Source organism: Schistocerca piceifrons, chromosome 1 (assembly GCF_021461385.2).
Source record: "Schistocerca piceifrons isolate TAMUIC-IGC-003096 chromosome 1, iqSchPice1.1, whole genome shotgun sequence".
Lineage (NCBI taxonomy): Eukaryota > Metazoa > Arthropoda > Insecta > Orthoptera > Acrididae > Schistocerca > Schistocerca piceifrons.
Window position 1 is genome coordinate 466046383 of NC_060138.1, and position 72089 is coordinate 466118471.

Sequence of the window (72089 nt, forward strand, 5' to 3'; positions counted from 1 at the left end):
ATAATAAATATGTATTAAAACACAAAATTACTTTTATTAAAAAGAAATTGAGCAGCCAGAGGGAATAGTGGCGCAGTGTGTGTATGTATTACTCTGCAAACGTGAACTACAATCTGTGACCGTGTTGCCAGTTTCATGTTCATCCAAATAGTGTCAATGTGTACGCTGGGCCTGTTGGCGGCACTGCATCGTTCGTCCACGCCCTCTCGCAGCTCTTCGACCAACCACGGCCGGGATAACCACTCCTCGTAGGTACCGTGCAATTATGAAAGGGTGCACTGAATGAGCCTTGATACTGGCCGACCACAAACTAATTCATACAAACGTGCCGTAATGTGAACGTTGTCCTATTGAGGCACTTTAATCCAGCTGTTCTAAATTAGGCGGTGTTGTATGCCTGTAAGTGATGAGACCACTAAGTCCATAGTACCTTGTGGATCTGGGACATAAAAGAATAAGTCAAGTGCATTTAAAATATCATACGGACAAGGCCCCGTCACTTAAAATTTGTTTCTAAGTTGAAACGTCCCCTAAGAACAATTATACATGACTGCGCTTAAACTGACACACAATATTTTTAGCGCAACGCAATCTGACTTTCAAAAATCCCTACAAAAAATGTCCCTGACTAACATTAACCTATACGTTTCACAAATCGCTTACCTCACAAAAATCTTGGTTACTCGAACTACTGCAATACAGCGAGCGCCACTACTGCCAGCTAAATAAAAGATTCAAACTACGGAAGGCAGTAACTACTGGTAGGGATAGTTAGCAAATGAAAGATTTTAATAGAGAACAAACAATGTATTTACCTTAATATAATCAAAAGTCATAATATACATAGCAGTTCATGACATCCAGTCTTACAAATTTCAAAACTCCGCCATCTCTCTCCCCACATCCACCACTGCTGGCGGCTCACCTCCAAGTGCGCAACGCTACGCGCTGTTCGCATCCAGCTGCCGCTGCCCAACAGTACAATGGCAGACAACAATGCAAACCAGCCACAGACTGCACACAGCACAGCCAGTGATTTTCATACAGAGCGCTACGTAACGTTGCCAATAAGAAAACATAAACAGCCTGCTCACATAGCCCCCATGCTCCCCACGAAAAATTTTACAAATTTTTTTGGGCACTGGCCAATACATATTTGTTAAAATTTTTTTCACAATTACAATAACAAAGAAATCAAATGCACACACTTATTGATACAATGTTGGTCAAAAGCTAAAATTTTCTCACAGTCCCTAAAGACAGTCCTGATCGTTCATCACAGTAAAATTGCAGTGTTTTTCTCAAAGTTTCAGCAGTAAAAGAAAATGCACACAGAAGTAGTGGATTTCCATGCAGTCTTGAAGAAGTAGTGTTGTCCTTCCAACGGAAAGACAGTGCTGACTCTCGACATGCAGACAGGTAATAGGTCACAACAGAGCAAACCCACAGCAGAGTCATTCGAAGTTTTAAAGAATATTGGTAGGCAGGTCATCACAGAGCAGACCCACTGTAGTCCTGGTAGAGATTATGGTATTGGTGGGCCACCAGAGGTGCAGACCCACTGTAATCCTGGTTGAGATTGTGGTATTGGTGGGCCACCAGAGGTGCAGACCCACTGCAGTCCTTGTAGAAATAATGGTATTGGTGGGTCATCAAAGATGCAGACTCACTGTAGTCCTTGTAGAGATGGCCAGCAGCCATCTGTTGTGACTGTGCAGGTGCACAATCACCATTGAAGAGTCTTGCGGATAATATAGCAAGTCCATAACCACCACTTGTGCACTCACAATTTTTTTTTTTGAAATGACCTTAGAACCAGCAATGCTGTTATCCAGTCCCTTGCTGAATTATTAACACACGTGCAAACACTATCAGTCCCTACTTCTCACATATTGTCCATATACTATGACCAACAGAAATGTGTGCAGTGAAATGTAACTTACAAGTTACTTAATTTGATGAACTGGTGTCAATTACAATTTTATAACATAAGAATACAATAACAAAGGTACAAAATACATAATTAAAGAACATAACAATACAGATAACATTTGTAGTAATACAGGCTTTACAAAAGAATAGAAATAAGCATGTACATCAGTGTTACAAGAATTATGACATAAGTACATACATAAAAGATCAGAATAACTTTTGAAACTTCAACTTCACACATGAGCAACAAAACAGAATAAATAATGTTTAAACATCTCTACAAAGTAAATAACATAGTATTAGAAAAATTCTACAACATAACAACATCAGCTAAACACATAAAGACAGGAAAAACACAAATACACAAGGGAACACAAACACATAGTGGGCTAAAACAAGGAAAGAACAGGGTTTCTTTTGCTGCAGTATTTTGCAAACGAAACTTTCTTTACTTCTCGGAGATCTCCCTTCGTTCTTCATTATTCCCAAAAGTCCTATCTAAGCCTGCTTTCTGTATTTTGTTCACATCCTCTTTCAAAAATAGGTTTTCTCCACTGTACACTACTTTTTTTTTGGCCAAACCATTTTCTTATAGTTTCTCAATGCATCTCTTCCAATTCATCATAGTTAGTTTCTTATATAGGCTACCCCCTCTTAAGCTAACTTAAATCTACTGAGCTCAGATATATATACCAAGGGACGAGGCAATGCAGCAGCACATAACAAATTAACACAAACAGCAATGACAAAAATTGAAATTTGCAAAGCATGCAGCATAAATTAGCAAAGCAAATGCAATATTACGACTAATATAAGGCAATGTGCAGCAAACAAGAAAAATAAATCCGTAGTAAAACTGGCTTAACAGAGTAATACAAAGTCAAATTCAGTTACATTATGCCTGGCAAACAGCAGCAGCAAATGCAATAACTTATATCTAAACATGACAAAGCTCAAGCAGAAAAAATATTACAGTAAAAATGGCCATGTTTAATACCTATGTCACATCTTAGCACTAGAGTGATGCATCACTGTAACTTGCTCTAGCAGACAAGTTACCAAGTCACTGACAAAAATTATGTATGCAGTTCCTGTGTAGTGGAAATGTCTTTTTGTGCTCCCTCATTTTTTTGGAGTACATCCATCATAAAGTTATTTTTTACTGGATCTGTAGGCATAAAATATTTATATTAGTACATCTATAAAATTTTATTTTAACCAATGCTGCAGTGCAGCTAGGAACTAGATATTAAACAAAATGAGCAATTATATATATATATATAAAGCAACATATGAAATGTCATTCACTAGGCAAATGGCGTCTCCAAAGGCAAAAAATTCTCTCAACTAGAAAGACAATAGATGTAAAATGTTTCTCATCATTTCATTAGGCATTTTAGTAAATATCATAAATTAAGATCTCCACAGTATAATCATATGTTTTCAAGTTTGAGCGTGTCGTATTTGCAATGCTTTCAACAAAAAAATATCAATAGCAAGGATAATGGCCTCCTTTTTTTCCACCTAATAGCTTTCTTTTGTCAGGCGACTATCTCTCAGCTGGGCGCTCAAAACGCATTACGTCAAAGTCACTTACCTTTCTTTCTGAAATATTTACGACAGCAGCTTCCGCTACAGTGACAGTCTCATATAAAAATATTTTCACAGGTTGAGAATTTGCGTTACAAATGTGTAGAAAATAAAATCCTATAAATATAACAGTGTCCAAAAAATTTAGGACAGCATTGTAATACATTCACGCATGTACACACATTTCATAATTCTTAAAGTACGATTCTTGGTTTCCAACATCCTTTTCCACAAATCAGAGGCCCTAACCACTACTCATTATTCCTTACCTTGTTACACATATCAATATTCGTCGACACTTCTTCAATATTTCATCATAATAAATACGTAGCATAATCAAATTCCTCATATAGCATCAGCTTATTGATCATAAACATACCTCAACAGCATAATACACATTGTCATCATAATAATAACAACATCATAAAAACTCAGCCAAAGCTCAAAAACGTCGTAGCTCTCTGCAATAATTTCAAAACCTAAAGAACATTCTCTGCTCATTTCAGTCGTGTCATAAACCTCAAACGTACTTTAAAAATCATGATCTCATACCAAATACATCATTCAAAGCTCTCATAGTATCACAATGGTTCCGAAAAAATATGAACAGTTCACAAAGTACAGACAAAATTCAATTTCATAAGTGTGAAGTTATCCAACTGTGTAATTACGTAAACATCTGTCTCTGATGTAGTCAAAAAAATGTTTGTCTCTCTCAGTTAAATGATCAGATAGCCAAACACATGGTACACAAAGTAAGCGTGTACCCCCGTGACGATTAATGTAATTATACCCTCAGGTGTTACAGATTACAGCAATGGAATGAAATGTACCACGGAAAACCTTTGTACCATTGTACTTCAAATGTCTTTAAAAATAAATGTTTTAAGTACAAAATTAATCACTCAAATACGTTGTACTGTAGCGCTAAACTGTGCGTCTTGTTGTAAGATAATCTCTGTGGAAGTGTCGTAGTTATCGTCCTCCGAAAGCAAAGTTCTGCAGAAGTCAATGTACTTACCGCATGATAAACAAAAGTGAAATGCTTTGGGTATAAATATCTTAGTTATTACGCTTATTGCCGTGATGAAGAAAGTACTGTGCTGTAACGTATTGTTGTGCTATGGAAAAGGCTGTCTCATTGTAGCTATACCACAAAAGCTACTACTAAAACATGTTTTACTTTCCAGAATAATACAGAAAATCTGTGCAGATATAAAACAGATACATCGTAAAAGCAACATTGTAAATTGTCACTCATTAGTAGCGTTGTGATAAAATCGTATAGCTGTCACATAAACTAACCACTGTGTCTTCTGGTATCTCATTGAAAGTACTTTAAATCCAGAATGTATTTTCAAGTAAACCGAAATGTTGCATTAAAATCTCATTAGCAGTACCAGTATATCTTCTAAGTATGTAAGCCTTATAGTCGTTACGCAATCGTGCAACTAACAAGCAAGAATGTACACACACAATAACACTGTGACGTCTGTTCACTATAACAATGCAATCGTAATTTCTGTTTAAATAAGTTCTCTTGGTTCTTGATTGGATATTTAACTTCAAACATTGTTGCATGGTAACAGTTTCTCAGTCTGACAATGCATACTAGAAATGTGAAGTGAAAAGCTTCATGGCAAAGACAAAGTTAAAAAGCAAATTGTCTTTCAATAAACGGTTTCACGTGTGAAATGTGGTGTAAACCTTTACTCTTCCTAGTATGCAGAATTTCAGCTTCAGTGGAATTATCATGTGGTATATGGTACATCGGTAAAGAATGCTAAAATTTTTCTCAAGGTTAGCGTCTATGTAATTTTTCCCTGAGCCAGCCGGCGCACGTGGCCGCCTGCGGTGCGAGTCATTGTCTGTCTCCTTGTTGGCGTGCGTCGTTATTGGGATTAGGAGACCTAACTTCTACAAATTCACCTTGTCGAGAGTGCCCTGCTCTGTTTGAATCCCGCCAGTTCTGATGGAATTCAGGTCTGTCGTTTTGTCGGTAGTTTACATAGTTTCTTGTTTGTCGGTCATGTGGTGGAGAATTTCTCCCGGAATCGTAACTGCGCACTGAACTGTTGCGTCTGAAGTTATTCTGTCTCCCTTCATAATAATTGTTTTTGTTCCGATATTGTCTTTTTCTATGGTAATCTCTGTCATATTCATTACTACGGAAATGCGATCTTTCTCTGTAATTATTATTACTCTGCCAGTGGTTGCCATATGGATGGTGTCTGTTTTGGTTACGATTTGCGTTGTAAAAATAGACTTGTCGCGTCCAGTTATTGTTTCTGTCGTCACAGAATTGTGACGGATGTGACCTATAGTGATTGTTTTCCTGTTTTCGCATCCCGCGACTGTCTGTGTCAATTTCTAATTCTTGTAAGAGTCCCTGAAACGCTTCAATGTCGTCTTTGCAACGTCCATCCAAAATAGTATTTTTTAAATGTTCAGGCAATTTCATTAAGCAAATGTGGATGAGTTTTGAAGGGCTGTATGGGTTTGAAAGATATTGATTCTTATGCAACATGTCTTCAAAATATTTGACAAGACTGGAAAATTCAGATTGTTCAAAGTGTTTCATCATCATGATGCTATGTTTTACTCGGTCTTGTGTAGCTTGAGACCAATATGCTGAGAGGAAGGCATGGTAAAATTCTCTTTCACTGTGACAATCGTGAATGACCGATCGCATTCTTTCAGCTGGTTCATTCTCTAAGTAGCCACACATAAATTCTAATCTGTGCTCCAATGACCAGTTGGGAGGAAAACAATGAGAGAATTCATGAAGCCACGCTTGTGGATGAATGTCGTTGCCAGAATTCTTAAATGTTTTGAATTTACGTGTAGTAATGAACAGCTTATAGTCAAAATCATCATGTCGGCGAGTCGCATGTCGGTCATTGTTACGTCGTTTCGGCGGTTCCATCTCAAAATTCGGTGTACCTTGCCAATTTCTTTCATAATTTCCGAAGTGCCCTGTGTTATTATTTTGTGGCTGTTCCGTATTTCTATCTCCCTCTTCCCGTATTGGAGCGCAAAAGACATCTGAAATACGTAATTCTTGTATTACCTGTGTCAGCTGATCTTGTTCTTCCCAGATCTCTCTCTGGTGTTGCGTATTAATTTGATTCTGATTTTGTTTGAATTTCCTAATTTGTTCGCTCTCTTCTGTGTCATTAAAGACTACCGGTTTTGTGTCATTCAGATTATCATCTACCTTCGTAGATAAATTATTTAGCTGATCCGAAAGTTCAACTACTTTCTCTGATAATGAACTAATTTCCTCCATGTGTCTGTCTGTCCTTTAAGTTTTCTTGAGTTTTTGCAAGTTGCGTAACCGAATCGGTAGATGCAACTGAGTCAACTTTAGCTTGCAAGGTCTCATGATTTTCATGAACAATAGTTTGCAGTTCTTTTATGGCTGCTTCGTGATTCTGTAATGCATTTTCATGCCGCGAAAAAATAGGTTGAAAATGCTCACAAATCTGTGTTTTTACGTCAATACAGACTTTTTGACATTTCGATTCAATGTTATGTAACTCAGTAGTTAAATCTTCACGTGTTTGTTCAAGTGTCGTGTCTAACTTTTGAAGCTTTTGCTGTGTTTGTCTCTGATTTTGTTCCATCGTGTCTAATTGTTGCTGTGTTTGTCTCTGATTTTGTTCCATTGTGTCTAACTTTTGAAGCTTTTGCTGTGTTTGTCTCTGATTTTGTTCCATTGTGCCTAACTTTTGAAGATTTTGTTCGATTATGTCTAACTTTTGAAGCTTTTGTCCCATTTGTTGCATTAATTGCAATAACAATGCACTGGTGTCTGAAACATGTTCCTCAGTGCTATTCGGCAATGCATTTGAACCGGCAATATTCGCAGTTTGAAAAGCAGAAAACGTGTCTTGACTTATTTGAGAAAACGGTGAGGACGCAAAACCTGAATCTACAGTATTTGCAAGATTGTGTCCTGTCATTTCGGATTCGTGAGGCAAGCTTTTGCCGACCGATCGATCGATAATGCATCCCTGTTCACTAATTGTTTCACTGTCTACACCATTGTTTGCAGCCCGCTCCATTTCCCTATGCACAATTACCATATTACTGCTTTGAATGTCTGTTAATTCATTACACAGTGGTGTTGGTAAGCTACGCTCGTCGTCACTATTATTTCTCAGTTTACTTTGGAGCCTAGTATTACGTTTTTCACACGCCATTATTGTCATAATATTTCACACGATAACACAGAAAGGCACAATTTGAAGAGCAAAAATAAGAGAACACATTAACATAGGGCTGAAAATAATATCTAGTTAACTGCAAGCGCAGTTGCGAAATACTTGGTGCAAATCTACATGCATGCCACAACTGTTTTACTGAATAACAATGAAAAACTACAACTACAAAGGAAATTCTCTCTATAATTACGCGGTAACAATAAACAATAGCTACACTAATTACAGAAACTACAAGGAAAAAATCAGAAGACTCCAGTGAGGTATCCTCGGCTAAGGGTCGACATGCGAAACGTCCCCTTAGAACAATTATACATGACTGTGCTTAAACTGACACACAATATTTTTAGCTCAACGCAATCTGACTTTCAAAAATCCCTACAAAAAAAATGGCCCTGACTAACATTAACCTATACGTTTCACAAATCGCTTACCTCACAAAAATCTTGGTTACTCGAACTACTGCAATACAGCGAGCGCCACTACTGCCAGCTAAATAAAAGATTCAAACTACGGAAGGCACTAACTACTGATAGGGACAGTTAGCAAATGAAATATTTTAATAGAGAACAAACAATGTATTTACCTTAATATCATCAAAAGACATAATATATATAGCAGTTCATGACATCCAGTCTTACAAATTTCAAAACTCCGCCATCTCTCTCCCCACATCCACCACTGCTGGCGGCTCACCTCCAAGTGCGCAACGCTACGCGCTGTTCACATCCAGCTGCCGCTGCCCAACAGTACAATGGCAGACAACAATGCAAACCAGCCACAGACTGCACACAGCACAGCCAGTGATTTTCATACAGAGCGCTACGTAACGTTGCCAATAAGAAAACATAAACAGCCTACTTACAAAGTTAATAATTTAAAATATAATATATGCGACTAAATACCAAACATTTGTATATAATAATACTGGGTACATTTTTACATTTGCATATAATAATACCGGGTACATTTACCAATCATGGAGGATGTAGCTGGGAGAGGAGGCAGACAAAAGGGAGGAACAACGTAATGGAGTGGTCAAAGAGAATTGCAGAGTCTTGCATAGTAGAGACAGTGTGTCCATGTAAGACAGTACAACGGGTAGAAAATTTCACGAATATTCATTAAAAATTTTTAGCATGCTTCAGGGACTGTAAGTGCAAGAAAAGCTATAGATTTTCTGCCACAGATAAATGTTAAATATCAGCAAGCAAAAATAGTGGATCATGCTGCAACAGAATGTTTTTCATCAATCTGCCAGTTTTTTTTTTTCAAGTTTTGCAAATAACAACGCAAACTACCACTGAATGGCTGGATGAAACTTACGTTAAGGTTGAAATAAAGGGGGAATTTTGCCTCATTGGGACAACACTGAGAAGCACTAGTCTTGTGAATTTTGAAACTTTTCTTGCATATTTTCCGTGCTTAGGAAATAAATGTTTTTGGGAGTCCGTCTTCTCCAGAACACCAAATGTTTTTTACTCCACAACAAAACTGTCTCGAAATCTGGTAAGAAATCAAACGAGACTATACTCATACATAAAGTACAGCAACAGCAAGGCATAACTTCTACCCGATAGTAATTGTACTGTTACTGATGACAGTGTCCCTAAAGTAGATTTACGAAAAAGGATTTTTGAAATTTCTTCACCATAGACGACAAACATACTATTCCAGATTCTAAACAAGAACAACTGCCAACATGAGTAACTTAGGAGTATATATCCTTGGTGCATCGTAGCAGCTTAAATCACTTAATAAAGGCAATCTGGTCCAGGTCGTATACCAGTAAGTTCTTTCCAGAGGATGCTGACACAGTAGCCCCATACTTAGCACTCATGTACAACCGCTCGCTCGTCAAAAGATCGTACATAAAGACTGAAAAGTTGCACATGTCACACCAATAGCCAAGAAAGGAAGCAAGAGAAATTCGATGAGTTACAGACCCATATCACTTACGTCGATTAGCATTAGGATTCTGGAACATACGCTGTGTTCGAACGTCTACATCTGCATCTACATAGATACTCTGCAAATCACATTTAAGCGCCCGGCAGAGGGTTCATCGAACCACCTTCATAATTCTCTATTAATCCATTCTCGTATAGCGCGCGGAAAGAACGAACACCTATATCTTCCGTACGAGCTCTGATTTCCTTATTTTAACGTGGTGGTCGTTTCTCCCTATGTAGGTAGGTGTCAACAAAATATTTTCACATTCGGAGGAGAATGTTGGTGACTGGAATTTCATGAGAAGATAACGTCGCAACAAAAAACGCCTTTCCAGCCCAAATCCTGCATCATTTCAGTGACACTCTCCCATATTTTGCGATAATACAAAACGTGCTGCCCTTCTTTGTAATTTTTCAGTTTACTCTGTCAGTCCTATCTGATAGGGATCCACCACCGCACAGCAATATTCTAAAAGAGGACGGTCAAGCGTAGTGTAGGTAGTCTCCTCAGTAGATCTGTTACATTTTCTAAGTGTCCTGCCAATAAAACGCAGTATTTGGTTAGCCTTCCCCAAAACATTTTCTATGTGTTTCTTCCAATATAAGATGTTCGTAAGAGTAATTCCTAGTTGTTTAGTTAAATTTACTGCCTTTAGATTTGACTGATTTATCGCGTAACCGAAGTTTAACGAATTCCTTTTAGCACTCATGTGGATGACCTCACACCTTTCGTTATTTGGGATCAACTGCCAATTTTCGCACCATTCAGATATCTTTTCTAAATTATTTTGCAGTTTATTTTGATCTTCTGATGACTTTATTAGTCGATAAACGACAACGTCATCTGCAAGCAACCTAAGACGGCTGCTCAAATTGTCTCCCAAATCGTTTATGTAGATAATGAACAGCAAAGGGCCTATAACACTACCTTGGGGAACGCCAGAAATCACTTCTGTTTTACTCGATGACTTTCCGTCAATTACTGCGAACTGTGACCTCTCTGACAGGAAATCACGAATCCAGTCACATAACTGAGACGATATTCCATAAGCTCGCAATTTCACTACAAGCCGCTTGTGTGGTACAGTATCAAAAGCCTTCCGAAAGTCCAGAAATACGGAATCGATCTGAAGTCCCTTGTCAATAACACTTAACACTTCATGCGAATAAAGAGCTAGTTGTGTTCACAAAAAAGATGTTTTCTAAACCCATGTTGCCTGTGTGTCACTAGACCGTTTTATTCTAGGTAATTCATAATGTTCGAACACAATATATGTTCCAAAATCCTGCTCATACCGACGTTAATGATATGGGCCTGTAATTTAGTGTATAACTCCTACCACCTTTCTTGAATATTGGTGTCGCCTGTGCTACTTTCCAGTCTTTGGGTACAGATCTTTCGTCGAGAGAATGGATGTATATGATTGTTAAGCATGGAGCTATTGTATCGGCATACTCTGAAAAGAACCTAATTGGTAACAGTCTGGAGCAGAGGACTTGCTTTTATTAAGTGATTTAACTTGCTTCATTACTACGAGGATATTTACTGCTACGTTAGTCATGTTGGCAGCTGTTCTTTATTCGAATTCTGGAATATTTACTTCGTCTTCTTTTGTGAAGGCATTTCTGAAGGCTGTGTTTAGTAACTCTGCTTTGGCAGCACTGTCTTCGATATATTGACAAACGGCCAACACCGATTCAAAAAATATCGTTCTTCTGTAACTCTGCTTTGGCAGCACTGTCTTCGATATATTGACAAACGGCCAACACCGATTCAAAAAATATCGTTCTTCTCAAACATAGATACCTCATTGTCACGGACTACAGACAGGGACTGTAAGACTGATTCCCTTATTTTTACATTTCATGAAGGCATTCGACATTGTTCATCACAAGCGACTTCTAATCAAATTGCGTGCCTACGAAGAACCCTCTGTTGTGCGACTGGATTCGTGATTTCCCGACAGACGCTTTTTTTATTCAAAGAAGGTTTTCCAAAAGCAAATTGCTACATTTTCAATGTGGTGCTGTACTTTATTCAATGCTTAACGCAAAATTTAACGCGAAATCTTCTTTCCCTCTTTTCCACTAGTTAAATCGCCGAATATACCAAAAATCTCTAACCTTTCCGACAGTCAGCAATGAAGTGAGCATACCGTATCTCTACCAGTGTCATAATGCTTTAGAAATAAGTATGTTCTGCTCATTAGTATTTTTAATAGTTCTAGTGTATTATGGGCTTTCTGTTAGAGCACCTTACTTAGGTAATGTTTACATAACGAGGGTTAGTCAAAGATAATTTAATCTATTAGTTGACTGGATAGCATAGTCGTAAACGGTTATGTAGAACAACCAAGAAATAATATGATCCTCCTGGTATGTTATTGGACTTATACTGATAAGCGAAACGCTATGACTACTGCCCACCGTGACGTTGGATGCCGCTTGGTGACGTTGAAGGTACGTAACATGGCAACAAAAGGATGTAAGCGGAGCAGACACGGACGGAGTATCACCCTAGCAAAGATATGGGCCGCAAATTGGAAAATTCACTGAGATAAGCGACTTTGACCAAAGGACAGATATTATTACGCAGAGCCTGTGAACGAGTATCTCGAAAAGGCGAAGCTGGTCGAATGTTCACGTGCTACTGTCGTGAGGATCTACGGAAAGAGGTAAAAGAACTTCGGAGAAAGCTCTGCTAAGTCAATATGAAACCGTGAGCTAGTCCGCGAGAACTGCAATATTGGAAGCGATCGATAGCGCATTCTACGCTAACGGGAGTTCTTACTCCGGGCCGGCACAAAGCTTTAAACTCGTCTAACATCAATATAGAGAATTAGGAAGTAAGAATCTCGACTTGGCGACATGAACTGCGGATAACTGAAATTAGCTACATACCAACAAGATACGAGCAGGAGCAAGAATGCAGACAGCGTGCCACAACTCTGTTAACTATCGCCTCGATCTCATTACCAAGTTTAGGCTATTCTCAGAAGCGTGAATGGGATTAACGCACAAATCCTACTGAATCAGTATTGTATTTGATGAGGGGGAATTACCACTTATAGGAAAATATCTTGCAAAGCGTGGAAACGCAGAAGGAAAAATACTGACAAAATCTTGTGCAATTGTTAATGTTTACATCCGTACAAAGTCGACGTGTGGAACAAAGCTAACAAACTCGAAGCTGAACTCATTTGTTTACAGTGGAGGAAAAAGGTTTTCACGATGAGGACAGTGACAAATTTCGAGTTCCATCTTAGAGACTGGAAACTCTTCAGTTTTACTACCGCACCATACATTCTAAGAACCTTGACGGAAAAATAATAAGGGTACAGAAAAAGAAGTAAAAAAAGCAATAAATTTCATTTACTTATTGATGAATGAATTTAGAACAGGCGACTATTTAATAAGACACTCAAAACCGAATACGTTGTATTTGTATTTATACACGTTACTGGCAGTTTTCACCAAACGATAAGTAAATGTCAGTACGACATATCGTTTCTAGTCTATCATTCTTGAATGTTACAATGATTTACTCAGCAGCTAGGAAGATTATGAGCAACGCTGCATCATCTAGCGAGAGAAGTGTTGAAATGTTTAAGACTGTGGATTTAAGAAGACGAGTTGGGAGGATTCAAATTCCTGTGCGATCAGCCTCATTCAATTTCTCCGCGATGTCTGAAGGTCACTTCAAGTGAGCAAACAGCATCTGACAATTCATCCCCTCACCCCTGTGCTACTGAAGCTGCCGTTCCATTTTTAATGAACTGGAGGTCGACGAGAATTTAACATCTCTCCTTCACACCTGCTGTGCAACTTTTTAGGAATTTGAATGCAGATACCGACATAGAAACACGTGCTACGTATATTGGTAAAACATAAGACTCCAACAAAAAACACGGTATAGCCTACATTGAGTGAATTATGCGCCAGGGTTCAGCAGTTCCAAGATTGACACTCAGGCAATAGACAAACAGAAACTATCTGTTTCCTCATTTTCAATAATTTTCTTGAAAATACACGAATATAATCATGAAATGAATTAGATGACGCCAGTATGGTGGTGCAAACCTCGAGTTTTTGTGGCAGCGTAATTGAATTTATCGGAATAAAGATGTCGAATCACCTAATACAGAGCGACGGAGATTTCAATTTAAATAAGGCTTGGGCCACTGCACTCAATTTATTAAGATCTTACTGGCCACCATATCCACCAGACCTAGAAAACGCTGGGCGTGTCACTGAATGCCAGTGCGGTCTCAGAAACAAAAGAGCATCAAAGAGTGTCGGAAGTCAAACTCATTTATAATAAATAACAGTGTGAGACCGAACAACAGCTGCCAGAGCTTGAAAATACCGTTTCAGTTGTAATGTTCTTTTTATTTATGACATGACCGGATTCTGGCACTTGTATGACCATCATCAGGTGTATATAAGTTTGTACTGTGACCCCGAGCGCCGCTTTGGATGAGTATTACCGCTTCTTGTACTTTTCCACTGCGGCGCTCGGGTTCACAGCACAAAGTTATATAGACCTGATGATGGGCAAATAGGAGCCGGAAACCGGTCGTTTTCTAAACAAAATGAACCTTACAACTGAAGCGGCATTTTTCAAACTCTCTTATAATGCTCAGCTGCGAATGTTCCTCCGACTGGATTGTTTGCAATAGTTGACAATCTACACTACTGGCCATTAAAATTGCTACACCACGAAGCTGACGTGCTACAGATGCGAAATTTAACCGACAGGAAGAAGATGCTGTGATATGCAAATGATTAGCTTTTCAGAGCATTCACACAAGGTTGGCGTCGGTGGCGACACCTACAACGTGCTGACATGAGGAAAGTTTCCAACCGATTTCTCATACACAAACAGCAGTTGACCGGTGTTGCCTGGTGAAACGTTGATGAGACGTCTCAAGTAAGGAGGAGAAATGCGTACCATCACGTTTCCGATTTTGATAAAGGTCGGATTGTAGCCCATCGCGATTGCGATTTATCGTATCGCGACATTGCTGCTCTCGTTGGTCGACATCCAATGACTGTTAGCAGAATATGGAATCGGTGGGTTCAGGAGGGTAATACGGAATGCCGTGCTGGATCCCAACGGCCTCGTATCACTAGCAGTCGAGACGACAGGCATCTTATCCGCATGGTTGTAACGGATCGTCCAGCCACGTCTCGATCCCTGAGTCAACAGATGGGGACGCTTGCAAGACAACAACCTTCTGCACGAACAGTTCGACGACGTTTGCAGCAGCATGGACTATCAGCTCGGAGACCATGGCTGCGGTTACCATTGATACTATCACAGACAGGAACGCCTGCGATGGTGTTCTCAACTACGAACCTGGGTGTACGAATGGCAAAACGTCATTTTTTCGTGTGAATCCAAGTTCTGTTTACAGCATCATGATTGTCGCAACTGTATTTGGCGACATCGCGGTGAACGCACATTGGAAGCGTGTATTAGTCATCGCCAAACTGGCGTATCACCTAGCGTGATGGTATGAGGTGCCACTGGTTACACGTCTTGATCACCTCTTGTTCGCACTGACGGCACTTTCAACTGTGGACGTTACATTTCAGATGTGTTACGACCCGTGGCTCTACCCTTCATTCGATCCCTGTCAAACCCTACATTTCAGCAGGATAATGCACGACTGCATGTTGCAGGTCCTGTACTGGCCTTTCTGGATACAGAAAATGTTCGGCTGCTGTCCTGGCCAGCACATTCTCCAGATCTCTCACCAATTGAAAACGTCTGATCAATGGTGGCTGAGCAACTGGCTCGTCACAATACGCCAGTCACTACTCTTGATGAACTGTGGTATCGTGTTGAAGCTGCATGGGCAGCTGTACCTGTACACGCCATCCTAGCTCTGTTTGACTCAATGCCGAGGCGTATCAAGGCCTTACTACGGCCAGAGGTGGTTCTTCTCGGTACTGATTTCTCAGGATCAAAAAATGGTTCAAATGGCTCTGAGCACTATGGCACTTAACATCTATGGTCATCAGTCCGCTAGAACTCAGAACTACTTAAACCTAACTAACCTAAGGATATCACACACATCCATGCCCGAGGCAGGATTCGAACCTGCGACCGTAGCGGTCGCGCAGTTCCAGACTGTAGTGCCTAGAACCGCTCGGCCACACCGGCCGGCGTGAAAATGTAATCACATGCCAGTTCTTGTATAAAATATTTGTCCAATGAATAACCGTTTATCATCTGCATTTCTTCTTGGTGTAGCTATTTTAATGGCCAGTAGTGTAGTTGGAGTCCAGGCAGCGAGTACACACAATACGACAACTCGTAGCACCTGAAGAATTATATCTGGACAGGTCGTCACAATATTGTGTATAAAATGGAAACAACCGGAAGGGCACCAGTAGCATCATTTGGTGATGTAAATTTAGCTGATGTCAGAGGGAGGGACGATTTAACTATCGATGGCACAGGCAAGCAGACCTGAACATGACTGGACTAATTGCAGAACAAGCTACCCCCTCGACTGTCTCTAGAAAAAAAAGAGACGTCATCCAAACTGCGTAGCGCTGCTTCCTCTCTAAGGCCGGTTGTTACAGAAACCCGTCTGCCTGATTTCTGTAGCTCGCCCGGAAAACGATTCTGTGCGCGATGCTTGCCCCCGTTCTCGCTTGTTGGCTCTGATTTAACAGCCAGCAGGACACGGCGTGAGGGCAGCAGTGGGTGGCGCCTCAGCCTGGAGAGCTGGAGGCGTCCTCCGGAGCCAATTAACGCAGTGGTGCGCGCGGCGCTGCGGTGCGGTCGCCCCGCGGCGCATGAATATTCAGTCACTGTCCAGACGGCGAAGGCCTGATTTTTGTCGCGGCGTCGCCCCTTTGAGGCGCCGGCGCTGCTGGCCTCAGGGCGTTAATCAGATCAGGTGCTGGCAGCTGCCGCCGCTCACTCCATCCTGCTGCTGGCGGCGCTTTTCATCTTCACACTTTGTTCGCTTATTAAAGAGGACTTGCCTCTCTGTAACAAAGGCTTCCCTAATACTGGATTCCTTCACATTTTGTCTGTCTAAAGGTACTTCGACAATCGAGGGAAAAGAGGACTGGCGATGAATCCTGCTTATAATTTTTTGCCTCCACAGACATACAAAGGGGCGCGAAGAAGTTGTTTCATTGTCGTTCTTTGTTATGTAATATCTCTTTATATTCTACTGGTTATCCCTGCACAATTCTATGAGTGAATTACGTTTCCTACCTGACCATCTACATACTCGCAGAATCGATGCGCAAAGTACTATTACTATTCCATGAGCGAATAATTACTCTTTGTAATATTCTCTCTGGTGTGTTGAGAGGACTTCTAGGATCTTCTCCGTGCCGAATAGCCGCATTGAATAATTGTAATTTTGCTATCGAGATTACTGGAAGAAAGAGATTGAAAATATATTCTATCCTATTCAAGAAAATACATACTGAGCATTTACATCAAGGGTGTGTAAGGAATTTCATTATATATGTATTCTCTAATTGGAAAATTGCACGGAGGTGTCGTTTCGTTGGTAATCAGAAGGGAACTTCCGATGAATTGGAAACGAAGCTGCAATTATTAGACCCAAGAGCTCCATAATTTCATCGGATAATTAAACTCTATCAAACCAAACTTTCCGCTTGATCTGAGGTTTCCCGACTGACTATGCAACGCAAGAAAACCAAGACATTTTATTTACACAGGATCGCAGATCGCTTCGGATCATCGAGATTGCGGACAAGGAGAGTCATGGTCCGATTCTGATTAAACAAGTGAAGCTTAATCATAACTTTCTTGAGCGACTGTGATGACTGTGATATGGCTGCTTATGAATGAGATCATTAATAAAATACTAATAACTAGCTTTCCTCCTCACCAGCAACCAGTATAATACAATATTAATTAAAATTATAGTTAGAAATCTATTCATACCTCTTCTCAAGAATTCGACTACAGTTACACGAACGATTAATATAAAGACTAGAAGAATATATCAATGGTTTTTTCCTCCTCATTTCCACTAAAGAAAAGATACGTTAACAGTATTGCGCCCCCTTTCAATGTTGCTTCAGTTTCTTTAAAATTTGGAACCTTTTCACTTTCGCTTTTCCTTCATATAAAATCGAATCACTACACTGAAGAAAGATTAGAGTATAACGTCCCGAGAAGGCGAAGTCATTACAGACGAAGAACGAGTGTAGAAATTAATGGCAGGGAAAGGGTAGTTCTGAGTGCCGGCCCCCAACAACAATAACGGACTGCTGCGACTAACGTCCCAACGGAAGATGAGTTCAGGCTCTCACTGTATCAGACAATGCAGCGAAAGTGGGATTTAACCCCACTACTCTTAGCTCTCCATGTGATCAACTTTACACCACCATTTCTCCAACCAAATAGGTACAGAACCACGATATTATCCGGAAACCTGAAAGACACATTCAGTCGATTAACCAATAATGTTTGTTTTTTACTCAAGAGACTGGCAGTTTTCCTTTAAAATTGAAGCTATGACATACAAATTACGAGATTATTTCTCTCCTAACAGTGAGATGGTCTTGTTTTAAGAGGAATTTTTTGAAGTGACGGTACACGTTGTGCAAGAATGCAAGTCACATGTTAACTTTATCTGCGGAATAATTTACAGTAGACAGCTTTATAAAATTCATAAGTTGTTTGTGTTTCGTTCAAATGAATAAATTGGAATATCGAGCAGTCATAATTTTCTTTATGTTGATAGATTTTTGCAATGGAAATTAAAATAAAAAATGGTAGACTGTAGTAACAAACCTCTGAAGTAGACAGTGTCAACGTTTTACTGTCAAGTCTTAAACAATAAGAGTAAGCTATAATGACAATATTTTCGTGTGGGTCAACGGCCTGGTGGAATCTTTCAGTTGGACGCCACTTCGGCGACTTGCGTGTCTCTTACCTGCCCCACTAGTCCTACGGGGGAATGAGGACTCATACAGTTTAACGAGAAATCCGAACCATGTATCGTTTCTGGTGAATCTTTAGATCATTGAGGGATGAAGGCATTCGATCTCGCGAGCTCTCGGTTTTCGGCCAGACCCGTACCGCCACCAGACCCTCCGTATCCGTTGCTACACTAGAATGTTAAATACTATTCTGAAAGTAAACTCTCTACACAGTCGGTTCAAATTCGAGAGAAGTAGGAGTGCTGTTAATTGAGAAGAAGAATACTACCAATGTAGAAGACACAGACACAACAGGCTCTTGGATGAAAGGCGAGGCCTGCATTTTGTGTTTGACTGGATTCTGTAGTACAGGAGCTTCGGCAGATCATAACAATAAAGAAAGTACACTCATATTTTGATAGGTAAGTCAGAACATGGTCTTGGTCCATTTGTCTTTGACAGTAGACGTTAAGTGACTCATTTTTTCCGTTACTGATCAACTCCCTGCACTCGTAAAATTTTCCAACGAAATAACTAGTGTGTTATTCCTAATTCCTGGTACACTGAAATACAGGGTGACACAGAATAACGGGAATGTTTGAAATGAGTAGTGGCAGTCATGGACAGGTGGCAGCACTGTGGGTTAGTGACAGCGAGTAAACAGTCCGCCATTTCAGTACTCATGTATCAGTGGAACGGACAACAGCGTTCGTTAGCTATAAAAATGTTTTATAAAAACATTGATAGTTAGGCAGCGGCGCAGAGGGAATTTCGACATTTTTATAACTTAGGACTTTATGATGCCGATCCGTCGAAACACACGATAAAATGTTCGATTAATACCTTTGAAGACACTGGATCTGCCCTCAAGAAGAAACCAACAGGACGATCAAGAAGTGTGCGTTCTCCACAGAACATTGATGTTGTACGCGAGTCTGTCATACGGAGCCCACGGCTTTCAATTCGTAAGCAAGCAGCAGTGATTTGAATGTCCCGGGAGAGTGTTCGCAAAATTATACGTCTTTATTTAAAATTTGATCCGTACAAACTACAGATGGTGCAAAAATTGAAAGACAGAGATTACCAGTTACGATTAGGATTCTGTCAACAAAAAATAACAAAAATAAACAATGACGATGAATTTCTAAACAAGTTGTGGATGTCAGATGAGGCACATTTTCATCTCACAGGTTACGTGAATAAACAGAACTACCGTTACTGGGCAAACACAAATACTAACGACGTTCATGAGCGCCCTTTATACGCTAGTAAAGTGACAGTGCGGTGTGGTGTTTCACCACATGGGATTATCAGACCGTATTTTTTCACAAATGAACAGGGAAACACAATAACTGTCAGTGCTGATCGTTACTCGGAGATGTTAAGAACTTTCGTTCCACCTGCATTGAAGAACTCCCAACAGAAAAAAATAATTGTAATATTCACATTTAGTGTAACTTCCCAACGGAAAAATCTCGTTTATGTTCTCAATAGAAAAATTTCTTTCCAGTAATAAAATTTCAAGTTTTAATGTGACCTTCCCTTAAAGACTGACTGCATATCGAGATTAATAAGTTTTGACGTCAGCAGCGCTGCGTCATGGCCCTGTGAAATCATCCAGAATAAACTGAAAAATTCTTACTTCACAATGATGTCGCCGGATAACGCTATCTATATACCTGCTCAATAAGAAATTTTTGGCACAGCCCAGTGCAATGATGGCCACTAGATGTTCATTTGTAGGAAAACAACTGATTTTCTTTTGCTTCATCAACATGAGTATGCACATGAAAAATTCGTAAAATCTTTAAACTCAGATAAATGACTGGCAAAAGTTTTCTTCAGAACAAAAGTTATTATTGAAACATTTCTGCAAGGAATTACATGGGACTTTAACATTACAATGGTGGTTAAATCAATTACGGTAATTAACATATGCGCGTGGCAACAAAGAACAATTTTTTTATTACCTTATATTTTTTTTATTACCTTATATTACCCCCCCCCCCCCTTGAACCATGGACCTTGCCGTTGGTGGGGAGGCTTGCGTGCCTCAGCGATACAGATGACCGTACCGTAGGTGCAACCACAACGGAGGGGTATCTGTTGAGAGGCCAGACAAACGTGTGGTTCCTGAAGAGGGGCAGCAGCCGTTTCAGTAGTTGCAGGGGCAACAGTTTGGATGATTGAGTGATGTGGCCTTGTAACATTAACCAAAACGGCCTTGCTGTGCTGGTACTGCGAACGGCTGAAAGCAAGGGGAAACTACAGCCGTAATTTTTCCCGAGGACATGCAGCTTTACTGTATGAGTAAATGATGATGGCGTCCCCTTGGGTAAAATATTCCGGAGGTAAAATAGTCCCCCATTCGGATCTCCCGGCGGGGACTACTCAAGAGGACGTCGCTATCAGGAGAAAGAAAACTGGCGTTCTACGGATCGGAGCGTGGAATGTCAGATCCCTTAATCGGGCAGGTAGATTAGAAAATTTAAAAAAGGAAATGGATAGGTTAAAATTAGATATAGTGGGAATTAGTGAAGTTCGGTGGCAGTAGGAACAAGACTTTTGGTCAGGTGATTACAGGGTTATAAATACAAAATCAAATAGGGGTAATGCAGGAGTAGGTTTAATAATGAATAAAAAAAATAGCAGTGCGAGTAAGCTACTACAAACAGCATAGTGAACGCATTATTGTGGCCAAGATAGACACAAAGCCCATGCCTACTACAGTAGTACAAGTTTATATGCCGACTAGCTCTGCAGATGATGAAGAAATTGATGAAACGTATGACGAGATAAAAGAAATTATTCAGGTAGTGAAGGGAGACGAAACTTTAATAGTCATGGGTGACTGGAATTCGTCAGTAGGAAAAGGGAGAGAAGGAAACATAGTAGGTGAATATGGATTGGGGGGAAGAAATGAAAGAGGAAGCCGCCTTGTAGAATTTTGCACAGAGCTTAACTTAATCATAGCTAACACTTGGTTCAAGAATCATAAAAGAAGGTTGTATACCTGGAAGAATCCTGGAGATACTAAAAGGTATCAGATAGATTATATAATGGTAAGACAGAGATTTAGGAACCAGGTTTTAAATTGTAAGACATTTCCAGGGGCAGATGTGGATTCTGAGCACAATCTATTGGTTATGAACTGCAGATTGAAACTGAAGAAACGCAAAAAGGTGGGAATTTAAGGAGATAGGACCTGGATAAACTGAAAGAACCAGAGGTTGTAGAGAGTTTCAGGGAGAGCATAAGGGAACAATTGACAGGAATGGGGGAAAGAAATACAGTAGAAGAAGAATGGGTAGCTCTGAGGGATGAAGTAGTGAAGGCAGCAGACGATCAAGTAGGTAAAAAGACGAGGGCTAATAGAAATCCTTGGGTAACAGAAGAAATATTGAATTTAATTGATGAAAGGAGAAAATATAAAAATGCAGTAAATGAAGCAGGCAAAAAGGAATACAAACGTCTCAAAAATGAGATCGACAGGAAGTGCAAAATGGCTAAGCAGGGCTGGCTAGAGGACAAATGTAAGGATGTAGAGGCTTGTCTCACTAGGGGTAAGATAGATACTGCCTACAGGAAAATTAAAGAGATCTTTGGAGAGAAGAGAACCACTTGTACGAATATCAAGAGCTCAGATGGCAACCCAGTTCTAAGCAAAGAAGGGAAGGCAGAAATGTGGAAGGAGTATATAGAGGGTTTATACAAGGGCGATGTACTTGAGGACAATATTATGGAAATGGAAGAGGATGTAGATGAAGATGAAATGGGAGATACGATACTGCGTGAAGAGTTAGACAGAGCACTGAAAGACCTGAGTCGAAACAAGGCCCCAGGAGTAGAAAACATTCCATTACAACTACTGACAGCCTTGGGACAGCCAGTCCTGACAAAACTCTACCATCTGGTGAGCAAGATGTATGAGACAGGCGAAATACCCTCAGACTTCAAGAAGAATATAATAATTCCAATCCCAAAGAAAGCAGGTGTTGACAGATGTGAAAATTACCGAACTATCAATTTAATAAGTCGCAGCTGCAAAATACTAACGCGAATTCTTTACAGACGAACGGAAAAACTGGTAGAAGCCGACATCAGGGAAGATCAGTTTGGATTCCGTAGAAGTGTTAGAACACGTGAGGCAATACTGACCTTACGACTTATCTTAGAAGAAAGATTAAGAAAAGGCAAACCTACGTTTCTAGCATATACTTGGTCAAGTATATGATATGACAAGAGATGCTCGGCTTCAGCTAATCTAATGTAGCATCACGTGATGTAACAAGACCCACTCCTTCTGAAGAAGATATTTTTAGAAATATCGGAACCTTGGTCAAGGGCTAATAAACCTTTGTTTGGCAACTGGTTGGCTGATTTTTTTCTCAACCTCTTTACGCAGTCACATGTGGGAGACAGCTTGGTATTGTATCGATTTTACTTGGAAGTTCTCAAGTAAAATACGTAAATCTGACTAATACTTCTGAGAAAAAAATACACATTCTACTTTGCTAAATTATCGGTTGTAGCATTATGAAAATAAATTAAGATGCACATGATTTAAAAAATACACTGCAAGATATATACTTCTGTAGGTCAATATCTTTTATCGAGACATCCAGTTACAGTGGTTTCGTTAGTTTTATTAGACTCTCACGATTTCCGTGCGAACTAAGATTTCGGCAAAGTATAGTTGAGAGTCTGCTTTTGAGGTAGTAGTTATGTATCACCACCGACACATAGTGACAGTGTCAATTTTGTGTGTGTGTGTGTGTGTGTGTGTGTGTGTGTGTGTGTGTGATTTGTGAAACACTGTTAGGTACTGTTTTGTGACATAGCAAAAATGGTTCAAATGGCTCTGAGCACTATGGGGCTCAACTGCTGAGGTCATTAGTCCCCTAGGACTTAGAACTAGTTAAACCTAACTAACCTAAGGACATCACAAACATCTATGCCCGAAGCAGGATTCGAACCTGCGACCGTAGCGGTCTTGCGGTTCCAGACTGCAGCGCCTTTAACCTGTGACATAGCATATTTTCTTTACTTACGATCCTTTTTTGTTGTGTGCGCAGCTGCCTGATGCTAAAAGGAATAGAGACAAACAACTGTGATCGTTATTGTCACGATTCCTAAAAAAATTCTTACATCAGGAAGCTATAGCCTCATCACAATAGTACAAAATGTATATGCTTCTCTAAAGAATCTTCAAAAGTTCCCTTCCGAGATATTAGTAATAACATGTAAATGTGTTAATTTTTACTGAGAGATAATACCGTTTTCCTCGGAGACTGTATAATATTTGTGTTACTGCTGTCACTAGTGACCTTTAAATGTAATTTTCAAGTGGAACTTAACACGTTCACAACAGTAAAGGCACATCATAAATAACTGAATGAATCAGCTACAATTTTCTTGAGTGACAGTCTAACTGCTAGACCCTAACATATACAGTCACGGTTGATCGTTTTTCTTATTCAGCGCTATAGTAGTGCTTCTACGTACCAATAAACCATACTGTTGAACTCAAGATCCGATGAATGTGGCAGTATCTGTACGAACAGCAACGTATGTACCGTAACAAAATGTAGCAATAACAAAAAGAAGGCACCGCAACTGTCATTCTTTAGGTTCTCCAAGGATCCTGAGAGGTACGAGTCACCACGTTAAAGGACTGTTTGGTTACGATATTCTTGTAACCTACAGACAGTTAGCTGTAATTAACGTTTTCTTTATAGAAACATGAAATGAGTAGCATTTACTGAAAGAGATGACCTTTTGCCGAACCGAACGAACACAGTACATGAATACGGAAAACTCACGTGGAATGCAGTACCAAGTAAGACATCGTAACTTTCGTTCAAGAGAAAACCCTCGCAACCCGTAAAATAAATTACCGAAAAAGTGAAACTATTTCCAGACAAACAGAAATGAGTCCTACAACCGGAAACATTAGAGTCTTCAACGAAGACGTCGTTTGAACATTGTTCATGAGAAGGAAAACGTGAAAGTTATTAGATTTATTGCAAAATTATTGTGTGATAAAGGAATCACATTTCATAACAATAATGGAAAGCCACATAAATGTCGTAGCCACCAAGTGAAGAAAGACATATTTTTAAAAACATTGGATCCAGGCGCTTAAAAAAGACATTCTTGATTTATTCTTAAGCCAGATCAGGAGACCATTGATGGGAAAGCGTGAGAAAAGTAGAGCAGACGAAAATAAGTTAGAAAGTATTTCATCATGGATACGTTGCAGCTTGTGTCATTATATTCAAGTGTAATGACTGTTTAAAATTACCTTACGATTATACACGTCTCTTGATATGTTAATAACGCTTGGGACGCAAAAATATAAACACTAATTAGTAGATAAAGGAGAAAAAGATTTGAAAACAACCATTGTTGTGACGCCGCATATGACGTTGAGAGAGAGAGAGAGTTCTCGCCTCTGTGGCGCTATTGCTGCTGCGACCGTCCGAGAGTGAAAATGTTCGCAGCAGTCAGTGTCACGACTGCGTATGTTAGACAGTAGACAGTGATGCAGTGTTCAGAAAATGAAAAACAATTCACTGTCTCTCAGTAAGATATTTATACTAATATACCTAACTGACCTATACATTAGATCTAATGGAAAACACTTGGATCCTGCATTCAAGGGTCAGCACTGTAAAAACTAGCGAAAACCACATTGCGTTGCTGCATACTTAAAGCAAAATATATAAAATTTCATTATCTTACAAATTTGTTCCCGTTGCTTTACCTTTGAGTTACAGTATCAATTCATTGGTCTTCTCTAATTGCCATGGACAATGGTCAATATTGCTAACGATCAGTACCACTCTAATTATTGATAATCTTATAGCCTTACAAATTGATGATGCACACTTTACAATTTTATAGAAGTAACTACGACTAACATTTACGGTCTCTGTGTGAGCACAAACAATACCATTCATCGCTTCATTTCATAAAAACTGTATTACGCTGCGTCCATAGACCAACAACTAAATTGTCACAAGTAGTCACTAGCCTTAAGTCTTACATCCTACCGATAACAGAGTGCAATGGCAACTGCTACTGCGCTCCGTGCGCCCCTACTTAACAATCGATTCTGCCACTCAGGCAACGTCTTTGGTTCAGTGGTGTCAAAAATACTATCTCTTCTACATATGACTATCGTTTCAGGTCATTTTCCATGAATTATATTACAAAATCGGGCTCCACGTACAAGGGACCCCTCACAAAATGTTGTGTTTTGTTTGCAAGTAAGTGATATCACGCTTCTATTATCTCTTTAAATGCAATATTAGTCTATTACTCTGTAAATTGTAGACTGTGACAATGTCTAGCCCCAGTAGTAGAAAATGGAATGCTACAGGAAGCGAATGAGAAATATTCAGTTCCTACAGTAGTTGATACTCTTGAAGCATTACGGACAAACAAAGAGGTGGCGAAAAGATCTGTTTTTGGAAATGTTTTTCCCTGGAACATGCAGCGACGAACACGAAACAATATTGTACGATCCATGAAACGTTCGAGGAAAATTGTTTTCTGTGCGACATTTGCGAAGGTTGGACCCATCAGATTTGTGCCCATTGTAGAGCTGAATAATCTTCACTAACGGTTTGATAAATGCTGTCGTAAACGTTAGAGTGATATTCTGATTTAGGCTTAATATATTCAAAACAATTACTTAATAACTGCATTATGAATTTTGACTTATTTGAATCAACTTTTTCGCAACGTAGAAACGTAATACCTAATATGTGTACTTTCTAGTACTTTAGTATGATGTTCATAGGCATTTGTCGTCGAATTAAAACTTCTGTAGCAAGATCGACTTTTTTACGCGTTTCACTTTCATGTTAGATACAATGCTCCCAAGATTTAAACGTCCGAAATGGAAAGGGTGCATAAAATAGAAAAAAATCAACGAACGTATATAATCATGGTATTGAGATTGATAATTGTATTAAGTTAGGCATCATGGTACTGTTTATTGTGAAAAATGTTCCAATACAACACAAAGAAAAAATTACGACCTCGAAAATTCTTACGTGTCCGATATTACCCACCTTCCCCCTCACGTAGATAAAATACCCGTTTCGACAGTTTTTTCTACTGCTTCTTTCTTTTCTAGCTCTCGCGATGTATGGTGATATGCGGTGCTTCAGCACCAACGTATCGTAAAAATCGTAAGCAGTTGTGTTCGACATGACTTGATGTACGTACCGTGGGAAGGACTCCGTTATCGACCAATCAGTTGTCAAACTGCGCGTGTTTGTCAAATTATTAGATAGTGTACTACTTTTTTTAACGTGGCTGTCAAACAAAGATTGTGTTCGACGTTTTGGCAGAAATTTTCACTACTGCCATATCTGACAAGCAAGTTTGATCGCCTACTTTTGGTTTTTGTAAAACAAACACCAGTTGCTCGCCCAACTTCGACGATGACGGACGCGCAGTTTGAGCGAAACCGACTTTTTTCTATATTTTTTTTATCGCGAGTTTCCACAGCTGTCGAAACTAAGGTCTCAGGCAGCTGTCAAAGTGGTAGAGGTGTTGCGACTTTCCCACCCAAATGAAAACATAAAAAAACAGTATTCCAGGCAGAAAAATAATTTTGGGTTCTAAAACTTCATTTACTGTGTCCCATATTTCCATAATAACGTAACTCTGTGCACGAGGTACAGTGCAGGATGCGAATTTTACATCTTCGACGTGTCCTTCAGTCGTCAGCTGTCTCAAATTTATAGATAATCACTGAGATACTGAAACGAAATTGCGGATAACTGTGTTCTCTTCTTCAGTGCGACGGCGAAGTAACACTACCAAGTTATTAAAAGTTTGAAGGACCATTCGGGCAAAGTCGATGTAATCCTCAGGATCTAAGTGTAAGGTTTCTTTCCGTGGGTTTTCGTGGGTATATTTAGCTCTCAATTTCAGTCATTCTCTGGATAAGAATCTCGTTTTCTACTTCTTCTTTAAACATAATGGTAAAGTAAAACAAACAAATGATTCGTCAATAGTGGTAGCCATTGCCACTAGTGTCAAAATACTTCGGGCCTCAATGAACATACCGTGAAATCTGCTTCAGAAATGAGGTTCATTTCTACATATTTGATCTATCTAATAAAATATTGCACCTGTTAATTTTTTTTATGCACTGCACCAACGTGTTTAGAGAATTTATTCTCATTATCAAGTGTTCATTATCAAGTGTTTGCAATTCCGCCTCTCTTGCGCTGTGGTCGTCTCTTTGCTTTTTACTGCAATTGGAAAAATCGGAGAAAATAAAATCTTGGGTCTTTCTACATGCCAATGTTAAAAAATAATATTTTTGTCGATCTGCTTAGAGGTACTATTCCTCCTTCATTGTGCAAACAATCACGCACACTGTTTGCTTATGTGAAATCAAAATATAAACACCATTGTTCTGGCCACAGACAGGCCAGTCGGGACCGACCGACCGCCGTGTCGTCGTCTACCAATGGCGTTTTAGAATGCAGTATGGAGAGACGTGGGGTCATCACATCGCACTCCCCGCCATTGTCGGATTAACAGAACTGGTGCCGCTATTACCCAGTCAAGTATTTCCTCAAATGGCATCACGAGGCTGAGTGTATCCCACACCAGTCCTCCCACGAAGGATAAATCCCTGGCAGTACCAGGATCGAACACCGGGTCCACCCACACGGTAGCCCTCTACAGTGACCAGTCGGTCACCGAGAGCAGAGTGTGGTACAAAGGTATTGAGACAGTACGGCTTCCCAAAGAGTTTAGGGACAGTCAGAGGTCATACTTTTTCGTGGATTACATTATTTATGTCAAGCCGTCATTTGTAATTACTAACCTAATGTTGATGATGTCCCATATTCCGAGGATCGCAGGGGACGATACGGGAGACCCGCACTGCCTACTAAGCAAGGTCCTAGCGGAGGTGGTTTGCCATTGCCTTCCTCCGACCGTAATGATGATGATGAAAAAGACACAACATCCAGTCATCTCGAGCCAGGGAAAGTCGCTAACCCCGCCGGGAATCGAATCCGGGACCCCGTGCGCGGGAAGCGAGAACGCTACCGCCACACCACGAGCTTAACATTACCAAGCATTATTTTCGATTATGCTATAATTCTATTCTATATATACTACTGAGTGAAATGTATGAAGGGTGGAACATATTTATCGATTCGTTATAATTATTACATACAATAAAAACATTTTAAGAAGTTAATCCCTACATTATCTAGCTTGTGACTGAGAATTTTTTCTTTTTGTTGTTTTGTGTTGTACAGAAATTTCTAGTCCCTTCATTAAATCCAGTCTATGTAATTCCTGGAACATCGATTACGATGAATGAAATTAAGTTGACGGACGTGGTTTTAACGTCTTGTGCGCTGTCTGAACAATCTGTGGAAAGCCAACTGCGAATTGGAAATGGTTCAGATGGCTCTGAGCACTATGGGACATAACATCTGAGGTCATCAGTCCCCTAGAAGTTAGAACAACTTAAGCCTAAGAAACCTAAGGACAAAACACATAACCATGCCCGAGGAAGGCTTCGAGCCTGCGACTATAGCGGTCCGCGTATTAGACAAACGAATTTTTTACAAGTACCTTAAAAACAAATGCGGATAAATGCAAACCGCAATGTTTACTTCCGCGTTAATCTTGCGATGAAGAGGGTGTGGTATCTGGCGCGACCCCAGCGAGCTGCTGCCAGACGGGTACGCGCCATCGCGCACCTGCTGAGCCGTCGCGTTGCCGGAGGCATTAATCGTTACCGCGGCGTCTTGCCCTGCCTCGCTTCGCTTCGCCTCGGCGGTGCCGACAGCCACGCGGCCGATCCGTCCGCACAATGGCGCCATTACGGGCCGGTCGCACCCAACAATTTTTCCTTCGCTTCCCCCAGATAAGCCGCCGGCCGGTGTCCCGTATTACTTGTTAAAGCAGCTGTTACAAATTAATTTTAATTAACGAATGCCGTTAAGTGCGCCTAATTTTATTCGCGCCAGCGGTGAAAGCGGCAAACAATCTAATTGAAATCTACGGCGCGGGACAGCGGTGGCTCCGGTCGGCGCCCGCCAGCTAATGGTGCGGAAAGTCACCGCCCAGCCGAGATGCCGTCGCGCCACCGATCTGCGGAGTAGCGGACAGCGCGACGGTCACGTGGCGTGTGTCGTTATAGAACATGTCCAAAGATACGTATTCTAAAGGCTAATGCCTTGTCGATGCAACCAATCTCTTCTGTCCGTACCTGTTCGTTTTAGTTCCTTGTAATTGTCACATCCTATTCTCGTCTCTATTCCTTCCAATTACTTCATCCTAGGCCGCTCTCTTCCTTCCTTTTCCAGAGCTTTCCCTTCAAGCATATTAATTATGGACGTATTGTGTTTGATGACATGTCCATAAAATTTTATTTTTCTGTTCTCCGTTTCCTTTAATAGTCTTCTCTCTTCGTCGATTTCCCCCCAAGACTTCCAGGTTGATGTTTCTTTCCGTCCAGCTCGTTTCTGTCATTTTCCGCCATATCTATGTATCAGCAACTTCAAGTCGATTTCTTTCCAATTTATCCAGAGTCCAGCTTTTACTTCCGTAGAGCAGTGCACTCCATACGAACGATTTTGCAAAGGATTTTCTGACATCTGCGAAGGTGGTGTGATAAATCTGGTAAATATCCAAGAAAGAATGAAACATTCTCGTTGTCCCTTCATGAGTGACAAGCTTGACTATTCTAAGGATCGAATAAAGAATTTCAACAATGTACAGCTTACAGTTCATTGTCGACAGCCGTCTGAACTGGTCAGTGTTACTTCATTTAGGAGGTAAAACGAGTGGTACGGCCAAGAAAAGAATTACGGGTCTAAGGAGAAACACTGGTCATTAGTGGTGGAAGTGTTGCTTCCTTCTATTAACAAGATTACAAAACGCATCGGAAAAGCTTTGGCCAAGTATCGGGTTCAAAACATTTAGAAGGCCTTGAAGACGCCTCAATATAATGTTATGGCTGCTTATCTGTGTTTGAGACAATATTCGATATAACTATAAACGTGGCTCACCTTGCTAACTATTTTCTCCTTGTTGTTTGTGAAAGGCCGTATGTTCTTGAGATGTCCTCCACAAAATATAAGTTCAAATTCCTGACAAACATACTGCGCAACTTACGTGGTTTCTCGTGGGAGTTTCAGCCAGTGTTCACCTTTTCGCTTGACAATCGTCGGCACCTCTCCTGACCAAGTTCTTACCGAATTTCTACTTTGAAATAGAGGAAACCAGCAACCGAATTATAATGTTTCTGTTGTAGGAACCAAACATAGTTGCGGAGCAATCAGTCTGTTTCCAGTACTGTACACAGAGTCCTTAAGTCTCTAACTCGTGTAAGAGTGTGTGTTAAGTTACGAACTTCATACAGGTATACTATAAAACGGTTGTCTAGTAAGAATAGGCCTCTCTCTTTCAGTGAAATCTGTTAAGCACCCCATCGGTGAGGATGGCGCTATTATTATTATTACTATTATCTTCATGTAGACGTAGCCCGTATACGCAGTTAAATAAACTTTCGTTTCTGTGCAATACGCGTTTCGCTTCCTTTTATTTATGAATCATCTTCAGTGATCTGGAATAAATGTAAGGCTTCATAATGTCTCTGGGAATATTACTGTATTACGGTCCGCCCCCGGTAGCTGAGTGGTCAGTGCGACAAGGCTGGGTCGGAGATTTTCTCCTCTCAGGGACTGAGTGTTTTGTTGCCCTAATCATTATCATTTCATCCCCATCGACGCGCAAGTCGCCGAAGTGGCGTCAAATGGGAAGACTTGCACCCAACGAACGGTCTACCCGACGGGAGGCTCTAGTCAGACGCACTGTATTACAGTTTTTCTTTATTCTCTTGTTGTTGGGTAAATGGTACTACTGTATAAGTACTTACGCTCCAGACTTTACAGAAATACCGGTAGGGGACAATCAGACGCTAGTCGAGTGAACTGTAACTGCATTGACTGTTATGTTACTACATGAATACAAACAAGACAAATTTATCTTCTTCGGTTACTAGTGTTATCCGAACAATTATTTTTGTTCATGAGGATATTTTTTATCTGTCGTTGCATCTATAAAAATGCGTGATTTTTTCACCAGACGCGTTTCGCTTTATTGAGGTAAAGCCTCATCAGTGGTGAGTAATTAAGTTTATTTACATTTTGATTTGCTTTTTAGATCGAAAAACAGTTCGTTAAGAAGAGGTTGGTTTGTACTTACGGTGATTTTTCGGCTGCTTCCTCGCTTACATCGGGAAATGCCATCTGCTAGCACATCGTTGTTTTTCTGTGTTAGACACTGATAATTTTCGTCTACTTTTTAGATGTTCTGTAGCACTATGCATTTCTCACAACACAGTTTTATGCACACCACTCTATTCTGTTTGTTTTCGTACTTCAAGTATGTGTTGATGTTTGTGTTTTGTAGTGTTGCCAACATAACCTTTCCACTACTTTGCCTTTGACCTACAAATATTCTTTTTTAAATTAGATTATTGTATGTGTGGGCAGTCGCGAATTATATCTTTAAAATTGTACAAATGGTATTTATTATGAAATTGTTCAGTACAAAAGCTACGTATTTTTTCCCGCAGAATCCGAATCCACAATAAAATTTAGTGGTTCCTATTGAAGATTTCAAAGTTGTCCCACTTCCCACCACCTGGGTGTGAGGCAGTAGGGTCGAGTGTAGTGTCATTGGGCTGCCCCTTCGAGACGAAAAACTGTTATTACAACCATTTTTGTAATCCTAATTGTAGTTTCCCCATATATTTTCCATACAGTTTTAACAGCCACATCCTCATAATTATTAACATAGTAGAGATCAAAAACTTACCATACAATTTCACAGTTTACGCTTAAAAGAAAATACCCAAGATGCATACGACAGCCATATCATCAACATCTGAAGAACGAAAGACATATTTATTCAGTTTCAGGAGAAGAAATTTGGTGATTTACATTTAGATTTACTAGCAGCAACGGTTATTTGATTTTATTCCAGTACGGGACTCATCTTACTTGACAGAAGAATTTTTTTTTTTTTAACTTCATCATTCATTGAACAATGTAACAAGGCAATCTATGTACTCCGAGATGTTCGACAAAACTGAGTGACAGAATGAATATAGATAAAGGAATATAATTTTCTCGTTATGTACTAACTGCAGCGACAGGAAACATGTTGCTTGTTCATACATGCAAAAGTTCTTACGATTCTGAACATGGCTGTGAGCCAGCAACCGAACGAGAATATGATTTCTGTAACACAGCCAACGGTTTGCAACAAGATTTAACTTTAACCTGGTTTCGACATCGACTATGGGTATCTTCATCAGAAAATTCGAAACAATTACCTAAAAAGAATACAAAACCATTAACACAGAGAGAAACCAAGAATAGATGATTATTATACGTTGGGAAGAAATGGGACTTGCACCTAGTTATGTAATTTTTTTAATTTCAAGCAATGTAAAAGAAATCAAATACTTTCAGAATTTCGCTACAGAAAAAATTTCTGAAAAATTAAATATTCTTAACGGGAAGAAAGTCGTTTTAAATGAGGAAGCTTTCTATCTGTATTTTAAACTAACAAAATTTTTCGTGCACAATACAGTTCCCTAAATGATGAATTTTGGAATAACATCAGTGACAGCTTAGACAGTTGTAAGGAAATCTTTCAGATTAGGCTTAAAAAGAAATTAAGTAAGCTTTCTTGCCTCCTATCTACAATAAATAAATAAAAATTAAAATAAAAAATAAAAATTGAGTAAAAATTTTGTAACAGGATTTTAAGTAAAACTGCTCTAAATTTTACAAATGTTTGCCAAGTTTCCTTACTGGAAAAAGGTTCAAAGTATATTGATATGCCTAATTTTTCTGACCAAAATGTCACAGAAAATCTCATTGTAGACCTAAAAGCCGTTCTCGATAGTTTGAAAATGGAAGGTTATCGCCCGACAAGAACAGCGCATGATGTGTGCAATACTGTAAGTAAAAATTTAGCTAATTTGCAAAGTGCAGTTAACTGTGTCAAAAAAATAACTAAAACCATAATCGTAAAGCTTAAAGAAAACGATCCATTAATAACCAAATCCGATAAAGGCAATGCTGTAGTTGTTGCTAGCAAACAGGAGTATGTAATGAAACTTCCTGGCAGATTAAAACTGTGTGCCCGACCGAGACTCGAACTCGGGACCTTTGCCTTTCGCGGGCAAGTGCTCTATCAACTGAGCTACCGAAGCACGACTCACGCCCGGTACTCACAGCTTTACTTCTGCCAGTACCTCGTCTCCTACCTTCCAAACTTTACAGAAGCTCTCCTGCGAACCTTGCAGAACTAGCAGTTGGTAGAGCACTTGCCCGCGAAAGGCAAAGGTCCCGAGTTCGAGTCTCGGTCGGGCACACAGTTTTAATCTGCCAGCAAGTTTCATATCAGCGCACACTCCGCTGCAGAGTGAAAATCTCATTCTGGAAACATCCCCCAGGCTGTAGCTAAGCCATGTCTCCGCAGTATCCTTTCTTTCAGGAGTGCTAGTTCTGCAAGGTTCGCAGGAGAGCTTCTGTAAAGTTTGGAATGTAGGAGACGAGGTACTGGCAGAAGTAAAGCTGTGAGTACCGGGCGTGAATCGTGCTTCGGTAGCTTAGATGGTAGAGCACTTGCACGCGAAAGGCAAAGGTCCCGAGTACGAGTCTCGGTCAGGCACACAGTTTTAATCTGCCAGGAAGTTTCATATCAGCGCACACTCCGCTGCAGAGTGAAAATCTCATTCAGGAGTATGTAATGAAAATTTTACATTTTTTGAGGAAAACAATATTTTCGAACTACATGAAGAATTCATTCTGGTTTTGCGAAGAGAAATTACGTCCGCTGTTAATCGTGCTAAATTTTTACTCAGACGGCACAGGTAAATAATATGAACCCCCAGCCTCAAAAGTTACGTGCTCAGTATGAAGTACACAAAATAGATCATCCAATTTGCCCGATTCAGAATTGTGTTAATGGTGCCTATCACGACCCAGCTAAGTTTATTAATGACAAGTTAAAAAACCTTATATCTTTCAAAAAAAATTATTCAATTTCCAACAGTCAAAATCTCGTTAGTATAACAAAATACCAAACTGCTATCGTCCAACATTAAAAACCTTGTCACAAACGTATCTGTGCAAACAACTTTAGATACTGTAGAAAAATTTACGTCTTCATTAGAAAAGGGATTTCTAATGAGCAGATCACTGACTGCACGAATGTAATTCAAATTGTAGTCAAACGTAACTACTTAGATTTCAAATGACAGTTGTGTCAGCAATCCGGAGGTCTAGCTATGGGAAATCCAGTAGCTGACATTCTAGCAGACAAATTCATAAATTCCTCAGAAAAAAAAGTAAAGTTTTTCAGCTAGCTTCCATCAGTAGTGTTTGTTCTCCAATACTCCAGATATATAGATGACATTCTTATTTTTCATAGAGAGTCTAATAACGGCAAAAATCACCTCTTCTAAGTCTTAAACGAGCTATATGAGAAAAAATTACTTTCACATGTGAGATCGAAAACGAATTCTGCCATGTAAATTATTTGGATCTAACACTAACAATATTTGATAACAAAATTTCTTTCAATGAACTTCCCAAAGAAACCTGCACTGATCGAATAGTTCCGTCCTGTTAAACACACCTCCATTCTCACAAAAAAAACGCCTATTTTCATTCTGCGATTCATAAAACTGTGTCCAATCCTTTGTCTGATGAAAATCGCAACGCTGAGATTAATTTGATTAAATCTATCACAGTCAACAGTGGACAGTATTTCCAAAAACAAAATGAGCCATAGAATCACTATACGTGGCACTATACCCAATAACGGCCGTAATGAAACAAAAAAAAATATCTCTGTTTTTTTTAGGGTCTGTATCTTGCAGGGTTCAACGTCTCCTCCAAAAAATATAAGAATGTAAATAAGCATTTCTATTAATAACAGTTTGAAAAATTACTCTTATTCATAATTTGAAACCAGTGCATTATAAAACTCAGGTGTCTGTAAAATTAATTGTGATGCATTGCCAGCCTCTTACATAGGACAAACAGGACGAGCAATTGCTGTTGCATGTGAAGAATATCTCTTAGAAAAAATGGTAGAAATAAATATAACTCGTTCTTGGTTGACCATTTATTAATTACATGCCATACGCTTAAAGACGTTCATGACTTCGGTATCCTGCACACAAGAAAGAAAGACTTCAGATTCAATATCTTTGAAGAATTAGAAATTTTCAAACAATCCTCTCTAAACGACAGTTTCATTCTGAATGTACAAATGCAGCTACATAATTAAAGTTTCTCTGATAGGGTAAAGCCCTTGCTTAGAAACGCCTGAAATTGACTGCTCCTTTTCCTTAGAGTAGAATCTAAAATATCGTCTTCCTCTCTAATTTATGTTTATTACATTGTAATTGGGTTTCGAATAAAATGTATAAAGTTACTGCTGTTGCATTGTCCTGTAAGAATTTTAAGATTGCGTAATACTGGTTGTTGACTTGGAGGATGAGCACTTATATGCTATTTAAAATATTCTTGGAACGTAAGCAGCTGATTTCTTGGATTCTTAATTGATGACACGATTTATTCCGTGTCCGAGTTGTGGCAACATCGGCCTATGAGCCTCTTAATCGGGTGCCGCCCTAATTGCCTGTTTCCCCTTACTGCCCCTACGTCATGTAGCTATAATTTTATCGACAATTACAAATTTTATGTCATTTCCAGTACCTGAATTGTTATGTGATTTAAATATGATCTTCTTATGAAGGTAGAATTTCTTATATGACGAGAGCATTTTGCTCGTAAATTTGTTCATCTGTTACTACATGTAAGTATAGTCTCCTCAGAATCTGTTCGGTGTAATAACCATTTATTCTTAGTTTTTCTCTAAGTTAATGGTTTTGAAATCATCTTAGCGAATTGTTTGGGACTTTCTGATAAGGACGCCCATATTTGGTGTCGGAACGATGTTGAAGTAAAATGTTGTTGCAGCCGGTTGGTTGCTTTATACATGTGACATGCAGTAGTATAACTTTAAAGACCCCTGTGGAACTATCATCATTACTGAAAGCACCCCTTACAAACAACGGCACAACCGGGCGCGCCCGCATACACACACACACACACACACACACACACACACACACACACACAATGCGCATGTAATATGCTGCAAGACCTAACAATGTTTGAAATATTAAAAATTTCCAATGGAACTATCAAAAGTGGTTGTCTGCGTACATGTAATTTAGCCTAGGAATCATTTTGTTGCAGTAATTCTCTTCGTTTTGTTGTGAAAATTTACGAGAGTCATAGGAGATGCGGCAAATTTATGGACTACGTAATCGTTTGTCATTTGTTTCCAGAGTCTTTAGAGTCATCGTGGTTAAAATGTATGTTAAAAGTGATGATGACTATTTTTGTCGCTGGTCTTTCACCACTTCCGTGCATACGCCATTGTTTCGTGTATAAAAGCGACACTAAGCAAAGCAGCGTTATCAGCCATAACAAAGGGCATCAGACCAAGCTGCATGCATCGCTACTGCTGGAAACGCTACACAGCACTTGCTGCGAAGAGCATGGGTCATTATCCGTGTCATTCAGTTTGGTTCTGTTCTTGCTTCGCGAGTAAACGTCGCAATGTCAGACTCGCATCGTGAAAAAAACAACATTCCAACTTGTTGTGTCGTTTACATTCATTAGTAAGTAACAAAATAGGCCAGATACATGTATATGATCCCGCAATATAGGGAAACCAAAATTATTTGCGAAATTTCTGTTGATATTTTACTCCGTCATTTAAAGTAATTCTCCGTAGCAACCAGACGCGAATAAAGTTGTTCCGGAAGGGAAATTATTGCTTCCTTATCGAGGCTTCCACGTTATCTTGAGGAACTTTTCCGTTGTTTTCGTCGCACTCTAACCTAACTGTACGGGCCTTTGATCGTTTTTAACTTCACTAAGAAATTTTCTTTTTTCTATTATACAGGGTGTTCCAGGAGGAATGGTTAGTATTCAGGGATATGACAGGAACGATCATTCAAAGCAAAAAAATTATAGTAAACATGGGCTCTAAAATGCATACCTTAAGATCTATTAACTTTACCTGAATACGGTGAAACAAATCTCTTCTACTGCGAGTTCTTTGATTTCCATGTTTTGGGAGGAGATGGTATGGAAGAAAACAGGAGAAAACTATGTACTAAACAATAGCTCTAGAAATGCATACCTAAAGAGCTAAGAGTAGTTGCTCAGTAATGAGATTTTTCACATTAGCGAAGATGAATAGGCGCTCATAGCTCTTCACGTATGCATTCTCGAGCCCATGTTTACTAGACTTCCTTGCTTCGAATGACTGTTTCTGTCATATCCCTTAATATCGACCATTGCTCCTGGGACACCCTGTGTATTCAAAAATAAGGCGGAAGTAGTCAATGGTTTTAAAAACATCCGTTTTTAAAAGCTGCTCTCTCTCTCTAAGAGCAAATCCACCTAAACACTGTTTACCTTTGACATACAGGCGAACACAGGAGGCGGTTTATTCATGGGCGAACCCAGTGCACCCTGCTGCAACTTAAGCGGCTCGTTTGTCATATCACTGTCTCTCTTTTTGTTGCTGCACAGTTTATCGTATGGTTCTGTAGTGCAGTATAGTTCTACTTCACATCACCTTAATCCAGAGAGATACGGTGGTGTGGCCTAAAATCTAACACTAAGCCATAAGAGGCTAGTTAAGTCATCCTTTAAATCATGCCAACCTTAGGTGTCCATATCTGCGTATTCATAAGGCAAAATGCGTACTGATGTCGAGGAATTATTATATAAAATATGTAGTCATCACTTCTATCTTCCATCGACATGAAAGTGTAGCCGAAACTATCTCACACTGTGAAGATTATAGACTTTCTTTCAACAACACATGTTTCACATTTTGCTTCATCCCGATGAAACTGTTTCAGATTGCTGCGTTACAGTTCAATATCGCCCCCCCCCCCCCCAAACAATAGTACCAAAGGCTACTGCTCTCCCATACGTTTCACGTTGGTCTTTATCTGCATAGTAACAACTCGACCGTAAATCCTAACTGCGGTAATTATCGATAACAGCTGTATCGACGGACCTTTTTTATCAGACTGCCAAATAAGCAGAAGTGGACCGCTATTATTGTATAATCACTAAGATTTTCTTCAGTCAATTTTTATCCAGGAGAGTGATTTGTTTTCCCAGACTTGTCGTAAAGCAATACGTAATACAGTGGCACTTTAAGCCCCTAAGAAATCAACTGAAGCAGTCCACTCGCAACTAAAGGAAAAGTATAAACGGTTTTTTCTAACATCGTAAGGCATCCTGTACATTACATCCTGAACGTTTGGCGTGAAGCAAGACCGCCAGTTCGATACATTTCGTCTTTATAGTTCAATTATTTTTTAGTATATTCGAATGGATTTAGTTTTCTTGATTTGGGGAAGATAAATTGTCCAAACACGTCCTCCTAATATTTTTTCGTATTGTGAGCAGTGTGGAAGAAATAGAGTAAGGAAATATGGAAATTTGTGGTAAGGTCTTATGGGAACAAACTGCTGAGATCATCGGTCCCTAAGTTTACCTACTACTTAATCTAACTTAAACTAACTTACACTAAGGACGACACACACACACTCACCCATGCCCGAGGGAGGACTCGAACCTCCGGCGGGGGGCGGGGGGGGGGGGGGGGGCACGGACTGTGACAAGACACCCCAGACCGTGTAAGGAGCTATAAATGGCGGATAGTATTAAATTTCACGTAAATTACTGATGTTCATAGAAATTTCATTGATTTATTTTTAAGGCGAATTCACGCTAAGCCACGAGAATTAGAATCAGTTGTGCGCTCAAGAAGAAAGGTAAGAATGAAACAATAAGGATAAGGAACGAGCCGTAATCGAGAAGGCGTTACAGACCGAGAGCGCAAGAACAGTATTTTTAAGACGCTGGTCTCCTACATGGGAGGTCGAGGAGTAATGTTCCTCCACAGTTTTAAAAATAACAGTGGATTTTAGAAAGATCTGAAACATGTCGTGTTTCCTTCTTGATCTGCTGTAAATACTTCTAAATTGTTGAACAACTGTCACGATGGGGTTAGTGAATTTTCACTGATGCTAAACTTATTTATTAAAATACATTGATTACAATACTATAAATATTGATCCCATGGCAGCCAAAAACAGAGTATATCGACTTTATCTGTCGATCTCTTTCAGATTACATTGTGAGCCGTCACATCCGTCTACTGCAGACAGTGAGTCCACTAGCAAACTGAGACGTGAAGTATGTCTATAACTAACTTGGTACATGTTAACTACCATTTATTTTTACTTGAAGGTTATGTTTCGTATTGTCACAAACGATCTGAATCTCCACACGGGCCGGCCAATGTGGCCAAGCGGTTCTAGGCGCTTCATTCTGGAACCGCGCAACCGCTACGGTCGCAGGTTCGAATCCTGCCTCGAGCATGGATGTCTGTGATGTCCTTAGGTTAGTTAGGTTTAAGTAGTTCTAAGTTCTAGGGGACTGATGACCTCAGATGTTAAGTCCCATAGTGATCAGAGCCATCTCCACACGGTCATCCTGATTTACCGCGGTTACCCAGAATCACTTCAGAACTTCAGGCGAATGCAGGGATAATAGCTCCAACAAGACGACTGCCTTCGCGAGTTCCTCCAAGTAACTAGCTCTCCACTTCGAACGAATTCCCTTAATTCTATCCTTTCTCTTGGTGGATGGAGGAAGAGGGTAATGACAGTTAAACCGAAACTTACAAAATCTAGTTGCACCCCGCCACGGCCAGTTCTTCATTTGATGCGTTAATGCCTGGCTTCGTCTTATAAACATCGTGTATATTATCTTTTCTCTTCCTCAGGTACGAAGTGAAAACTAGGGTTTATAACTATCTCGAACAACTAGTTCAAAAACCCACAAGCGAAAGGAATATAACCTACTACACCTCCCACTGACAGACAGACCCGCTCTTTTTTCGAGAGTGTCACGAACGAAAAAAGGATTATCACTCATTGTGTTATTACAGGATTGTTCAACAAAGGCAGCAAGGTCATCACGAAAGCTGGAAGGAACACGTAGAAAATAATTAACAACTGATCTGAAAGACGGACTGAGAACATTTAGTTCAGATTTGTGTTTCAAACCGAAAAAAGTAATAAACTGCGGGCTGCATAATTATCGTAAGGTCGGGTGAGAGTACTCGTCTGGTAAGGGTTCGCAAGAGTATTTTCTCTATGTTGCTAACACTGACCAACAATGAGAAGCTACATTTTGCTGTTGCTTTTATAGCGACGCCATCACATGTAACCCTGATGAGCTCCGCCAGGTTTATTGGCTATACCCAGGTAAATATAAGTTTTTGTTTCAAATAATGTCATCTTTATGTTGTAAATCGTAAGGAATAATCACTATTTGATATGCGCCAGAAAATAAAATTATTAGTCAGAAGAACCACAGTTCTGTGAGGAACAAACCACGGCACAACAAAGAGCGGGACCAAGCAGTGACTGCCATTTGTAATAGATTTTTGAATGATGTGGCATATCGGTAAATCTTACGCTATAAGAGAGCGGGAAAGACTACACGCGTATTCTTAATCCCTGCCCGCTCCCTCCTCGCTTCTAATGCTACTAATCCAAGAAGGCCCATTAGGCCCACAGGTGTGACTGCGTTGACTCGAGCTACATATTCTACAGTAGCCGCAATCCAAATAGCTCAGAAATCCTTCGATTCAGTTGGAATATTCCCGTTCAATCGAGATGTCTTCACAGCCGAAGGCTTTGCTCCATCAGAAGTCACTGAGAGAGCTGAATTTCCAACAAGTGAAGAAATCAAAGGAGTTCAACAGGAGGCAAAAGAGTTCAGCAGGAGACCATGGACAAATGCTGCTCATCGGTGACAGATGACGTTTGTGTGCAGTCATCAGGAAAAACCAAGAACGTGTCACAAATGAACTTCAGAGTGCTGATGTACGAACAGTTGAAGGCCTGTCCAGTATTTATCCACTGCCAAAATATGATCGACCCACAACAAAGAAGGAAATGGCAAAAAGACCCTAAATTCTGTCTGTGTCTCCGTACAAAAGTGTATTGTTAGAAAAACAAGCTAAACCAGACAAAGGCAAGAAGAGACAAAATACCAGTAACGAACAACGCAGAATCTCTACGGCTAATCTGGACTTAACCGCAACATTATCTTCAAGAACAACCAGGTCCAAATCCAAGGAGGGATCTGATGTCTTGAATTTCCCAGGGTGTGGTGAAGTTTATAAGGAGCCTGTCACGGAAGACTGGATTAAGTGTGATAACTGCTCCCAATGGTGGCACGAAGAATGCACAGGTTATGCCTTCATGGTGAATTTTCTTGTGACATATATTAGGGCGTACTGTCTGACGACTTGTCGCGTACTCTTACCGGACTATGAGAATAAGAGAACGAACGAGCAATGTCTTACATATGTTGACATTTAAGATTAGTGTTAAAAGTCAGGCAGCTATAAATTATGTTCATTGCTCCTTAATATACCTTGAATAATATGTTATGAGAAAAGTTTGTTTTAACCTTCGATATGAGCGGCTAAGTACTAAGTGCTACTCTTTGCCCACTTGCCCCTACGTTCCAAATAAAGTTACATAAGACGACAAAAATACGCACTATTCAATGGCACTATTCACAGACTGTTGCAGAAAGAGAGACTACTACAATCTCGCTACAACAGATGTCTCAGTGACACTAGCAGAAAAAGTTCATAGCCGCTCGTGCATCAGTAACAAGGGCATGTTGCAAGCCTATAAGATATATTTTTATGGTCAAATATTGGCGTAATATTTACCAGTACATGGCTCTTACGTAAACTGAACGAACAGATCTAAATCTTCTCTTCCATCTCCCGTGGATCCGTCTCGTATCGAAACTAAAAACTGCAGACGGAAAGCAGAAATATTAAAATTGGGCATTTAAAATGTGTCCACGTAAGAGGATACTACTGCAGCAATGTTTGACGCCTCCCTGACTCACAAATAAGCGATACCGACATTAGCTTCCCCTGTACTGAGAGATAATGAATACAAGTTAAAGAGACAAGACGCCAGAGCCCTGACTGAATTCCATTTAGATTTTACATTGAATAAGCACCACAATTAGCTCGTTTCCTAGCACACATTTATCGAGAATCGCTTGCGAAGCGAATAATTTCCTGTAACTTGAAAAAACCACAGGTCACTCGTCTTAACAAAAGGTCAAAAGACCGGATTCATGGAAATATTGATCAATATCGCTGACGTCCGTGTGTTGCACGATCCTAGGGTACATTCTAAGAAAGAACATTACGATGTTCCTCGAGTAAGACTATACCCTCTCACAGAGTCAGTACGGATTCAGGAAAAACCACTCGTGTGAAACGCAGCTTGCTTTACCCACACACCACATCTGTGCAGGTGCACAAATAAATTCCGGCTTAATATAGTTTCAAAAGGTGTTCGACACTGAGATACATCGTCAACTACTTACCACGATACGATCATACGGAGTATTTTTGCAAATATGAGACTGGCTTGAGGAATATTTGGACAATATATTAGTGTGCAAAACGTAAGGACGAAAATAACTTTCGCATGATGTCGCACTAACAGGTAACGTAGCTCGATGAAACTTGGATCGTACATATAAAGAATTGCTACAGTATAGTACAGAAGGTAACTAAAAATAATGCACAATGAGACGGGCAGAAATGACACTTTTATTCAGAGACTATAACTACACTGAAGTCACAGGGAGTAATGATGGTTCCCTGACGAAAGGCGGGAAATGGTTCTTAATAGGGTGTGTGATCACTAGACAGCGGACCTTTGGGTTAGAATCTATTCTTTCTCTGAGTCCCTAGTTTCAAATAAACTTGTGATTATGCGTTTCATGTCCAATTAAACTTCGAACTGCTAATTTTATAGTGCCTGAAACAGCCTATGTTTGCCTATTTTAGCTTTAAATTCCTAAAAAGGGTCTATTTTTTTAATGTAACAAAAATTATTATACTTTCAAAAGATTAGAATTGCTTACAAGAACCGAAGGTGTCAGGGCTGAAGGCGGTATTTGTAAAAAAAAAAAAAAAAAAACAAAAAACAAAAAAAAAACCCGTAGCTCAGAGAATTCTGGCCAACTGCCTGTTTCCATAATGATATCTGTGATATCTGTAGGCCTCGAACTGATCTCAGACAAAAAAAAACGCATGCAGAAGGGGAGAGTTAAATCTTTTAACCATTGTAGTAAAAAATAACTCACCTCTCCTTATTTACCCATGGACTCAACTTCAAGAAAGAGAGGCTAGAGTGAATTTTTAGTTGTCCGCCCGCCAAACTAAACTAGGACATAGTGTACTGATGGAGGTATGAGGTGTAACATGGTTACTGTTCAAAATCTATTCTAGTTTCAGTGCTCGAATCGGGTTGTCAGCAGGTTGGACCCAGATGCGCCATCCAATAACAAAACGACTACCAAAGCCTAACCAGCAAACAATTGCACACTTTGCCAACAATGGACTGAAGGTCTATATCCAAATTTCGTGGATGAAAACAAGGTGCACAGAGATCGCTGCATATAAGGTTACAACGTTTCAATTGCTTTAAGTATTCTACCCTTTGATGCCGCAAGTAAATTGTGCAGCATAAGGAATTAACGTATATCTGAGCAAATAAAGCTAGAATTCCTAAGATAAATAAATTAATCTTCACGGTAAAGCAAGTTTTTGTTAAGACCGGCCAGCCAGAGTGGCCGAGCGGTTCTAGACGCCACAGTCTGGAACCGAGCGACCACTACGGTCGCAGGTTCGAATCCTGCCTTGGGCATAGATGTGTGCGATGTCCTTAGGTTAGTTACGTTTAAGTAGTTCTAAGTTCTAGGGGACTGATGACCTCAGAAGCTAAGTCCCATACCCTGTCAAGTATACAGGCATTCGAAGAATAACTTCCAGATGTCCCCTTGCCATCTGAATCTTTTGTTAACTGCTGGGGCACGTAGTTAACAGCAGCGGAGTATTACAGTAATCGCCGGCCGCGGTGGCCGTGCGGTTCTGGCGCTGCAGTCCGGAACCGCGGGACTGCTACGGTCGCAGGTTTGAATCCTGCCTCGGGCATGGGTGTGTGTGATGTCCTTAGGTTAGTTAGGTTTAAGTAGTTCTAAGTTCTAGGGGACTTATGACCTAAGAAGTTGAGTCCCATAGTGCTCAGAGCCATTTGAACCATATTACAGTAATCATCTCCCTACAGTATGCGAGTGATGGCCGTAGACAATTACAGCACAGCGGCCTGTTCTGGGCTCAACCTCCTACGGCACACAGTTTGCTCTATAGGCTTTATGGTGTGCGTGTGTGTAGGAGCGTGGGGGCAGGGGAGGGGATCAGTTAAAACTTGCAGTCACATGCGGTGTTCTTGCAGCCAAAAGTAAGCAATACCCATCACATTGTATAATTTGTTATCCCCGTGTACTGCCGCTTCTACAGGCAGGAGATGTTAATTTCTATCAGGACGGTGCACGTTCACATTCACTTGCTGCCATCAAACTTGTCTACATACCTTGAATCCGCGCCTGTTTAATTATCCTCTGCTTTGGTGAGAGGATCCCCCTCCAAAATTTATAAGAATATTGCTGGCTCATATGATATATGGCTACAAATACTTGACAAAAAGCTTCAATTAAAATTCACACACAAAATACGAGTAATATTGATAGATTTACTTTAGCACCAGTTATATGGATCCAAAATCGAACGTAAATGTGTGTTATACTAGTTACAGTCGCCGATTTGACACTTTTAGGGTTCGTACGCATGATGTGAGAATGGGCCGGGTGCGACCCTGAGGGCCGACAGCAGTGTGGCGCGGGGGAGGCGCCGCCCTTAAAGCCGTGACGAGCCCTCTGCCGCTGCCGCTGCCGCTGCGGCCAAGATGCGCGCCAGATAAACGCAATAAAGCAGCGCGGCGCCACTATCGCGCCAGACGGTTGTTAGCATAAATCCGGGCCTGCGCGCCTCTGCTCTGCTCTGAATTCAATTGCGGTATGAATTCCTAAAATTTATGTCTCGCCGCTCTAGATACACTAAACTGTGATAAACTGGCCGCATTAAATTCAATCCCGCGCCGCACTGTCGCGAATTAAATCACCCTGACGGCTCTCTTGATTGAAATTTCACTCGTATCGCTGTCGCATTAACAGATAGTGCGCTGGACGACTGAATTAGTGCTTACATTTCAAGCGACGCAGCGCGATACACGGAGACTGCTGCGGGATTTAAATTACCGTGTATGACGTCTTGGCAGGAAGTGATGTCCGAAGCAAGAAGCCGTCCCGCATACCGTAGAAAATTCCCGTGTCCAAAGTTCTTACATGTGTAAAAATTTTAGAGTCATATTATTACTATTACTAGCACAGTTATTATTTTCATCGTAAACATCAATAATAAAAATAACAATTTTACAGTAATTTTACTACTAGTCAAAACTGCTTTAGACTTCCAAATCCATAGCCTCTTCTCTACAAGTGAAAATCTAATGAGTTCAGTATTTAGGATCTAAAAAGAAAGCCATGTTATGTTTTTATAGCGCAAGGAGATTTTACAAGAAGGAGGCATTGTATCATCATCATCATCATCATCAGCCAATTCAATCATTAGATGATGTGGCCTCTTCGAGTCGTGGATTCAGGTAGGCTTTCAGAAGTCTTCTCCAAGTGGGACGGTCTTGGGCAGTTCTCTGCCAGGTGTTACCAGCGATCTTCTTGATGTCTTTGTCCCATCTGTCTGGTGGTCTTCCTCTAGGCCTCCGGTGCTCTCTCGGACTCCACTCCAGTACTAGCTTCGTCCATCTGTTGTCTTTTCTTCTTGCGACGTGGCCAGCCCACTGCCATTTCAAGGAACCTACTCTCTGTAAGATGTCATTAACCTTCGTCACAGACCGGATGTCATCTGCCCTTTTCCTGTCCTTTCTTGTATAGCCCAGCATTGATCTCTCCATGGCTCTCTGTGCTGTCCTGAGTTTCCCTTTTTTGAATGAGTTCAGTGTCCATGTCTCGCATCCGTACGTCATCACAGGAAGAATGCATTGATCAAATACTGCTTTCTTCAGATTTACTGGCATTTTTGATCTGAATACTTTTGAATTCTTCCCAAATGCTTGCCAGCCAAGCTTAATGCGTCGATAGATTTCTGGTCTTATGTCTCCCTTCATATTTATAATCTGGCCAAGATAGACATATTCACTGACCTCTTCTAGTAGACTGTCCTTCACTTTCACATCTCCAGCTGGGACCCATTTGTTGGATATTACTTTTGTTTTGGAAAGGTTCATGTTTAAGCCAACCAGCTGACATTCCGATGCAAGATCTGTAACTAAGTTTTGGAGCTCTGCGAAGTCTTTGGCCAGTAAGGCAATATCATCAGCAAATCTCAAGTTGGTAAGCCTTCTTCCATTAATTCTAATTCCCTTACCTCCCCAGCTCAGCTTTGACATAGCCATTTCCAATACAGCAGAGAACAGTTTTGGGGAGATGGGATCGCCTTGCTTGACACCCCTCATGATGCGGAATTCTTGAGTTGATTCGCCGATGTTAACATAAGCTGACGAATTCTCGTAGATTTTCCTGAGCACTTCAATGTATGCTGCTCCCACTCCTTGCTCACTCAAAGCTTGGAGGACAGCTACATGGCTAACGGAGTCAAATGCCTTTTCAAAGTCAACAAAGGCAATGCAGAGAGGCAGTTGGTATTCATTCGCTCTGCTTATCACTTCACTAACGGTCAGAATGTGGTCAATAGTGCTAAAATTGCTTCGGAATCCAGCTTGTTCGATAGTTTGGGCTGAGTCTAGGGTGGAACTAATTCGGTTTAACAAGATCTTTGTAAAAATTTTGTACAAAATTGAGAGCAAGCTGATAGGATGGTAGTTTTTAATATTGTGAATACTTCCTTTCTTGTGTATCAAAATAATCTTAGCCTTGTTCCACGATACTGGGATTGAAGCATAGTGCAGGCAGGAAGTAAATACTTTTGCCAAGTGATTTATTGTTACCTCTCCTGCCAGTTTGAGGATGTCAACGCTGAGCTCATCATCACCCGGCACTGTTCCCTTCTTCATGCTATCTAGAGCACACTTGACTTCCGATGGGAGTATATCTGGAACACTAGATATATCATTTAAATTAGACACACTCAAAATTTCCCCTGGATTGCTATACAAATTGCTGTAAAAGTCTCTGATGAACTTCAAAACCGCCTCCTTTTCAGTGATTCGACTGTCATTTCCATCGAGTGCGATAATCTGCTTTTTACCTATTGTGAGTTTGCGTTTGGCTGACTTTAAACTTGTCTTGTTCTCCAAGCTTGCTCGTAAGGTGTCTTCAGTGAATTTCTGTATGTCAGTCAACATAACTCGAAGGTGAGAAGCATAATCGCCACGCTTGCTTCAGAACGGATCATAAGATGATTTATTATTTTATGAACGAGAAACTGTAGACTGCTTTCCTGTTTAACTGTTATGACCAGTTTGGGACCGAGGTAGGCAATTTTGAGATTTAAAAATATTACTGTCGCTACGGCCGCCGTCAGCTGGTTTGCGTCGTTGTCACATTAGTGAATAAAAAGACTTTTGTTCATAAAATAAGAAGTTTTCAATCATACTAGCTTTCATGAGTTGTTTAAGATTTGATTTACGTTGTTTGTGCTCTTTAAAGTATAGTGTCTACCAATTATACAGCCCTTTTGTTAATTTCATTATAACAGCTATATCTTCTTTTGCCATCCTCTCTCTTCTTTTTACCTGCCTTCCAACCACATCTACGCAGGGTAGGCACGGTTGCAATGGATTTGGCATGGTTAATATAAGGAACGGCCGTATTCCCTCCCTGTTGCCATCTCGTTACCTCCACGGTGGGAATACGTGCACCATAACTGCATGCGTGCTGTGTTAACCACGTGAAAGAGCGCAAATGTTTTTTCTAAATGTTTGCAAAACGTGTAACTGTGACGGGACTGGGATAAGGCCCGCTGTTATCCTAGTCAGACGTGCGAAACCGACGAAATTCACATCCACGCTGGCCGGCACATCGACCCTCGCCATTAATCTGCCTGGCGGATTCGGTCCGGGGCGGCCTACTACCTCATCCCGGAAGCGGCGCTTTACCACACTCGACAGTCCGCGTGGATGTTTTTGTCGTGCTCTTTGATGTTTAGCAAACGCTTGCATACTGTGATAATCACAAGTGAGTATTGTTTTGCTACAATTTACTTCACGTGTCCCACGACTTTTAGAAATTACATGCCCTGCTGTTACTTTTCGTACTGCAATTACTTCTGTCTTTTCAGTGTCTTCTCTGCGTTGCGTACAACCTTATCAAGCGTTGATCTCGTAGCAACATGGCTCTAGAAGTTCATGAGAGGAAATAGTTGGTTAGGGGTCGTTTCAGTTGGTATGTTCGTCTCAGTGATCTCTAACACACATCGAAGTAGATGAATGATGTCTTTATCGTATTTCTAAATGTTCTTCAGTAACTTCCTCTTTAAAGTAATATTTCTGCTGCAAAGTTTTATATAACCGTTATTAACAAACTGTAATCTTATTTAAGGGCTTTTATCGATAAAAACTAACTATGTTTGGATTGACGTGTGTAATACCAGCTACACAAGCATTCATTCGAATTCACTCTCCGCATGTCCTGTAAGTTTTGGACAGCTTCTCCCCACGCCCCACTCCCCGTGTGCTCGAATGTTCAGAGGCCAAGCTCAGTATCATTCCAAGAACACCTGTATCTTCTCGTGGAGTAATTTAAGTAATGGAAACTTCAAATAAATTCGCAACAAACCCAAGCTACCATTTTTGACCGCACCTCTGTGTGTTCCCGCTCTATCTTCAACCATCCTATATCTGAATCTTCCGGGCAGATTAAAACTGTGTTCCGGAGCGGCACCCTATACTTCTCACTAAGGCTGTCCAATAGTTACGGCCTAAGCTTAATAGAAGACTAATCTGAAACTGACACTTCGCTTTACAAAAAAGAACGAATGTTGACATTACCAACGAGTCCTATATGAAGCTTACGTTTTTATGCGGTTATCGTTACTTAAAAAGACCTCATGTGTCAAACTGTTGTCTGGATCTCTATCCCTTTTAAATTTACAAATCCCTTGAAATAATAGAAAGGCATGCGTTTCCCATCGCCTTTCACATCCGCCTGCCTTCCACAACTCACGTTGTACACCAGCTCATCCATGTTCCATGTCTTCATTTCTTCGTATGATACCTTGAGAGCAGTACACTAACTGAAGAACACAGACTCATTATGCAATATCCTACTCTCTTTTGATCAATCTATGTGCACTGCTGCGCCACTACACCGGTATCCCACTTTTCATACATATTTGTCCTTGTTAAGCCTATCACGCCTGCCTTGAACAACAAACTCTCACTTCGCATCTATCAGCTCTGTCCAGAGATACACCCTGCCCAACAGCCATAACGAAAATTCTCCATTCCAACTTAATCCAACCTATGGTCTGCCTCTTCCCAACACGACATCTCGACGCCTTATCTCGACGTCATCATCAACTGTTCCCAGTCTCAGGAAACATCTAAAGAAGATGTCGAGTTACGGTATCGAAATTTCATGTCGTAAACAAGCGAGCGACCGAGAGAACACCCGATATCAACGAGATGACAAAGAATCGTCGGAAAAGTCTAAACATTACCTGATCCAGCCTATTTGGTCATCTCTCCCCGTTTCCTCCCCCAAATCCACTGTTAATAACTTTGTGGCTTTTCACGCTGCCATATCATTTCATCTCCGTCATACCTTGTGAACATAAAGATTATCATACATGATCACTCTCTCATAAGAAAAACAACAACAAATGTTAGGATTTAACTTCCCTTCGACTACCAGAACACTAGATACGGCGTACAAGTTTGGATTAGGAAAGGATGGGGAAATATTTCGGCGTCACGTTAAGCGATTGAGGAAACTCACGGAAAAACCAGATGTGGTTAGCCGAACGGGAATTTGAACCACTGTCGACCCAAATAAGAGCCTGGTGTCTTGCGATTGCGCCATCTCGACCCAAATAAGAGCCTGGTTGCACCATCTCGCTTCGTTAATCTATTTCTGGATGGTGCACGGGAACTAAACACTTTAGTAAACTTTTACATGACGTGCAACTTCTTTCCAGTAAAGTCAGCGCGTTACAACGTATGAAACCGCTCTTCAGCTAAAAGTGTGAAGAGGGTTTGAAAGCTATACCTTATGACAAGTTGAAAAAAAAATTAAAATTCACAGATGATTTTCTAAAAAGATTAAAAAACGCATTACAAGGAACCATTCCTGCATTCGCCTTAACTTATTTTAAAAAAAACACAGAAAGCGTACATCTTTATCGATGAACGGGAATTTTTATTAAGTTCCAGTGTAATGAAGATGTTTCTGTTACAAGAGTAATCAGAAGAAACAAATCCTTTCAAAGCAAAATGTTTTAGACTACTTTTTCATTCTGTTCACATTTCTTTTTGCTAGCTCCTAGATTAATCTAATCAGTCGTAGTGTTGTTCTGACCTGTGCCACCGCCACAATGCTGAGAGTAGCTGTCAGAAGCAGCTGCAAATAACTTCTTGTTGAATTCAGGATGAACAGGGAGTAGAGTGGATGAGACACATTTCTGCGTAAAATGGCTCCCTTCTTAGCAATAATACTGCTCCGGTTTACATCTTATGACAGTGAGGTATTGGAACAAAGGGAGGTATGTTGTCATACAATCATTATTAAATTGTTGCATACTACACTGTAAAATTTTAATTTTGGTACATAGTAGATGTTTACTCTCACGAAAGATGTGTGTAGGTCAGTACAGAGAGACCCCTTCGGGCAAACTTCGCAACCTGTGGCGAGACGGGCAATCTAGCTACGTGTGAAATTCTGTTGCTGGGGCTAGAATATTACTAAAGCAGCGTGATTGAAGACCTTATTCCGCTGTTGCAATATGACCTAGGGCGGGGCCCTATCACAACAAAGTTGGGCAGAAGCACTATAAAAACTCGCCGCTCAGATCCTAGCAGCATATTTTCTTCCACTACGACCGAGACATACCCCACACCAGGCTTCCCTTACAGGAACAATCAAGTACATTCGTGCATAAAAAGAGACTGAAGAGGCAGAACAGAATCTAAAGAAGGAGCTGCTAATTCAACTGCAAACGCATTTTTCCTGCGTATTTCATACGTCACTCTACTGTAAATGACCACTTACTTCTTCTTTCCTCATACCGTAGGAATACGAACATAGAACGCCTTTATTACTTCCAGAGATTGCAGAATATTGTTGATGTAAACAGTGTGATCAGAAACAGTCTGAAAAGCTTGTATAGATGTTGCAGGATATATAGTGCAGCGAAATAATGTTAGGAAACAAAATCGATACGTTGCCCCGTGTCCGACATAATTAGCATTAAAGTTTAGCAACGAGGCCCTTGTGCGCGCAGATTCAAGTGACCCGCCAGATGCAATAATTAGTCAGTTGTCGTCATAGCGTAGATGAGAGCGCACGAGACTGCTCAGCCTTTGGCTCGGGTTCGATCTTTAATACTGTCCCATGACCAAATTTTGTATCGCTTCCTTGTTTGGTTTTAGGAAACCAAACAAAACCACGTTTGGCGACCCGTCTCCGGGGACTCGCTTGAATCTGCGTACTCAACGACCAGACTGGCTAACTTCAGCGCTAATTAACTTGGAAACGATCCGATGTATCGATTTTTTTCTTAACAGCACAATCTACCACGCGACACCCCTACAAGCTATTCAGACTGTTTCGGGCCACCACGTACAGTTCTTTTGGCACAGTGTTACCCGCAGTAATGTCAATAGTGTGGTGCGTTTGTACTTACGTGTGTGAAATCTTATGGGACTTAACTGCTAAGGTCATCAGTCCCTAAACTTACACGCTACTTAACCTAAATTATCGTAAGGACAAACACACACACCCATGCCCGATGGAGGACTCGAACCTCCGCCGGGATGAGCCGCACAGTCTATGACTGCAGGGCCTTAGACCGCTGTTTGTACTTAACCTCAATCTTAATTTTTTTTAATGCTCAAATGCTATATTCTCTAATTTCTTGAGGATTGCGTCGTACTGATTTAGGAAACTGATTTTTTGCCGCTGACCTTCAAATCCTATACATATGAAGAATCTGCATGGAAGGAGACCATCAGGGAAGCAGCAATGTGATTGTCGACAACGATAAGACAGCTGGAATAGATTGTTTAACGTGGATGAGCTCCAATTGTAGAGTAAAGGTATATAACAAATTTATATGTCAAGTAACATGTCCAGGAGTAAGCTAAGTTATTGCTAACCATCTTATAGACTTTATAACGTGTGCAGACACGCGACTACGTGAAACTTCTACGTCTTCTTTGACTAAGTAGCATGGTGTTACCAGGCTGGAGGCCACTATATACAAGTATAGAATGGGTCGTGTGTTCGATCCAGTGCAGAGCTGTTTAAGTGTATTAGACACTAACAAGCAGTATTTACAATGTGCTCCACTTTACTCTGTGCCAATTGCGTCTATGTAGTGTCGGCTAATTAATAATTTACATAACAGTTGCTGTGTGGTGTTTAACAACGTTCTGCAGTTTGTCTACTGGGTTAAAAAAACACCCGAAAATTGACTGGTGTGCAAGTAAGTCTGCCGGACTCTCGAGACCGAGAAAAGCTTATAAGTTATGCTGTCTGTATACAGTTTTGATTCTCTACCTGTAAACTACGTAGATGTTCTTAACACAGACTCCAACAAAGAAAATATTAGTACTATGCAGAAGTTTTATGTTAAAGCAGGAGAAACTTATTTTTCTCAGTCTAGAAGGCTGTTCTCCGCAATACCGTCCTATATAGATATCGCCGAATTGGCACTGGTTCCTACAAATAATGTTATACCCCAAGTCTTAAGAAAAAGAGTAAATGTATCAGACAGTCTTAAACCATTCCCAATTAAAGAAATTACTCCTTTAAGTGCAGTTATTGTTTTATGTGCACGGAAAGGAAATTGGAAATGGAAGACATCGAGCTAAAGAAAAGAAAACTACAGTATACAGAGAAGACAGCTGTCATAAAGGAAGAATATAAGCTGTAAATGGAAAATGAGGAGTACGTAAGGTCCTCTTACCAGATAAAACCTGATGTTTACACTTGCGGGCTTACTACCTGGTGTCAGATTTTAAAGAAATAAAGAATATTTGAAACTGCACTGCAGTCTTTTTCACAAGTCTTGGAAACGATATTCCAACACCGGAAAGCACTGCAAATACGCGAATCAAAACAGACCCATGGGAGAAGCATACCGTTGCAGCTGCTATATCATGTGTGGCTTCGCCTACGGACTCCCTCCTCTCTCCCTCTCTTTCTTTCTCTCTCTCTCTCTCTCTCTCTCTCTCTATCTACCTATCTATCTACCTCAAACAGCAGTTGGTCAAAATTTTAAATGTTGGCATCTGGCGTGCCCTGCCTGCCAGGAGTCTTTCATGTAACTGCTGTCCACCTGATGGGTTTCAACGGCCTAACCATACGCTGTCGGCTGACCGGCCCTGTGAAATAGCCGCCGCTCTGTTGTTAAGAATACGGTCGCCGATGAGAAGCCTGTACATGAAGAAAACCGTGCAGGTCTCTGGAAGCACGAACTACGGCGGCACTGCAAGATTAACTGTTTGGAACGAGCTAGTAGAAGAGTGAAGCACGTAGGACGTCCGAGGCCACACAGGGGAAGAGATGGCGATTTGGAGAAACATGCCGTGAGACGAATAGCCAGGCGGCAGAGTAGGGGTCAACTGCGACTGTAAGAATGAGGCAACTTTGTGAATGCCGCACGTTTCAGAGCAGAACATGCCGGCATCTATGCTCCTCGTCGAAATTCCATCAAGGCGCGCCGACACCATTTCATGTCCTGCCGCCCACAATCTCATGAACAGGTACTCCGCGCACGAGGCCTGTTCTCACAGCCGCAAAGAAACGTGAGATACTGCTGATTGGCAGGGTGTCAAGTCTTCATAATCGGAAGAATAGTCTATTCAATGGTGGGAAACACATCTAAGCATGCCTCCCATTCAACTAACTTTCGTATGCATGAAACCACCCCTCTAGTTAGATAGGACATAGCTAGCCGTCCGAGATCGGTTTGGTTTCAAGAATACACAATTCCCTTTGTAGAGAAAGAGGAATTATAAAATTCCTTTGCTTCGGGATCCTCAAAGGAAGACGCTAAGAACGTTAACTGTTTCGTTTTCCCCGTTACCTAAGGTTCAGCCAACGAATCAGACACAGTCTTAATTTAATTGCGTAGTCTTCCGCGGCCAGAGTCAGTCGACATAAAAGTTTTCTGGGCATGGTACTGCGCCGGCCGATGAGGCCGAGCGATTCTAGGTGCTTCAGTCTGGAACCGCGCGACCGCAACGGTCGCAGGTTCGAATCCTGCCTCGGGCATGGATGTGTGTGCTGTCCTTAGGTTAGTTAGGTTTAAGTAGTTCTAAGTTCTAGGGGACTGATGACCTCAGATGTTAAGTCCCATAGTGCTCAGAGCCATTTGAACCAATTTATGGTACCGCGTCATAATGTAAAAACTATTGCTGCTGGAGAAAAACACAACGAATCTGCAGTGGCGGAACATTAACAAGACAGCGGAAAAGAAACAAAATTCAGCGAAGCCTGTGTGTTGGCCAAGCAGCCAATTATGACGAAACGTAAAATCAGAGGGGCCATCGAAATACTTTAACACCCTAACAACATGAACAGGGAGGATGGACTCAGGCTTGCCCCATCTTGAGTGCCAGCAATTAGAGCCCAACAGACCGCACTGTTAACACGAGACACGAGCACTACCGGAGAGTAACAGCCGCCGCGCGGCCGACGTCTAGCAGTTGGTAAACAGCAGCAAAGTTCTCATTCGACGGTGACCACCAATCATGGTACATAACGCAAGAGCCAATAGACAACAGAGGTCACGTTCTTCCCTCCACCGCAATAACCTATTAAAATAAAGTTCCCTCTCCTTCTTCCTTAAGTGACGAATGAAACTAACTACCTTTTTAAAACTATGACGTAACGGCATGCGCAGTGAACACTAACAACAAAATATAAAGGACACTGCATAGCTAGAACGCACCATCAGACCCAGAAGAATGCCGCTGCAATCGTGGCCGAAACGTTGGTTTTTCTCCAGCAGCAGTAGGTTTTACATTATGACGCGGTACCATTCCCAGAAAACTTTTATGTCGACAGTCTTAATTTGTCCAACATGTAAGGACAGAGTTCTAACGTGATGTTCCGCTAGCAAAACGGTTGTTGATTTGGTTGCAGCAATATGGGTCTTCAGCATATTATTCCTTTTTGCTCAAGAGTATCTTAACAAGGACTAGCAGCTTGGACGTCAGGGTTTTCATATGTAGCGTCCCATTTTTATTTATTTTGAAGGCGCGTCAAAGGCACAGCGAATAAACAGTGTATTAAAACTCGAGACGATACCAAGGTTTCAGAAGAATGCCTATCGCTCCCAGATGCAGAAATACTAGGTGATACACAAAATATGCGAAGGCGAGCATGTCTGTTTAGAAGAACACATGTTACCGTTATGTGCAACAGAGAAATCTGGTATTTTCTAGTAATATGTTATTGCTGTAAATTACGAATAAAGCTTATTCAAAATTAAAAGTTTACGAAATTTTCTCCTATTTAAACATTAAAAAAGCTCATACTTTGTACCACAAACTTATTTTTCTTTCCTAAGGGATTGTGCTAATTGTTAGTTCTTTTCTGTGCTATCACTGAAATGTGCTGAGTACAAAAAACTTTTTAGATAAAAAATATTGTCTGAGAAGTCTTTTCAACTGTGCTGATTTTTTCCATTTTCTTATTTGGAATTCCGAAGTTCAGTTCTTTTTCTCAGTTTCCCAGAAACTTCCACGAAGTAAAGGTTCCTGTCTTATTCTGCCCATATCAGTTTGCCTAAAACCCATGTTACCTGATGTTACCTGAAAACGGTAGGACGCTTAGTTCTCAGGAGGAAGTGCCTGTACGGAAAGTAAAGTACTGTCTAAGTCTACCCATCTATATGCTATTTTTGCAAGTGGTCTTTCGTCATCCACTTTGACTTCCATAAATTATTTTCCAGATAGCGTCAATCCCTTCTTAATGTATGAAAGAGCGACTAAATGCATCTCTTTTGGAGAGAGGAAGATGGAGTTTTTGTCTTTAGTTCTTAGATGTTTTTGTTGTTGTTGTTGTGATCTTCAGTCCTGAGACTGGTTTGATGCAGCTCTACCCTATCCTGTGCAAGCTTCTTCATCTCCCAGTGCTTACTGCAACCTGCATCCTTCTGAATCTGCTTAGTGTATTCATCTCTTGGTCTCCCTCTACGATTTTTACCCTCCACGCTGCCCTCCAATGCTAAATTTGAGATCCCTTGATGCCTCAGAACACGTCCTACCACCCGGTCCCTTCTTCTTGTCCAATTGTGCCACAAACTCCTCTTCTCCCCGATTCTATTCAATACCTCCTCATTAGTTATGTGATCTACCCATCTAATCTTCAGCATTATTCTGTAGCACCACATTTCGAAAGCTTCTATTCTATGTTTTTAGTGGTTATTTATTCTATTGGTGCAAGATATACCTAGCATTTTGCATCATCACTGTTTCCCTAAGGCATCGTCTCGGTTTTTACCATCTGTCTCAGTGTTCCAGCCATACATAAAAGAGCAACACAAATCACTGAGCCAGTTTAACATTTGCGGTCTTGAATACCAGATTACCGTTTCCCCAAAATGTCCATTTAGTGTTGTCTAATACGACAGTCCAGAGACGGAAGTATTCTCTAGTTATCGACTGGTGAGCAGTGTTGTCTTCATCCAACGTTTCGATAGATTTCCCTGTAAGTTTACATGCAAGGATCCACTATGAGGTCATCTTTTTTACGTTGTTTGCATTTCACCTCCTCTCCTGAAGAAAGGCGGGAAGCTTGTCGAAAAGCTCCTAATTACCAGATAACCCGAGAAGTTTTTATCAACGAAATTACATATTACGTAAAGGTTCTTGTTCAATGTATGAATGAATCCTATTTAAATTTAAAGTAGTGTGTTTGTGGTTTAACCAGCCACCGCGAATCACTATTGATGTTGTCTCCTGCTACTCTTTCTCCCCCCGTTGCGCACTATAATGGTTGTGTGGTGGTAGCAGTTGTTGCTGTGGAGGTAGGTGTGTTTGAAGGGGTCGCTATCAAGTCACCAGAAAATCTTCTGGCTCTTCCGGATCAATGTATTTTTCAAGGGGAAAAATCAAGAGTGTGCTATAATGCTTTAGAGCGTTTTCGGATATTTGATATGTTAAAGGATGTTTTAGAACATTCCAGAATGCTGTGAGATAAAACTGGGAAGTAGAACATTGAAATTTAACCCTTTTATTGTGTTAAAATGTTAGCGACCCAATGAGACGTCATATCGAAATCATGCTGGAGCTTGGCACTTGTGGGTGCTGCCTGCCTACCTCACTAACGACTTCAACATCGAAATGCTAGACAAGCGAGAGCAATGCTCGTTTTATAATCATTTAAACAAATTCATCACTGTCTCCAAAGCGTGGGAACTTGTACTGCAACGGAAATACCGGCACAGTGAGACAACAAATTAGGTAGACAAGCAAATGATTACATTTGTCATTTGCGGGTCGCCTATGTAGGATTAGCGGTAGGATAATCGGGTTTATGACTGCAAGGCAAGAATGCACTGAACAGTATTGATTTATTGTGAACAAAGTTCTACATGAACCAAGAAAAGTGATTGCTAAGCAGTTGCTATCACGAGAACAATCCGTTCTCTGTACAATTACGGCAAACAGAAGCGTCTTTGTATCGTAATGTTTCTCTAACAGTGTAACCTCCCAATTATTTTGTTTCTTTATGAAATTTAGCCCAACTTTACTTCCCACTCTATAATACTCTACGTGTTACAAAAATTACGTACTCACAAACCGTTATCCAGCTTAAACTCGTATGCTAACATTTGACTGAACCGAACCTAATTTGGAACGAACTGTAACTGGTCTCATTACAGCTTGTCTTTATTAAGAGCGCAGTTGAAGTAAAATAATTATCTGCCCTTATTCAAACCACTTACCTCGCGTCTTGACAACATAGTTGCAGATTTCTCGAAGGCACAGCAGCAAAAAAGTGAGCAAGCAGCTGCTAAGCTAGATTTGTATTTCTAAATAAGTATTCAAACTATTGCATACCACAGAGTGCATTGTGGTAATGCGTAATAATAAACGTTGGGACGGGAAGAGTAACTATTCCTATGAAATAATATTCCTAGACAACGATTCTAGAATGAAGTATGTATTGGTTCAAATGGCTCTGAGCACTATGGGACTTAACATCTGAGGTCATCAGTCCCCTAGAACTTAGAACTACTTAAACCTAACTAACCTAAGGACATCACACACATCCATGCCCGAGGCAGGACTCGAACCTGCGACCGTAGTGGCCGCGCGGTTCCAGACTGTAGCGCCTAGAACCGCTCGGCCACCACGGCCGGCAAAGTATGTATTCAAAAGGTCTTCACGTGATCTTCACACATAACATTCGTCTGAACAATACAGAGAATTTCTAACAGAGAATTTCTATAAAAATCAAACAGTTTAATCAGTTGAAATCTTAATGCATTATTCAGGGAAGTGGGATGATCTTTCTCTCGCCTCTGAGCAAATGAACAAGGTTACCTAGCTACCAATAATCGTTTCTATAGATTATGTGCGCAGTGCGGCAGTCTCACCTCAAAATTCTTCTCTTCAAAAAAATAACATTTTTCAAAATTTGTATTCCTTTCGGCTTTGGCTATAAACAGAGTGTTTCAAAAAGGACTTTACAACTTTTAAAATTCATATAAATAAATTCATAGTACCTACAAATGTGATTGTAGTGTCAATTTGTAGGGAAACACATCACGTTTTGTGTCGTCGTAGTTCGCTGGTGCCGAATCGCACCGTAAGGAGCGCTAGCAGCAGTAGCGTTAAAGATGGCTGCCTTCACTGGATCCGAGCGTGCTAGCTGTGTGTTTTCGTTTGAAGAATCGAAGTCTCCCTACCACTTTCGCGCAACGACGCTCCCTGTAAAAGAATCTTAATACTAACTAAATATAGTGGAAGGGGTTCAAGGTTTTCCTATTTTTAGTTAGCTGGTAAAATAACGTCGAAAAAGCAGTTAAGTTTACCATTGGAAATTTTATTCTACTCAAAAAACATTGATTATAAATTGCACTATTGATAAAAGGAAATGTTTTAATACAGGATGGTAAAAACAACTGTCTTCAACAAGAATGTGAATGAATATTCCCTGAATGGGTTTCCAAGTTCTACAATGGATCGAAGGAAGACCCATGCCATATCACATCTATAATCTAGGTTTAAATTAAGTTTCACAAAAGAGAAAACTATCAAAATGGTCTAGAGTGACCCTCAATTACCTTTAATTACTTATCTAACTCGTCGTAAATTACAGTGGCTGATGTGGCTTCTCAATAACTATATAACAGAAAAATCATCGCGTTTCAGATTTTTACTTCAAATGGCAAATGTGAACACCATGAGCTTTAATTGACGATCGACATTAGTATTACGCAAAAAGGGGGTGTAACAGATGAGACTTCTGCAGTTCTGAGTGAAGCTTAATGCGCTGTTATGCGGTATCGCGTGCGTTCATTTCCTTGTCGGGCAGCACAGCTCCACTCACCTCGCTGTCTTGGAAGCAACTCTCTCCTAACTTCTCCTTACTACAATTTACCGAAGTGGGTTTAAAAAAACTATCTGGCTGTGTTTTCATCTGACCAGTCAGGGTCTCAATGTTAGCCTTAAGCTCCGCCTACAAAAATTCTGTCTATCCAATGAGAAACGTTATACTTTTCGTGGTGGGGCAACGTTTTTAAAGTTTGCAACGTAACAGAGACGCGAAAAAGTCTCACGCTAAAACTTGCAGCAGGTGTGGTCCTTTTAGTGTTATCGTAAGATCTATACTGTTCTTCTGGAGGGCTCTAGCTTTTAACATGGGCTGGGGAGTGGTCCTAGCGGTTAGCTGGCAATGTGGGTGTCCGTCCCTTATCGTAGGGCCTTCCACCTTAACACGGTTCTGCTCTCGGCTTCTGTTCTCGTTTCTCCCCTCGGAACTGCGTCTGTCTCAGTGGGAAGGTATGACATGCATTTAGGCATTCTTGTGTTAGTCTGTGGTATTCCATTTGCTCACTCGTTACTGGTATTACTTTGGTTAATTTAATGTCACGATTTATTTGGAGCTATGTGACATACTAAAGGATTTGCTTATCATGTCAGGGTTTTCATGAAAGGTGTTGGATTTGCCTGACACCTTACATAACACCACCCTCCGAACTTAATTTTTGCACTGAAGTTAGGCAATGATTGAATCGTTGTCTAAGTCAGTCAAAAATTATTCCGTTATCTAAATTTTTTTGTCTACTGTTCAGCCACATTATTCTGTTCTATGCTAGTTTGTATTATTAATTTATATTTTTTTATTCTTCCTCATTATTATCAAAAATATGTTTATATTGACAAGGGAAGAATATTTTTATTCTACTATAATTATTATTTTTTAATTATTTTCTTTCTTTATTTAATTGTGCAGTATGTTTTTTAAGAAGTTTGTTATCGAAAGTGAGGAGTCTTTCACATCAATTTTCTTAGAAGTATTGTTTTTGTAAATGTAGTAATTAAGTAAAATCTATTCCTAACACATTTTCTAAATATCATGTACAAGTAAAATGTTTTTGTTTCTTGACACTCATTTCAACATTGTTACACTAACAAATAATAATTATTTCCAAGAATTACTTTGACAAAGAAATATACATAAACAAGTATTGAGATATTATCCTAACAAATGGTACAAATTTTTTAAAAAAAGGGAAAACATCCAACAAGATAATTTTTTATTCTTTGTTTTTATAAGGAGAAAATAAGTAAAATATAGTTATTCTTTTATTTTTATGAGGGGAAAATAAGTGGCATATAGTTTTAGTGTTTATTATGCCTTACTTTTGTTCTTTATATACTGTCCCTTTCAGACTAATGAGTTATTTTTATCGATAGTCTATTTTTTACTTAAGTCCATAGTTAATGATTGTTATTTTGTGGTTTATTAGCTGTCAGGTGTGCTTAACTTATTTAGTTTTTCACACATTTCTTTTGCACAATTCCTACATCACATAATTTGATTTCACACATTCACACAATCCTATGAACGTTTAAGCATGCGGTTGGCGAATGTTTTTGCACGTAGGTAATGGACTTGAGCGAGATGGATGTGGGCAAGAATTTGATGTACAGCTTCGTTTGTCGTTCCTTGATGGTTTTGCAAGTGTGTGTTGCTGTTGTGGAGGTCCCATAATGGAATGGAGCTGTGAGTGCAGAATCTCGTGGTTTACTGGCTTTGTATGCGTGAAAGTCATCGTTATGTGTCGCTAAAAGCGGTCGTTTTTCGTTGTAATACTTCGCAGACGACTAGTTTACAATAGGATAGGGATTTGGGAAGGTATGTCATCTATTCTTCACCCATCTTCTTTCTTGGTCTCAATCTTCAACTATGTTCTTCCTGCTTTTTCTCTGCTTCTTACTTGATTCTTGGTTCTTCTCTGGGCAGGATATGGAAATATTTATTGGTAACTAGTCGCTTTGAAGTTCTCCTCTTAGTAAAAGTTTGATAAATTGTCGGGGCATGTCATTTTTACTTTGTGGAAGTTTTCTTCAGTTTCGTGCATCAGAGTGCTGTTTAATAGCAGTAGTGTGACTTTTACACATTTTTTTTGCCAGTGGTAGCTTGCCCAAGCGGTCTTCTCGTCGGGCCATATTTTGCTCTCTCCGCTGAGTTGGGGCGTTCAGAGACACTTCTGGCGTTCGGTGTCCTGTCGTGTCTCTGCAGGGTTCCGCCACTGTGTGGTTCTATGTTCTGTCCCAATAGGGTTCCGCCACCCTGTGGTTCAGCTTGGCAGCAGATTTATTTACTGCCCACTTCGGCTACAAGGGCTTTCTGTTGGTCTTGCTGTCCTTTCCCTTCTCTCGACGCTTCTGCCTTGTAGGAATCGTGTCTTGCTAATTACGTCCTTTCCCTTCTTGGTACTTCTCGCGTTGCAACTTGTGGGTCGTTGCATCTCGTCCTTGCTGGAGTTTTTACAATGGTTCTTACAAAAAGTTTTACTTATAATCATCTAACATATGTCTAGTACCTACATTGTTTTACGCCTTCTTAAAAGCGTTACAAATTTCGGCGCCCTTTCCATGTTACAATTCTAAGATATTTTGAGTCTTCACTTCTACAAAAATCCTCAAATTCGTTTTTTTATTTTTTGTGTAGTTTCGTGGTGTATAGCATTTTAGTATTTCATGCTGTTAGACTATCTACACTTTATCCCTTCACCTTAACCTATGGTACTATTGGTGTTATTTTTGTTTTTGTTTTTATTGAAACTACTTTCTTTTTCCCACCTTCCTCTCTCTTCATTCTTCTTTCTCCTGACGATCTTATCTGCAACATAATCTTGAAATATTGCGCTGATTATTTAGCAGTAATAAAATTAATCCTCAAACTTTTTGATATGGCTCACATGGTGGAGTCCTAAGGTTTTGCCTGCATGTAATCGGCATAAACTGCCTGTGTCCTTCATAGATCATTCTGCTGGATTGACGCTAGGTTTGTACTTAGATATGTAGATGGGTTTTAATTTGTGTTGTTTTAATGTGTTCTGCCATTGCACTGATTTGTATTGTGGGCAATTATCCGAAATTATTCGTTCCACTCGACCTACTTCTCTGAGAAAATCTTGTCTAAATGTTTTACTTGTAGTAAGACCTGTTGCCCGTTTTAATGGTGTCAAGGTAACATATTTAGAAGTAAGTTCCAAAACGACAAATATGAAAATATATCCATTTTTTGTGCATGGGAGGGGCCCCATCAAATCTGTTGCAGCTATTTGCTTTAATCTTTTAGGGATTATTGGTAACATAGGTAGTTTGGTTTGGAAAGTGACGTGTTTATCCCTCATACATATTTTGCATTTGACTAATACTGTACTAATTCGTCTTTCCATATTAGGAAAATGGCTTGTTTGTTTCATTTTTAAAAAGCATTTCTTTGGTCCAAAGTGGCCATTACTTAAATGTGTATACCATATGTACTTATTAATTAGCTCATCTGGGATATAAATTAACCATTCATTTGTTGCAACATTTCGTCTAAAAAATAAAACATTGTTTTTTACGAGATAGTGCTGTCGAATGTCTGGAAAATCCTTACTTCTCCAGTTGTGTTTGATTCCTAGTATTTCGGGATCCTTTTCCTGTTCTTTGCCTATGTTTTTCAATGCTGTCGTAATGTAGTTTTCGATAGGTACTTGTTTCATATAGTACATTGTAAACTGGTCTTCTGCTGCTTCCAAACCTATGTTATTGGATGCACCCTGTGGACATTGTGATAAAGCATCTGCTAATACATTCGCTGGTCCTGGTATGTGTGTAATAGTGAAGTCAAATTCTTGTAGTATTAACATCCATCTCGCTAACCTCCCATGAGTTAGTTTGGCGGATAACAGAAATTCTAATGCTTTGTAGTTACTGTATATTTTCGTTTTTCTTCCGAATAGGAAGTATCTAAAATGTTGGAAGCCCCATACAATGGCCAATGCTTCCAGCTCCGTGACTGAATAGTTTTTCTCGCTTTTTGTGAGTACCTGACTGGCAAATGCAATTGTTCTATATGATCTTAGCCCTGACTGTTCGTATTCTTGGAATAAAACAACTCCTAAACCTGTTTTCGCGCTATCAGTGGCCATACAAAAATTTTGTGTTAGATCAGGATGTGCTAAAATCGGTGCTGTTGTTAGTGCGTTTTTCACTTTTAAAAATTCTTCATTGGCTTGTTGATCACATACCCATGGCGTGTTTTTTCCAGTCAGTGCACATAGGCGTGGTGTTGCGAGAGAGTCGATCCAAATAAATTTTTTATAGAATCTGGTGAGACCCAGAAATCCTTGAGAGTTTTCTTATTATATGGAGTACAGAATTCTTTGAATGCCATTAGTTTTTCTGGGTCGGGCATTACCCCTTTCTCGGAAATTATGTGTCCTAGAAATTTGACATCTCGCCTTCCAAATTTGGATTTTGTTATATTTACTGTGACCCCATACTCTTTCATGATCTGTAAAAACTGATTTAATGTGTCGTTGTGATGTTCCCAAGAGGGTTCTGCTATAATCACATCATCAACATAACAAGTAATTTTTTGCAAAATTTCAGGACTGAGTATAGTATTAAATCCCCTAATAAACGCTGCTGATGATATGTTTAAACCAAATGGCAATCGTTTAAACTGGTAACATCTACCGAATACGATAAATGCTGTAAATTTTCTACATTCTGGGGCCAATTCTATTTGCCAGAAACTACTCCATAAATCAATTGATGAAAATATCTTAGCACCGTGGAAGTTTTGTATCAATTCCTCTAATTTTTCTGGGCGATCTGTCTCAGTGATTATGATTGTGTTGATCTGTCTGGAACAGGCACTAACCTGACGCTCCCATCTCGTTCTTGTACAATATGGAGCGGGCTGTTATGTGTGGAGGTTAACTGGTTCAATAATATCGTCATCTAACATTTTAGATATCTCCTGGAATACTTTATTCCTGTAGCTTAATGGGATTGTATAGGGTGGCACTCTAAATGGTTTGTGCTGTTTTACTTCAAACTTGTACTGAAAGTGTTTAATACTGCCAGTCTTAGGTAAAAATACCTCTGCTTTATCTCGTAAAATACCCTCTAATTTTCTTTTTACTGTGTTCCGAAATACTCTGAACTTCTTGCAATTTTTCGTCGATTTCTTTATTGACTTCTAACATGAGTTGAGGCGATTCCCCCTTTTGTGCATACCATTCTAATTCTTCATCCGCGTCATTCTTAATTGTTTGTTTATAACTGGTATTTCTTGTAATTTCAGCTTTTTGCTCAAGGAGAAGTGTGACATTCCCGAATGTTACGCTACCTTTCCCCATATCTATTATCGCTCGTCTCTCATTCAAAAAATCTGCACCTATAATCAAATCTACAGTTAGTTTAGGTATAATCACGAAGTTGGCTTCGATCTTTTGACCTTGACACGAAAGAGTTAACCTTGTTTCTCTCGTAACTTCCGCAGCATGGTTTCTAATAGGACCTCTTACTTTAATCTTACGTGTTTTCAGAACTGGTAATTCCTCATTGGCATTACACTGCATGAATAAATTTTCTGAGATCGCAGTCAGTTCACTTCCGCTATCAATTACAATATTGACTGGGATATGCTTTACCATGGCCTTCGCAATTGGTTGAATTTGAAAGGGTTGGTTCTTTTCTTCTTCTTCTTGCATCAACGAATCCTCCACTGAATCATACATGAGTCTTTTTAGGAATTTCCCTTGTGAATTCGAACTTTCTGTAGGATAAGCTTCGACTGCTACTTCTCTCTCTTTTATTTCCTCTTCTCTATTTCTTCCTTCATTTACGCTTTCTTCAACATCCTCTACTTTTTCCTCATCCTCGTCTATCTTCTCCTTCTTCGTCGCTACTTCCACATAATCGCATTTAAATACTCTAATTATCGCTTCATAATTTCCTTCATTATATACGTTGGCTTGTGTGCCCACTCGTAACTTATTTTCAACTTCTGTCGACTACGCATTATCCTCATTGAATTCGCTTTCCCTGGTTTAAATCTCAAATAGCTCTGCAATACTCATTACTTCGTCCTTTCCTCCTACATTCGTTGTGCATGCCTCAGGTAATTCATCTTCCTCGTCAGTATTCTCCCAATTAATTTCGTCCCAACACGATATTGTTATTTTCTTGTCTTCGTTTTCAACTGGTCCCTGCGGATTTGTTTCTTCCTTCTTCTCTTCTCGTGATAAGATTTTTACTTCTCTGTTCAAGGTGCTGCAATTGTTCTGGGTCGGTGCGTCATTCTCTTTGGCATGTGCGCCTAGCTGTCAATTCGTACGTTTATCGGGGTTTGGTGGTCTTACCTCCACCTCTTCTATCTGTATTCTCTTTTCTTGTTCAGCTTGTTGATAGTGGTTTCTTTGTTGATAATTTGTCGGTCTATTGGTTCTCCAGTACCCGTTCCGGTTGTCGTTATTCCCTCTGTAATAGTTGTTGCCGTTCCTGGGTGAATTATAGTTATTGCCATATTCTCTTCTAAATCCATAACCGGTTCTTTGTTGAAATCTATTGTCGTTTCTTGGTGCGAAGTTATCACATGGTTCGTAATTATTGTTTCTTCGTACTGTGTCTTGTGGATTCCACTGCTTTTTTGCTTTCGTTTTCACGTGCGCTTCGTCTTTTTCTTGCGTCATCTTCCGAAAATATGAACTCTAGCTCCCTTAGAATATCTTTAAATGCTTCGACGTCATTGCCTCCGCGACCTACTAATGTTGCTGGTATTTCAATGGTAGCTTCATCGCGCATAATTTAATCAACTCTCCGTCACTGTATGGTACATCTAAGCATTGATTTTTCTTTGCCATTAATTCCAAAAATTTCACGGGACTCTTCTCTCCTGAATTTTCAAAATATGTTCTGTAATAATTCGTACTTCACTCTGTTCTGTGCTTCGCTGGACCAATATCGTGAGAGAAACTTCTCCTTGAAATCTTCGTACGGTCGTCATGTCGCTGCAACATTCTGCATGGTTTCTGCGATTGTTCTTGACATGTGTGCACATATAAAGTCTAATTTGTGTGCTGGCGTCCAGTGTTCTGGTAATCCTACTCGGAATTGATCAATAAAAGTTCGTGGATGTAATGAGTTTCCTTCTCGAAAGTGTTGAAATTTTCTGACTGTGAGGAAATGATCGTTGTCGTACTTCGTCATAGTTCCATATGAAATTCACGATTCTTCGCCACTTTTGTTTCTGATCATTTCTCCCGTCGTTCTTTCCGGTTGTGGTAGATCCATTGGATATTGTCCACTGTAACTTTCGCCTACCCTTGCGTAGTATCGCTGGAGTGGTACGCAATAATTTTCTTCCATCGGTTGTGAACGTGTAGCTGAATGCATTGCACTGTATTCTTCGCGACCTGGCTTTCCATTGTCAGGTATTGGTTCGGTATCTTGTCTGGCTAACCTTGCTGCTTCATTGCACGATCCAAACTGTCTTGAAACATACATTTGTGGTTCCGCATGTGTTTGTGATGACGTTTGTTCATCAAGAATTTCGAAACGTGTTTGTTGCTGTGGAGGCTGTCTGATTTCACGTATGTTACTTTCCGCCTGTGATTGGAATCGCAAATGCGTAATATCTTCGTTAACTGCTTGTTTTCCAGGTGCTGTTACAGATACGGATGTGGTTGCAGACTCTGTGCTTGTTCGATCCTGTTTACTACGCTCTTCAATGGTTTGAAAAAACTCTGTTCGTAATTTCTGAAATTGTCGCTTCGTTTGCGCTTCTATTTTGACTATGCGGTTATCATATCTTTTCAGCGCTGCTTTTGTGATACGTTTGTGTAACATACTGTTTTCAACAATTTCACGCGCTGTACCTGCTGCTTGTCTAGTAATTACGTTTATCTGTTTCTCTAGTTTCTTGACTTCTCCCTGGGTGTTGTTACGTAATGTTTTGATCTCGTCCTGAATGTCATTACGCAATGTTTTTACGTCCACTTGTACCTTGTCAGTGTCTGTTCTCAATTGATTGTGACCTGTTATTAAGTTTCCTATCACTTCTCCAGATTCTTTTGCCTCGTCTTCAATATGACTTAGGTGTAACTGAATTTTTTTGTTTTGTTCTTTGATCTCACGCATTTGTCTCGTGATTTCTGCATTCCAAATCTGAATTTGGTTCGCTATGTCTTTATTTTGCCTTGTCATGGTTTCCGTAATTTGTTGTAATAATTCTGCCAGATTGGTGGGTCCTATTGCGTTTTCTTCCGACGTCCTACGCTCTGTGTTTTCGCCCAAGAGTTGGTTCGCAACCGATTGCATTGAACTGTGCGGTGACACGTTTCTGCTCGAATTCCTTGTACTCTGTGGTGAGGGAGCTCTGATTACTTGTACTATGGGTTCTACGTATTCAAGACGCAAGTTAGAATCCTCATCGGCTGTCTCTCTACATCCCTGCTCCTCTGTCGTATGCTGACTTACGGTTTCTATGCCTTGACGTACATTATCCTCGTTATGGTGCGTTATATGTCCTATTTCTCGCGATACTGCATCGTCTGTTGTATTGTCCTCTATTCTCTGTCCATTTTCATGCTGGGTCTCTACCTCAATTCGGTCAAGGTCTCGATCTGCCATTGCTAACCTTTCCGAATGCCTTATTTTCTGTTTTAAAAGCAATTCACGCGCCCTACTTCGAGTCAACATGCGCTTATACGATCTCACGCGTTTCATAAATTTTTTGTTCACGCGACTTGACACTTATTATACCCAAGACTGACAATCCATTCACTTACTTGTTGGGTCAGAACCAACTTCTCAACGACGTATCCGCCACCTGTGCGCTTGCATTGAGGAGAAAACTCAATTCTAACAATTTTTAAAATTCATAACTTAATTAAGCTATTGTCTCTGCTAGAATGTCTCACCATCTATCGCTGCAGCTACTGTTTTCAACTATATATGCCTTTCAAAAAAAATTTTTTTATTACGAAAATTTTTTTAACAGGATATTTTTCTGACCTAGCTAGGCATGTGGTCGACCTTCAATCATGGTATTTTACCATCCTGGAAGGGTCGCCATTTCCTAACATTCTGCGTGGTTTCTGTTGTTCTATATCGTGTCTCCCTACCACTTCCGCGCAACAACGCTCTGAGCGTGTTTTTTATGGAATTGACTAGTTTGAACCTGGTACCTGTTGCTGGTAAGGAGACGTCAGACCACACATGACATGTAGAGTTCAGAAGAGTTCAGTGAGACTAGCGATGATATAACCAAATACTTAATGATTTCAGCGTCAGCTCCACTGCACTCTCTGTAAAAGAATCTTAAAACTAACTAAATTTAGTGGAAGGGGTTCAAGGCTCTCCTATTCTTAGTTAGCTGGTAAAATAACGTCGAAAAAGCAGTTAAGTTTACCATTGGAAACTTTATTCTACTCACAAAACATTGTCCATAAATTGCACTATTGATAAAAGGAAATGTTTTAATACAGGATGGTAAAAACCAACTGCGTTCAACAAGAATGTGAACGAATATTCCCTCAATGGGTTTCCAAGTTCTACAATGGATCGGAGGATGACCCATGCCATATCACATCTATAATCTAGGTTTAAATTAAGTTTCACAAAAGAGAAAACTATCAAAATGGCCTAGAGTGACCCTCAATTATCTTTAATTACTTATCTAACTCGTCGTAAATTACAGTGGCTGATGTGGCTTCTCAATAACTATATAACAGAAAAATCATCGCGTTTCAGATTTTTACTTCAAGTGGCAAATGTGAACACCATGAGCTTTAATTGACGATCGACACTAGTATTACACAAAAAGGGGGTGTAACAGATGAGACTTCTGCAGTTCTGAGTGAAGCTTAATGCGCTGTTATGCGGCATCGCGTGCATTCATTACCTTGTCAGTGTTCGTCAGGGGGCGGCGGGCAGCACAGCTCCGCTCACCTCGCCATCTCGGAAGCAACTCTCTCCTAACTTCTCCTTACTACAATTTACCGAAGTTGGTTTAAAAAAACTATCTGGCTGTGTTTTCATCTGACCAGTCAGGGTCTCAATGTTAACCTTAAGCTCCGCCTACAAAAATTCTGTCTATCCAATGAGAAACGTTATACTTTTCGTGGTGGGGCAATGTTTTTAAAGTTTGCAACGTAACAGAGACGCGAAAAAGTCTCATGCTAAAACTTGCAGCTGGTGTGGTCCTTTTAGTGTTATCGTAAGATCTATACTGTTCTTCTGGAGAGCTCTAGCTTTTAACATGGGCTGGGGGGGTGGTCCTAGCGGTTAGCTGGCGACGTGGGTGTCCGTCCCTTATCGTAGGGCCTTCCAGCTTAACACGGTTCTGCTCTCGGCTTCTGTTCCCGTTTCTCCCCTCGGAACTACGTCTGTCTCACGGTGGGAAGGTATCACATGCGTTTAGGCATTCTTGTGTTAGTCTGTGGTATTTAATTTGCTCACTCGTTACTCGTATTACTTTGGTTAATTTAATGTCACGATTTATTCGGAGCTATGTGACATATTACTGGATTAGCTTATCATGTCAGGGTTTTCATGGAAGGTGTTGGATTTGCCTGACACCTTACAAGTTCAGCGTAATTTCCGTACCAGGTATGCTAAAGATCCTTCTAGTAGGCCTACAGTTTAAGAGTGGCATGAATGTTTTGTAGAAACAGGTTGCTCCCTAAGACAAGGGAAATCATCAGGTCGACTAAGCGCATCTGACAACATGAGATAGTTGGCATGGATATATTACAACAATTTTTGATACCACAGATCGATGACGATGACCAAGAACTTCATGCAAGATGGTATACTAGCCTACTACCTAGACGTCATCTCGGATTTTCTCAGTGATCACTTTCCAGGTCAATGGATTGGCCATGATGCACTAAATGCGTGGACCCCACATTCCCCAGACCTGACACCACTCGATTTTCTTTTTTATCAGGAATCATCAAGGATATCGTGTTTGTACCTCCTGTGCCGGCTTTTCTGCCTGAACTTAGAGCAAGAACTTACGCCGCCCCTGAGCAAGTTACACCTGCAATGCTACAGCGAATTTGGGAAGAGACTGACTTCCGATGGGATGTGTGCAGGATAACCAACGGAAGCTACATACAACATCTTTAGTTTAAAGTAAGAAAAAACGTGATGTGTTTTCCTATAAAATAACACTAAACCCAGCTCTATATCTTCTTTCAAAAGTTTACACGAATTTTTAAATTTGTGAAAACCTTTTTGAAACACCCTGTACATCATATTCATCCTTGCTATTCTTCACAATAAGTCTTTGTTCATGTAACAGACACGCCGGCCGGAGTGGCCTTGCGGTTCTAGGCGCTACAGTCTGGAACCGGGCGACCGCTACCGTCGCAGGTTCGAATCCTGCCTCGGGCATGGATGTGTGTGATGTCCTTAGGTTAGTTAGGTTTAATTAGTTCTAAGCTCTAGGCGACTGATGACCTCAGAAGTTAAGTCGCATAGTGCTCAGAGCCATTTGAACCATGTAACAGATACAATCACAAGTCAACACAGCAGTGCTAAATATGTCTATCACCTACCACACTTTAACTAAGAACGTAT